Below are 72,089 nucleotides of genomic sequence, written 5' to 3'. Positions count from 1 at the left end.
CTCTCTCTCTCCTCTTAGATTCCCCTGTCTGTGTGGGTGTCTGCACGGCAGCTTCAAAGGCATCTCCCCCTCTCACACACAAACACAGTTCTGTTGTGTGACCTCAGAGGATTTGAGGGGTGGATATTCCAGATCCCCTAACTTACTCAACCGTAGTTTCTGCACAGCATTTTTGGTCAATGAATGCCATCATTATCTATCATATAGGTCTAAGCTTCATTGCTAAGCTGTTTCTGCAACCATTACTTTGAATGTTGTCTCATACATTAATTAATAAACCTTTTTTTGAATATATAAAACAAGAGAGTCTTGGTTCACCAAAGAGCACCTTCTTACTGCATTGCGAGTTGATCTGTTTGAAGAATGCCGAAGCTCTCCTGCACAGCTTCTTTGCAACTTGAGGCATATTAATGTGTTATGGAGCTGTAGAGACAAAATTCAACTGCCACCATCACCTTTTTTGCTGTAGGAGAGCTCTGGCCTTGGGCTTTGTAAAATGCTTTGAGATGAGCTAATTTCCCTTTTTATTTCATCTGCTCTCTCTCTGAGGCTGTATTGCTGTGTACTTCCTCTAATGAAGGCTGATGAAGCACCGGTGCTGTGGGTCTGAGTAAACAAAGCCGGAGCGTTTGTCAAGGCATTTTAGGGGAGAAGCACCTGTTAATCAATGCCAGACTGAACATCTCACTCTCAACAGCCTTGACGTGTCCTTGTTTGTATTTCACTGTGTACTTTTCTGACAAGGTATTAAACGTTCAATCCTTGATTCTGATAAAATGTTAATACTTGAGCTACACAGCCAATCAAATAAACACTGAGTTTATTATTCCCCATAAGCACATTCACAGAACAGACATCTAGAGCAGTGTTTCTCAAACTTTTTCAGACCAAGGACCACTTAACAGTATATTACACAATAGGCCGACTCACTGAACCACCTTGGTTATCGTCTTTGCACCTCGCTTATATTGTCAAAGGATTCATATGATTTAAACTGGCGTTACTTACATAGGCAATGTTGCAGAACTGTTTGGATTCACATACAAGTTGGTTCAATATTACAAACAACTCATTTATATGATTTTTTACCACGTCTAGTCGTGGACCACTTGGGATAGCTTGCGGACCACCAGTGGTCCCTGGACCACACTTTGATAAACACCGTTTTAGAGCCATTACAGATAGGTAAGATACAGTAGTTGTGTGAAATAAGCATTTTTAAAGACCACAAGAATGGGAAATGGATGCCCCATTACAACTCCTGAGGTCATAATAGAACAAGTATACTATTATATAGAGAAAACAAACACAGCACACTGAAATGAATCAATACACACCAATTATATATTTTTTAAAAACTACACCCACACTTTTTATTTACCCACCACAGAATAAAACACTTGTGTGAAAATGTTAGCATTTTTGGCACAATAGCAAAAAACTGCACAACATGTGACTACTTATGACCCAGGACTCACTCTAGCTGCAAAAGTGCAGGAAATGAAAGCTACAACACTATCAAGCTACACATGCCAACCCTTCAATGCTCCCCTGCAACACAAGCACTGCCACAACAGCTTTGCGGTGTTTACAACAAGCAACACAGGAACTGAAGCGATCATATGTCAGACAAAGTTATGAATGTATGAGTATACGGTTGCTCAGAGCCATACAAGTTCAAGAAGAGGAGTTAGCATTTAAAATAATGTCCTTTGAAAGAACAAAGTAATACTATGTGTAATAATATGTGTAAATGGGCACAATGTATAACAGATGAAAGGCATAAATACATCACTAGATAAAAGATGCTAATGCAATAACTGAAAACCTGTATAAACATGTTTAATATAGTTTTTGTTTTGCTCTGCCACAGGAATGCATTCAGCTTCTCACAGTGAGTTCTTCCTCATTCAAGGGGCATATCTATGTAGAAACGTATAAAATCATAACAATGACACTATGTACATGGTGGAGTGTTGCATAATACTACAAGTGCCTGTTCTTACTCTTTCCGTACATACAGTTAAGAGTTCACATTTTAACTCAAAGCAGCTTTAAATCTCTCTATTGCAGCTTCAAAAGGATCGCCCACTCGTTTTGGACTGTTTAATGGGCACAGGTTGTAAATTCTGCCCAGTCCGACCACAACCTCAGTTCCAGGGCTCAGTTCTTCCTCTGGGAAGACTAGGTTTCCCAGAAGCCATTGCTCCCCCTTCTCAGAGTCCTCTGCGGACGCTTGGCTGTGCAGCGGTGGCGGTGAGGGGTTGCGTGGGGTTACGGCAGTAGCGGCCGAGGCAGTCATACAGGCGTTGTCATGGAGACTGATGTGCTCCAGGGAGGAGCAGCGGTCCGGGTGGACGGGTGCGGTTCTGATTGGCAAACTGCCTTCTGATGCTGCTAGAGTCTGTGTAGCCCCGTCACCACAGCTGTGAAGAGTGTGGAAAGAGCCAGGACACACATCTGCTCTCTTATCATACTCTTCCCCATTCTCAGCCAATCGCGGGATCCGCTCGCTTCCTTCCTCGGCCAATCGCAGGCTCAGCTCGCTTCCCTCCTCGGCCAATCGCAGACTTAGCTCACTTCTCTCCTCGGCCAATCGCAGGCTCACATCACTCTCCACGTCGATGATGGAGCCCTGCTCAATGTCCAGCAGGACGCAGTCAGAGCCGTTAAGTGTGCTGTCTGTGTCCTCTGTGGCACTGGCCTCCCTGTCTGATAGCACCCCCTTCCGAGGCCGCCGGGGGGACTCAAACACCACCCCACGAGGTGGCGCTGATCGAGTCCCCCGAAAGGCCTTCCCAGTGGCGGGGCAGTGAGCCGGGGAGATGTCGGGTGTCGGGCACGTCGTCATGTAGCGCAGGACCGACTCGGGCACCACGGTCTTGCGGCGCTTCTTCCGGGGGCTGAAGACGGCGGAGAAGGAGGGCAGGGCCGTGCCCACGATGGGCATGATGGAGAGGGGCTGCAGCGCCGACAGGAAATCCTCTAGCTCCTGGTAGGATGAGTGGTCTGAGTAGGGCACCACGTGCACGTTCGGGTGGCACGACACCTGGGATCGGGTCAGACAAAAGGTGAGGTGAGATCCAATGTCAAAAAAGAAGCCCGAACTGCACAGTGGCACACACTGGTGCTGAAATTCTCCACTGTCAAGCATCCAATGAACAATGGATTTTATTGAGCGGTGCTGATGAATGTAGCACTGATTCGTAATTTGACACGACACAAGGGTTCTGAGGTGGTGTGGTATTGAAAACTGAGAGAAAATGGAATTGAACATTATGTCCAATACTTTAATATGTTGGTTTAATGTGCAGCATTGGGCCCAATATTCAGTATGTGGTTTAATGTTCTGCATTTCTCACTAGTGGGCCACTTTGACACTAAAAGTATGATTCTACGTCTGCATCATGACCCTGTGTGATCTCTGTACTGTTCTTTTAAACATGATAATGTAAGGCGCCAGAGTGGATATCACTTGTTGTTGTCTATTCTGCGTCAACAGTCATTTCCGTCATTGATTAAGGTAGACTGAATGTCTCCTGGCTTTGCCACAGTCACTGTATGATTATCTATTCTTTACTGTTGGGTACTTAAACCCTGGATGATTCTGTGTCAAGTCAGAGACGCATATTCTGGAGTACGCTGTGCTACAGGTGTGCCTCTCTCCTGTATACAGCCTAATAAACCTTGCATCTTCATTTGTACTTCTTCGTGACTGGATCTCATATTTCACTTTGGTATATAATATTTTTACCAACAAAACAATGGAACCTAAATAATGGAACCTAAGTAATGGAACGTTGAAAGCCACACCCATGTTGCCGCTGGTGTGTGTGTGGACCACTTAAAAGCTTGGAGCATCAGTGCAACACTACATCAGTCAAGCACATACTCATGCAACATAATCATCCATGTTTATACCACACCTTTAGGAGCTATTCCTTTCAACTGGCCCAGACTAAACAAAGCAACCTTCCCAATGGGTTTACCTACTAATAAAAATTAACTCAGCAAATCAGTGTAAATCACCTCTACTTGCTATCTAATATGGAGACAGCAGATCAGATAGTGTCTCTCATCACGGGTTTGCTGGAATCCCAAAGCCTTAGAAATGTGCAGCGGAGGGGTCTTGTTCCGCCCTGAAGGGACTTACTTACTTACTGCCGTGTAATAAGCAAAAATAGAAGAAAATGGGAAGGGGGCAAATACCTTTTCACAGCACTGTAATCTAGATTCATTACACATAAAACATTTTCAAGCCTTTCTTTTTTAATTTTAATCTTGATAATTACAGTTTATCTCATGGAAATAAAGAAGAACTTAAAAGGTTTGCACTATTTTCAAGGTCAGTATATCTTGGTAGCTAGTTTTCTATAATATCCCCAAATTAGAGATGCACTGATATGGAATTTTAGGGCCGATAACGATAACCGATATTTATTGGTTTGTTGTGGCCGATACCGATACGATAACCGATAATATTACTCTTGAAAAAAAAATGTGAAAAGTGATTTGGGGAAAGCATTTAATAAGCATAATTTTATTGCAGTAATTTTACCTACCACCAAATGATGGACAGAACTCATAATAGTCCTCAATAGTACGGCAGTCAACAACATAACAGTAGCCTAGCCCTACAGTATGTGTGGCTCCTTTAAGTGAACCTGACGTCAGTGAATTGCGAGTGAGTGGCTGGAGAGTTTGAATCGTTTTCATTTAGGACTAAGCACTCATAAACAGCTCAGCTTGGAATAAGCTACAGTATAGCGACCAAATCAGAGTTTGTGAGGGAAACTTTGGTTTAGTTTCAACTGCGGGTAACTGAATAAAGCTGCATCTCCTCAGACTGTATCTTATGTCTGACTACTCTGCTGCGCACAACCTGCTGCAGCAGAAATGAAAGGCGTTAGCCCCGAAGGTTTTAATAACTTATTATGATGACCTGTCTGGAACTGAAGCACGAATGGTTAGCATATTTCTAGGTAATAATACAAAACCCAAGCTAAAGTAATGCAAATATAATACTAAAACACAACTTAGAACTAGGCCTACTTATGTACTCGTCCCACTAACGAGTTTGTTTATTTGTTTCCCCGACTAGCGCGGTAAAGTGCAAGCACACCAGCACAAGATGGCTCTAGATAGGGCTGAGCTCCGCTCTGGTAAGGTTAAATGGCGGATCATTCACGAGAGGATTTTGAGATGCACAGATTCCCAAATGAACGCATATCCACAGATTTTGTTAGAGTGGTGAAATACATTCACACCACTGACATTATATTGAGAAAAAAGTATAGCCAACCAAGCTCAAGTAGCTCAGTGTAGCCAGACGGACCTTACGTAGGCCTAAATTAGGACTTTAAAAAATATCGGCGCAAATTATCGGCCAGAATTCTGTTATCGGACCGATAATAATATTTTCATTTTTTCACTTATCGGCTAATAATATATCGGCCGCCAATATATCGTGCATCCCTACCCCAAATTGATTGATGCAGTTACCAAGTCATAATGTAAATCAGGTTTCTCGGCCAAGTATACTTGCGTATACAAGGAATTTGGTCTCTGTATTTATCCCATCCGTGAATTAGTGAACACACAGTGAGGTGAAGCACACAGTGAACACACAGTGAGGTGAAGCACACACTAACCAGGAGCAGTGAGCTGCCTTGCTACAGCTCGGGGAGCAGTGAGGGGTTAGATGCCTTGCTCAAGGGCACTTCAGCCGTTCCTACTGGTCGGGGATCGAACCGGCAACCCTCCGGTTACAAGCCCGAAGCCCTTACCAGTAGGCCACGACTGCCCCATAATAAAACATGCCAAAGGATACCGGCATGACATTATACAATGTAATGGTAAAATAAATCAGGCAGGAAGTTATCCCTAGGTGCCAGCACCAGTTTTATCAGAGCCAGCAATATAATGTTGTTGGCATTTGCACAGCAGGTCTATTAGCTGTCAGCCAATGAGCTCGCTAGTTTTACACTCACACACACACACGCCATGGTGCAGCTGGTGAGTAGGAAGGAAGGGTTAGGGTTAGTCACGGTAGGCTCACTCACATACAGACACACACCCTCACACCAAGGGTCGGCTGGCGTTGAAACACACACACACACACACACACAACACAGGAGGTCAGGATGACCATGGTGGGCTCACCCAGACACACACACACACGCACGAACACACACGCACGAACACACACACACACACACACACACAATAAGGGTTGGCTGACGGTGAAACACACACACACACACACACACACACTCACACTCACACTCACACTCACACTCACACTCACACTCACACTCAGGGCCAGCTGGTGGGAAACATACACACACACACACACACATTCACTCACCACGGGCCGGCTGGTGGGCAGGATGGCCACTGTGGGCTCTTCCTGGTTCCACTGGAGCAGGTTGGCGGCGCGGATCTGGTCCTGGTCCACAACGCGGATGCGCCCTGCCCCGGGCTCTGTGGTGAAGACGTCGGGCAGCTCCAGGGCCAGCAGGATCTCCAGGCGCTCAGGGCTCACCTCCACCCAGGTCTTAAACTCCAGTGCCAGCTCCATAAGCAGACTCTCCTTGCCCAGGGAGTACAGGCCTGGGATGGGGAAACACATTATTATAATGACCAAAACAAGCTCATATTCTGCTATGCTAAATATTGAAGATGTATGCAGTAAACCATAACAAGTAAATGACGGTAGGCTAAAAAATAAAACATGCTGAGAGAACTTGATTTAGGGGTGCTGTGGACAAAAAAAAAATCTATATGTGTAGGGGTTAGAGATGTGACGAGATTTTGTGGGCCACGATATCTTGCAAGATCTTGCCATACAAACATATCACAATATTTCACGTCAAAGAAAAAAATTACGAGATCTCGTGCCACGAGATGGCTATATACGGCTCTGGTCCGTGATATTTCTCGTCAAGGTAAAGATCTGTCTCGTGCGTTCTCGTGGAGAAGTAACCAGCTGTAGCCAGCATGACTAACGAGTCTGACTAAATTAGCATAGAAGATGCCCCAGCCACTTTTACTTTTTTGTGTAGCAGTATTTTGCATACTAAGTAACAAATGGTACTAGTATACTTTGTTGAGAAAATGCGTGCCTAGTGGATAGAACGCGTACAGGTTGGCAGGCGTATATGGGGTAGGGTGACAAACGGTGCAAATACAAAATTAATACTGACCAATGACAACCCTGTGCCCTGGGTGGGCCCTGATGACCTCTTTGACCTGCTGCGTGGCACGCTGGCGGGTTGGCAGGGTACGGGTGGGGTCGCAGTTGGTGTTGTCCAGGTACAGAATGTCGATGGTGGTGTGTGTCCGCAGGCAGGGCTCACGCAGCATGGAGGGGGAGTAGCGGAAATCCCCTGAAACACGCACACACACACACACAGTGTTTTTGTAGTGTATTTTACATGCCTACGCTATTAACCGCCAATACTGTGAATAAGCAAACAAACTAATAAATTACTGATAAATTAGAAGGACAAAGAAACTTTACAACATGTAGACTAACCATAATCATATTATATCTGTATTGAAACCATATCTAATGAAGTCTTTCCTACATCACTCACTCATTCAGAAACCAAAATCACTACAAAAGTGCATTTCCCATATGAGAACTATATTCACTAGTACTAGTTTGTATGATATAATGTATGCTAGTATCATTCATGGCCAATGTTGTAAAATATTACTAGTCACTTTATAAGCACTGACCAGTGTACAGTATGTTGCCAAAGTATCCTTCAAAGAGGAACATAACAGCTCCGGGACAGTGGTTTGCATCCATGAGGGTCACAGTCATACGCTCCTTTCCAATGTCGTCCAGGGCCAGCAGGTGTGGATCGCCCAGCTCCAGTGGATGAATCCATTTGTCCTTCACCTGCCACACATTGCAGATGGCCAATAATGACCAATATTATCAACATGGATGGCATTCAAATATGTTCACTATTTTCATTCAACTGGTTCTGTTGTTCAACAATACAACGGGCTGCTTTACAGGTGCACAGACACCAGTGAAATGCATACCTTGTACCCTATCACATTATTATGCCGACTATTATGACAAGACATCTGCATAGCCTACATGTACACGACCACTGCACTATGCGTAGTAGTCATACAGTAAATGAAAATTAGTACTTTGTAAGTAATTTGTACAACAAAGCCTTTAACAAAAAGATCAGCTTACGCGTAGCTTGAGTTTGAGGAGTTTCGCCGTGATGGGAGAGCAGTATATGGGGCGGTTACTCCAGGTGGACGAGAGGCCAGACGTGTGGTCCGAGTGCATGTGGGACAGAAAGAACAAGCGGACGTGGGCACACTTTCGCACCTGCCAAAAGTCCACGGCAACTGGGGTGTGAGGAATGAGTTTGCCATTCATTCTTGAAGACTGGACGGCGAGGTATGGTTATCGTAGGAGTCAACGATCACAAACAACTTCAAGACATTATTAGGCGTTATTGAATAAACAGGAGTTGTTCACATTGTGTTTTCAGTCAAGCACTGCTGCTGGCTACGGTGAGCGTTTTCACTTTGCTAGCTAATGAAAACATTTATATACAGTCAATGATGAAAACGTGAACACGTTATCTCGATCATACGATAACCGGGCGGGTATACATGCTCTCTGACAGGGTAAATATGCTAACTTTGCTATCTAGCCAGCTAATATCAACAGACCCCATGCCAATGCAAAAAAACCAACTACTATACTGCACTGCACTGCATGCTAGTTATAAGAGCCTTTGCTATTGTGCTGCAAGTAGGAACGATTACAACACCGACGCAGAATACCGAAAACGTTAAAAGAACGTGTATGTTTGTGAGTAAGGTCATGATTTACGTCTAAGCCCGCTTGTGTGAGTCTGACGCTACATCTTTGAGCAGATGTTAACGTTAGCTCATGCCTTTTTTTTTTTTATCCCCGCCCGCCAGCGCCAAATGATAACACGTCTCCGCCCCTCTGAACTATACTCAAAGAAAGAGCGCCCTCACCTGTCTCGGAATAGTGTTACAAAGTTCGGAAATCTCTATTTCTCCTCAAGACCTATTTTGAGGTCTGGAAGAGATAAAATATTGTTTAGTTACGGAATTTATTGATCAGACTAATCGGGGATGGGCAAAATACATCAACATATATGTTAAAATAAAATATCAAATACCCTAATTGTAAGTGTATCAAAATAAACTACAAAATAGGCTACAGCCATGCCATGTGTCAAAATAAAATAAAAACATTTTTGAAAATACTAAAAATACTCTTTAAAGGGAGCATGAAATCATTTCAAACCTATCATATCTGTCTATTTAATATATTCCGTCATCAGTACACTGCTTAAGTGGACAATGTTTGAGAGCAACAACTTTCCTCTGCCTACAAGACATGCCATACATCTGCAAACAAAAATGATCAACCAATATATGAAATGTAGGCCTAATGGGATCTGGGAAAACCCATCAAAACCTAAAAGATTCTGGTGATTCTCATATCTGATTCTGATACCATTGTAGGATCCAAATTGTCTTTTGCTCAGGGCCTCCAAGTTGCTAAAATCACCCCTGGCCACCTCTGAACAGGCCTACCAGGCCCAGGGGCCAAAGGCCTCAAGGGGCCCTGAAGCTCAAGCCTCTGTGTGAAGTGACTTCTATGTTATTCAACCCTGATATCTGAATGTGGCCCCTCACTCAAATAACACAATACAAGCAGGGCCGGTCCTACACTATTTAGGCCTGGGGAGCACCGGGCCCCCCTCATCAACCCAATTTTTTTTCCCTTTAACCTTTCTTTGAGAGAGTGTTTGTGTGTGTGGGTTTGTGTTTGTATTGTATTGCTAAAATTGCCTGCAATGTTTAATATGAGCAATAAAGTAAAAAAAAAAAAAAACGCTGTTAGTTAAAAGTTGGGAAATACAAAGGAAGGGATTCAAGACCATTCCTCTTACCAGATTCTCAGATTCAAATACTGTATCCTCTCTTGTGCATTCTCCTCTTAAGCTTACCCGATGCAGGAAATGTATTACATTAGCGATTCAATAGTGTAGTTGTAAGCCTATTGTCCTATGAGTCCAACTTCATTACTAACAGTAGGCAGCAATAGCACCAACTGCTACCATGTGAAATAAAAAACAATAACACCACAGATAGTGTCTTCTGTTTCCACTTCAATATGTTAACCCTAACCTGATATTAATTACTAATTGACATATTAGCACCTTATTTTGATGTTTTCCTTTTTCCATACTAATTCTTATTTTCTACTAACAGAATTAAGAACTCTTTAGTTGAGCCACCAAAGCTTTGTCTACATGCACATTTTTGTACAATAGTCAAGTCAGTTTTATTTTTAAAGCGCATTTAACATGCACAGAGTGCAACCCAAAGCGCTTCACAAATAAGACACATAACAACAAGACAAAAGATGCCGGATGGAGCGGCGTAGTCGCCAGCTTGCCCATGACATCAAGACATGACAAATACATTTAAAAAATAACAAATACAAAAAATGCCGGACGGAGCGGCGTAGTCGCCAGCGTACCCGTGATACCAAGACATACAAGACAGACAACAATAAACAAATAAAAAGTAAAAAATATATATATATATATAAAAAGGGGGAAAAGTGATGTTAAAATTAGTCCAATTTCCAAACCAGCCCATAATAGGGGCTCTCCTTCTTTCTTAAACTGCTACTGTAATGCAAGTTTGTGCTTTACCCCTCCTCTGCTCCACACAGTAGGCTTACACATTATTCCATCAGTTGCCTTGGGAACTTCATTCATACTGTTACATTTACTGTTAGCACTCTTTTCCAAGGACAACATGAAATCAACACATTTTGTTATAAGTACATTAAAGGCCTGGAATAAAATGTAAAAAAAATGATCCATCAAGAAATAGGACTTCCCAGGCATATACCAATTTGGAACAATCCATCAATAAATATACAGAGCATGCAGCTGTACTGGGAAACTTGGATAAAAGCTGGAATCCAGTGTCAGATGTCATAAATCATGACACTGTTGACCATTCAGTGAATTAAAAGCAAACATAACCTAAAATATACAGAATTATTTAGGTACATGCAACTGAAAAACTGGATTAGGCCTATTTGTAATTTTGACTTGGGAAAGAACATCAGCCCTGAAATGTCTAACATCTTAAGCCAAAGCAACAAAAAGAGGAGGCTGATTGGCTCTATGTACAAATTGCTGATAAGCATGGAAAGCAGTGATACATTATTACAAAGTATATGGGCAATTCCATGCAAAGGTCATCCTTACCATGGAAAAAAAAAGTTGTGCATACGCAAATAGAACTGTTGTTAAAATCTTCATTTAGGTCTATATTTTATTGTTTGTAACTGATCTGATTGAATTTGATGGAGAATTACACTCTTTTTACATCATAAATATGGTGTGCAACCATACAGAAACAACATTTTTCACATGGTAATATTATACATATTTAAAAAGTGGATAAATGGACCCAAGGTTCAAACAAATTGTGTCATTTGACAAATTCCAGATTCATAAGGGAATGGTAGAGTGATGTCTATGCTCAGCTTGCCTTTAAGAGCACAACTCCTTACATTTGTAAGGCTTTTGTTTTTAAGTCAGCAAGTTCCATGGCCATGTCACATCCATAACGTTTTATAGGAAAAGTTTATGCTACACATACAGTGTTGATGCGACAATGTCCATAGTGTCTGTGCAAAGCTGATTTATATCAATGTAAAGTGTGATGACCAAATTGTGCTCCTTTCTTACTTTTAAAACCTTTAATGGTGCATTATGGATGTGACGTTATGGATGTTACATAATGTGAATTTACAAGACTGGAGACTTTGTTATACCTCAAAGCCGATAAAACGTCTGTTCTAGTGGCATGTCAGTTTCAACGCATTTCACCTTAGTGTTTAGGCCTACAATTGACATTTCAAAGATTATTAGGTTGATCAAAACCACAAGGAGGCCTTGCCTAACTATTAGCAAAACAAACTTAATATTAAAATACCTCCAGTGATTAGCCTAGCCATAGCCTATTTTCAAGTGGCCTAATAACGAAAATCTGAGCGATTATCTTCCTGTTACTGTCATACTGTTGTTGTACAGTAACTGGATTATCGTGTTAGCTGGTGAAGATGGCTGACTTTGCAGCTGGAGTTAACATAGCAACCTCCTTCTGTTGCAGATCTGTTCAGCCTGCCGCTCACGTCTGCTTAACACAGTTTAATTTTAAATGTGACGCGATATGCCAGCATTTGAAGTGTCAGGTCCTCTGTAGCTAATACCCACAGAGTAACATTAGAAATGGCAGCAATAAACTAGATGTACCGCATAGCAGTACAAAATATGACCGCCTCTCAGTCCTGCATATTCTCTTCGCAAAAATAAATCACGCTTGTCAATTTGTCTCCATCTCCTACTCCTGCAACTCATGTGCATGTAAATGAGTGTGTGCATATGTGAGTTTGCTTTTGTTTATAAGAGTGTGTGTGTGCGTGTGTGTCTGTGTGTGTGCATATGCGTATGCGTGCCTGTGTTTGTGTGTTTATGTGTGTGTGTGTGTGTGTGTGTGTGTGTGTGTTTCCATGCGCACATGCGTATGCGTGCCTGTGTGTGTGTGTTTGTGTCTGCATTCATGTGGGTGGGTGTTTGTGCATGTGTGTGTGTGTGCTTGCCTGTCTGTATGTGTTTATGTGTGTGTGTGCTTGCCTGTCTGTATGTGTGCAACTGTGCGTGCGTGTGTGTGTGTGTGTGTGTGTGTGTGCGTGTGCGTGTGTGTGTGCGTGTGTGTGCACGTGCGCGTGCATGTACTTTATGTGTGCAAATCACAAATGAGTGGGTAGGGGTTAGGTTGATGTAGGCTCTTGAGACTAACATACCATAAATATTTTGTCATCTTGGGTGCAACGGTTCAGGTAGGGCTAGTTATTTAGGGGAGTGGCCACCAAGTTTCATGTTCCCTGGTGTTTCAGTAACCCGGGAATCACTGACCAAAATTGATGACGGTAAAAAAAAAAAAATAATAATAATAATATTTTAAATGACTTGTTGTCCTGAATCTTCCTGTGGATCTTAGTGGTCACTGAGGAAGCAATAATTTTATCGCTAGTTTTTCATGATTACTATTTCAATTGTTTCATATCAAAATTCACTACTTAATTATGTGTTTTATGTAGTTTGTCGAGGACTGGTTCAGACACGTCACATCCATAACGTGAAACCGTCACATCCATAACGCCAGTTTTTCCTACATAATGCATTACGAAAACGACGCATAGTTTCATAAACACACTTTTTGTGTTCATTCAAGTCTCCTTCATGCTACATATATCATAGTTTCGGCAGTTTCCTTCAAAATTCACAGAGTTTGTAGAAAACCTGTAATCTCTCACAAAAGTGTGTCCATTTCATGTCACATCCATAACGCTGATAAAATGCCTTTCAATCTTGATTACGTTTTTTGTAATTATGTTAAATTAAATTAAAATCTCTCGTCCCAGATCTCCACTATTTTAAAGCTAAGGGTTAGAGCTACTCTTTAGCAAACCATAACGAAACAGTGCTCCACCACATCTGTGGATTAAGCCACACAGTCAACTCAATGTAAGTAAGATAAATAAGGATGTTAATTGTTTTCAGCATTGCCAGCATTGTATATAAAATGATTGTCACTTGGAGGAGACTTGTAGATAACTAACGTTAGCATAGTTAGCTAACCGCTGCTAATAACGTACTAGCTTCGTCACGTCAGAGAAGCATGGGGCTGTGCCACTGATCTGTATAGATCAGTGGGCTGTGCACGGTAGTGTAACATTTATTCACCATATAATAATAAAGTTGAAGTGGCTCTGCAATGTAGGCTATGTTTCCGTTTTTTGGCAGCACCATGTTCCCATGGGCGGATTATGAACTTTTGGGCCCCTGGGCCCAGATGTATTAAGGGCCCCCCACTAATTGTCGTATATGTGGAAGGGGGGGTTTGGGGGTCCTCCCCCAGAATTTTTTTAATTTGTTTGATGTGATTTCCTGTATTCTGGTGCCAATACTAAATTCAATCAGATTCATAGCCTACATCCTGATTTGTTGATATTGAGGCAATGATTCCATGCAAAGGCTTGGGCTTCAGGGCCCCCTGACCCCTTGGGCCCCTGGGCCTGGGCACGTTAAGGCATAAAAAAAAAATTTCTTGGGTTCCGGTTTCCGACCGACCCTGTCAATTTATGTGCGACCCAAATTTATTTTATGAGCTTGGGGAAGAAATAACACTAAATAGTCTAGGCTACATTAAATAAATCCACAAATAAAAGGCGAACTATAATTACATTAATTACCCCTTGCGTTATGTATAGGGATGAGCGTATTCTCTCTGTTACAAAGTAGCCTATGCACAGCTGTTCACGAAGACGATTGTTTTCGTCACTTACCAAGGCACTCGCAATTTTGTCCAAACACCGCAACTTTTTCGCAAATTTGACCAATCATCGTAGTTTCACTGTGAAATGTCACCTACCGCAACAGTCCCTCGCGCAGAATATTGAGCCAGATGGCACACTTACTTCTGCACCTTCTGCATATGACGCCAAAGACTGCCCTAAGTGTTCGTTCCTCTGCAGTTTTGATGACAATAAATAGAAGGCTAACATTAACGATCTGCTTACTTGCATCTCTCAACCTGGTGTTGCTAACCTACCTAGGCTATGAAAGTAAGTTAATTAAGGCCTACTTGGTTTACTGACATTTGAGTAGGCTATGCAACCCATTGGCAAACGTTTACCTGGATATGTCCTTTTAGCTTATGTCATGTTTATGTCAAGCTTATGTTTGCTAGCTTGTGGGCTTAGTTTGAGTAGTGCTACCAAAATCATAGAAATTAATAAAATTGCAAGACATTTACCTCTTCTATGATCCAAGAATAATTTCATTCGAGTTGTTTTTTTTAACATTTATTTTAACTAATGACATGGAAGACATTCCCAATTGCATCCACAAATGCACTATGCAAAAGTGATTTACACTTGTAGCCGAACACAGTGAGATGCAAGCCTTCCAATCCACTGAGAAATGTAATTAGGCTACTCGCACGTCCTTAAAGGGGCAGGCAGTCAATTAGACGTACACCACCAATGTAATGACATTAAACAGAAGTGTAGTCAAATAGTTTAAATCAATATGAAATTACTAGATACTTACTTGGATATTAGTAATTATGCAGGCCACAGACTATGAATTATTAAAAAGATATGAACTTAATATGAATTACAAAATATATGAATGTATTGAAACATATGACATGATACCATCTCTTTAGGTGACTGTCTTTTTTGGACAGTTCTACTATACTGCTTTGTGAATTACCTCAGTCAAAGCATTTTCACAAATAAAGTAGGCCTACTTTGATTTTCTGTAATCCTTACTGTTTACCTTTGATTATCCTATTTAATAAGCATCAAGATTATCAGTGTGATTTTGGTCTTACTAACCTTAATTGCCCTAAATTTAAACTATTTTTGCAATTTTCACTTCCTCCCGCAATTTCTCCACAAGAAACAGCTAAAATCACCGCAACTTCCATCCAGGCATTTTAGGTCGCAACAGTCTCAAAAAACCTCGCGAAATCCTGGAGGGATTGATTTTCTACCTATCCCTTACTGCCACTGGAAAAAAAAAAAAAAAAAAAAAAAAAAAATTCCCTACCGACCCATGGCCTCAACTGACAACCAACAGGAACCAAACCTTTTTTTTTTTTATGCCTAGGCCCGTGCAGTAATCCATCCCTGCATGTTCCTTACATGACATGGCCCAGTGTCCTTGTAACATGCATGCAAGTCTACCTAGCACAGCTAGCACTAATATTAATATCAGTGAATCACACTCGCCTCCCGTTTAAGTTTGTCACCCAACAAAGCTAGATATGAGTTTTTATACATGTGTCTCCATGTCATACTGCAGTCTTTCAACGGATTGTAAATGAATTTAGGTCCGTGGCTCTCTAAAAGAGCCTCTTGTGCTGTAAATTTTACAGAGTCTTAACAGCTAGGCTACTGTATCTTTTCTAGACAACTCCTTTCTGAGTTTGAGGGCGTAGCAACAATAACTAGGGGGCGTGGCTGATGTACTTCCTGATGACCCATGGATTTTTTTTATTTTTTAAATCTTACATAAAAAAAAAAAGGGAACTTCATTCACACATGAAATTGTGACTGTGGGCATTTGTGAGGCACAGTGCTGACAGTTCATCTGTACTTATAGAGTGAATTGACATGACAAAAGTGCAAGGAGAAGAACAGCTTGTTCAGCTTTAATGTAACCGCAACCATTTTTGTAGACAAAGTAAAATGTAATTTTTCAACTTTTCCGGGATTTGGTGAGCACCAGTTTTTTGTTGCTCTGCTCCTTCTCTGCCTCCTCGATCAGGTCTTCCGACAACAAATCAGACAGGACCAGCAGTGCCTCAGCGTAAAACTTTTGCAGTCTATCAAACAGCACAGGAAAACAGCGATTCAATACATTTTATCGGCATGGTTGTAGGTACAATATTACTTTCTTACTTTATTATATTACTTTCATCGCAGAACACCAGTAAAATAAAGATTGAGATGATAAAATTTAAGAATTTTGAGGCTAGGCCTATCGGGGTTCTTGAGATATGAGCCAAAATGCAAAAGCGGGGCCAGTTGCACAAAACACCTTACGTATGACCGCTAAGGCTTGATTTCTCCTAGTATAAGTATGTCCTAAGAATGATAGGGTCAGAAACTGTCAGAGTATAGAGTTCAACAGTCACCGCCCGCTCAGGTTCTGTTGAAAACTGGATTATAAGTCACAAAATCATAACCGTCCAAGGTAGACTTACAACGAGCATTATTAAGCGATTGTATATGCTTATAGATGTCATATAGATGCCAAAAGTTCATGTGGCATCTACCTTGTTTTGAGAAAAATGTGTTTTCTTTGTGATTCCACCAAAAAAAAGCACCGAAACCCTAACGTCTAAAAGCAAAGCCTTTCATTGGTCGAGATCACCGTTGCCATGGAAATGTTTATGACTAACTCCTGCCTTAACCAACATTGGTTTGCTTGTTCGATTAAGATGGCTACTAAGGCAATGAGGAGCAATGCATGGCTGTCCAATAAAAACTTTCACCTTGAAAGTTGCATTTGCATTGCATAGGATGTTAGTCATCTTGTTCATACATTCAAAAGGAAGTGTGTCAAACTATCGTTAGGTTGGAAAATGCTGGAAAATCTATCATTCGTAATGGTTGATGGGATGAGTAGTTCCTTCACTTGGAAATTAAAATATGTACACAGTGTTGTACCTTTACCTTTTTTCCCTTTTCCCTTTCCTTTGTACCTACCTACCTGGCAACAGTGGTACAGGTGGGATAATGGACTCCACTGCGTTCGGTTCAAATAAAGTAATGTACTTACGAGGTGTAAATGCTCCTCCACTGCCACTATTTTGAACGTGCATTACTATCTGTGAACCAAATGCCATGGAGTCCATTATCCCTTACATCTTCGCTATTTAGCACATACAAACTACATTTACCAAGTGTATAAGGCTTAGGCATGGACTAGAAAAATGCTGACTGAACACCCTTCCTGCACACAGTCCTTCATTTTGACCTGTTGAGGGTGTTATCCTGTGGGCCCAAGGTGAAGTAAATATCTATCAAGGAGGTTGTGGAGGTGCACAGGGTGTTTGTGTATGTGCGTGTACCTCTCGACGGTGGTGTCCTGTAAGTCCAGCGAGGTTAGGTAAATGTCTATGAAGGAGGTCGAGGTGCACATGTCGTCCATCAGCGTTATGTCTGTGTGCCTCAGCGACCTCTTGAACTTCGCCAAATAGTTACTGTCCATCCCTTTCTGTGTGTGTGTGTATATTTGGGGGTGGGGGAGGGTGGTGGGGGGAGGACAGATACCAGCAGTTAACATGGAGAATACAATTTCAGTCATTCACCCAAGTCATTTGGTATGTGGACAGAAGTTGCTGATTTAATTTCAACACTGGTGGATGTGATTGACATGTGGGTAGTGTATTGGGTTTTGTGTCTTTGTTTTGTTTTGTGTTGAAGAATTGAAATTGGTTGTGGTTGTGAAATTAGGCCCGGTGCTTCGTCTGATAATTTGCTGCGAAGTTGATCAAGATACCGCGGGCCGACAAAAAAAAGAAAACAAACGTTTCTGCTATCGATGTCATTAAACATGGAGCCATACAATAAAGTGGTGGTATGAGCGTTCATTCAATGCAGGCGTCTGCGCGAGAGAAACTGAAACTAATTAATAACGTTGGTATTAAAGCTTCGCTTCAACCTGTTGAATGCTATTTAATTGTTTAACGACACTTGATAGAACGACGTTGATTTTTGGAACTTCCATAGAAACAGAGCAGATACTGTATAATACACTGTATAGCACTGAGTATTGTATACATGGATTTCTATAAAACGTCACGAAAACATGCGTGCGCAACCAAGAGGCAGAAAGCACCATAGAACAGCATAGAGCAATGCAAAAGAGCAAAAGAATAAAATGAGTTTTTGTGCTGAAAACTGCACCAATTCGAAATCACGATGGTTAGAGAATGTTAAATATGTTCAATATCCCTAACGGAATGCATGTCTTCGCCAAAAATGACAAAATACGATGTTATATTAATATTGCAAATGAACAGCAAACTTTGAAATATAGTCTGAAATGAGATGTTATTATCATTGAGACAACAGGGGTATACAATAAAATTTGATTGTAGCTTACAGCAGCCGACTATTTAGGTTAAGTTTATAACGTTGTGGACAGCCACCAAGCGTCTTCTGCCCCACGGCTGCGCGCGCATCTAGTTTTGTTGGTAAACGGGAAACCCGTGTATAGTCAAATTTGAATATAATGTGACCAAAAGCTATTGTAGCCTTCTTTCTATCTGTTAAAGATCAACAGATCAGTGATTTACGCCTATCTGCTCGCCAAAAAAGCTGGTATTGTGTTTCCTGAATCCTTACATTCAGGCATTCAAATTTTTATTTATTTTTTTCTCCATACCAATGTATGATGCTTGCATGAGGGAAACATCCCAAAACAATAGCACCCATATAATTGTTGCTGTTTTGAGAAGTATTTCTTTTCTTATGCAAGCATCAGCAACCATGCAAAAGTAATGAAACTAATTATATCTTACATTACTAAAGCAGTCCTCTGATGTGCATGTCACAAAATATTTAAGTGAAAGTGCATGTATAACAATCTAGGCATAATAATGATTGTGATAATGATAATGACAATTTGATTTGGAGGGAGTGGGGTTGGGTACGTGTAGATGAGCCCTATGACCCCAAAGTCTGCCATGACTGGGCCTCAGGTCAAAGAAGTTTGAGAAAGGCTGGTCTACATAACCTGCATCAGATTGAGGTTTGCAGTGATGCGCCTGAAGGCACTGAGGACCCAGTCAGTTACGTCACAATATGCACAATTGTTTAAATTCATACCTACGTAATCACCATGACCAAAATTGTACTTTTTTTAACTTTGAATCTCAGTGTTTCCCATACATTGACTAATCTGTGGCGGGGCGCCACAAAATAAAAATCGGCCGCCACAGATGAATATTCTATGTTTAATTTAATTTAATTTAATTTAAATTAAATATAAGGTCAAATCCTTGCATTGCCATTGAGCTGTGCTTTTTACGCACCCCCCCCGTTGTCAAAGTCAGCTACCGCCACAAATTGAATCCAATTCTGTGGGAAACACTGAATCTTGAAAAAAAATATTGACCTACCTACCGACCCATTTTTTTTTTTTTTTACTGCAAACAAGAATATTTTTAAGGATGGCCTCATTAACATGTTTTGTGGCCTACACATTAGGTTTTATTTATGTGGTGTGTAATTTCAGTACAGTTATTGTACAGTTGTATGTATGTGCATTGTGATGTCTTAATGATAATGTTCTGAATAGCTTGGGGCGGAACTTATTTGCATACGCTACCCGTGGGACCCTTTTTGGGGAGACACACTGAGATAGAAAGATCTGTGATGCAGTGTGATAAGCGCATTCCACAAGGAAATGTAATAACAGTATCTTTTAAGTTTAGTTACTACATTGGTTTTGTAAGAAATGTGTTGAAGAATATGTTGTGATGAGATGTGTTGAAGATTCAAGATACAAGTCCATTTCCAGATATTGTCTATTTTCACGGGATTGATGGTTGACGATGGAATAAAGATCACCCTGTTTTTTACTGAACATCGTGTCTGCGCGTTACTGGGGAGCTACAGTGTGTCTTTGCCTAAAACACACGTGCATACCATAAATCCGCAAATTTACAGGCCGACCCCCAAATAAGCCGGGGTAATAATTGCCTACATTGTTTCAATTGTCTCAATGAAATAAAAGAGCTTTTCTTAATATTTTATATTGTTGGTTGGTTTAACCCTTAAAGGAGTACCGTCACGCCAGTGTGACGGAAATGTTGAGAAATGAACGTTCTAAAGAATATCTGGGTTCATTGAATTCAACATAGAATTTTAGAACCTTCAATTGTTGCGGAACTTAGAACGTTCAAAAACCTACACCTTTAAGGGTTAATACTGTTGCCAATGAAAAGTCATTGTCCTACACTAGGTTTCCAACATGTCAAGCTACCACTCGCTTGCTGTCCTCTTCTGAGCTTGCCAGAGGCTGAAGCAGTACTAGCCTACATTTACACAATTGTTGCGGCAAGGCATTCCAGCCTTCGAATTTAATAAAAAAGTAAATCATGCCTTCCGGTAATTAAAAAAAAAATTCTCAATTTAGGCTACCGTAAGCCTACGCAATGAGGTTTCCATTACAGCACAGCGCACGCTAAATGAATGAATGAAAGCCGATGCCTTGTCTCGCAATAAACAGCGGGTGGAAATCCCGACACTATTTCAACTACATGAAACTTAACAGTGAACCATCAAATATCGAAATGCATGTCTCACAATAAAGGCAATAAAACACACGTAAGAATAAAGGCCTGCGTCGAATACAAGCCTGCCCCAAATAAAGGCCTGTGCTTTGCGCAGCCTAAGTAAATAAAAGACCCCGGCCATAATTTGAGGATTTACAAGTCTGTCTCCTAAACATTCCTCACCCGTTATCCAGACATGCATGAAAACATTTGAAAACAAAACTCAGCCATAGATTATTTTGAGAATGATGACTTTCTCTTTAACATTGTCCTAACTGTTAAAATGAGGCAGATATGACGAGGCATTGCAACAATGTTTACAGAGATACACTGTAAGGTTGGCTGCAAAGATTATGCAGACTGTTGCAATTGACTGACATTCGTGCACACACACACACATTATCGAAATCATACGCTGGACGCTTTAGGCTATAGTCTTTTTACATGGGTTTATTACCACACTTTAATAGTGGTTGGTGTAAACCGGGACATTTTAGCGTTCCGACAGGCTTTTGTCGGGACTCGGGACACACAACTCAAAAAGTTATTTTAAACATACATCTTTTTTTTCTCTCACGCTCTCTCGGAGGTAGCCTGCCGAGCATTTGCTCTGCTGCCGGTTTGTCCCTCCATATCGCCCAAAATGCTTGATTGCATTGCATTCTCCACATTTTTAGCTAAACTTTCATGTACCACATCAGCATTTCTGTTCAGTGAATCTTTTGTAAATTGCTTTACAATTGGAGTGAATAGACTTGCCGCCATTCAGTCCTTCGTCTTCATTAAGATTCCCGGTAGAATTCTCAATCTTTTTGGCCTCTATGTGTCCAGTTACATACTCTATCTTTTCTTGGTCTTGGATTTTGTGAAATAAACTAAATAAGTGCGACTTATAGTCTGGTGCGACTTATATAGACCCTTTCAACAATAAAAACAAAAACAATGCTTGAACGTTCTATTTGGTTCCCAATCTACTTCCTCTGCATAGAGTGTCCCAATGACGCCACTTCCACTTGCCTCCATGGGACCTATCTTTCAAAAAATTTTGAACGCCAGTCTATGGCGAAAAAGAAATTATTTTCTGGTCCCGGTTGACTTGTGCCTTGAATTACCCATATGATGTTTGTCCATTTTAAAGAAAATTTTTCATGTAAAGACATTTGCAGTTTGTTTCGTAACTATTGAATTACAACATTGTGAAAGATCGTAATTCCAACGACTACAAACCCATCAGTCGCGCTAGTGACGTTAGCTCATTCACAGCCACACTAGATTGTACAAGCATACCAGCAACAGGTCTTAATTGGGCTTTCCTTGCCGATGAAAATACCATGAGTCAGAGGATTAAACACATCAGGTAAGTTGTATTCGTCCATATACTGTACATTAGATACTGTTAAGTGACATAGCAGGCAGCAAGATGCAACGTTAACTAGCATAACAGCTATCAGCTAGCTTCTAATCTTATCGTTTCATTACGTTGGTGACGTACATCGTTCGAGACGAGAGATGTAGTTCACTGAGCGGATTCGTACAAAACCAACATAACTTTTGAAGTCTATCGAACAACAGTACTTTCTTGACGTGAAAAATTATCTTTTAAATTCACACACATCATATGTGAAATTCGTGACACAATTCAAATGGGACCAAAAAATAATTGTTATCTCTCCATTAACTCCCGTTCATATTTTTTTGAAAGACAGGTCCCTTGTAGCGGGAAAAGTAAAACGGAAGTCACTGGGACACTCTATAAAGATAACATATGGAATGTTAAAACGGAAGCCTTGTGGGGCCAACTATGATGCTGATAATGGAACTCTCTTGAAAGGGTCTATATGTTTTTTTCCACTTCATGAGGCATTTTTATATATTTTATTTATAGTCCGCAAAATACAGTGTGTGTGTTTGTGTGGGTGTTTGTGTGTGAGTTTCCGTTTCGTTTTCCGGACATTTTGATGATCAGTCAAATATCCTATTATCGCTTCTTAATTAGTCAAGTTGAGGAAAACTGGAGACAGGCTATGTAGCTTAAAGAATGACATAATCAGGCTGAATAGAATGCAACATGTTCATTAGCCTAACTTACGTAAACATGCCTAACAAGATCTAGCCAGTATGTATGTTTTCATGGACAGCAAGAGTCTGCTTCGTTCATTGTTTTAAAAAGGCTACGGTGTTTGTTGCTGCTACCCACGTTATCTCCAGTGGTTCCACTGTTTAACTTGCACAGATGCGCACACACAAGAATGAGCACTCACACCACTACCCCCTAAGGCTATGCCTCTTTATTTGATAACAATAAATTAAGAAATGTTTCCTATTCTGGGAAATGTTTAGTTTCTTTTTCTTTCGGTCCGCGGTTCAATGATACCGTTTAATTGTGCCGGAAATGATCCGCGGACCAACTTATGCTAGTCTGCCTGGGCCTGGCCATGTTTGAACCACCTCACTCATTTGTTCGTTGTTTAACATGGACGTTTTAAGCGTGCACTTCCTATTTGAAATGCAGCATAGGCTATGCGTGTTGTTTAATAGCTTTCAAACGGTACATTTAAAAATCATAGCCAGAGGACGTATTGCTTTAATATAGGCTTACATTTTAAGGCTTATTCTCAAATTCAGATTGCAGGGACGGTATTAGCCAATTTCTATCAGACAATTTGACCGGAGAGATTTAATTTTGTCGGACATTTCATTTTTTTTCAGGCCAATGTCCGGTAATTACCGGACAATGGAAACCCTGGTGTGTGTGTGAGTGTGCGCATGTGTGTGTTTAGTGTTCACCTGGGCCCGCAGCAGTTGTCTGATCTCATCCTTCTGCCTCTGGATGACTCCCTGTTTCTTCTGTGCCAGAGACGTCTCCCTCTCACTCTGGATCTCATTTTCAAAGCGCTTAGTTGCATGCTGCAAGGAGAGCACAGGAAGTCACTCACATAAGTCTTACACACAAATGTACACACGCACAAACGCGCGCACATACAGTACATACACACATGCACATACATACAAATACATGCCAAGGCTGTGTACAAAGGCCGCCTTTTTTTACAGTGTACTTACAGAATGGACAGCTAGCAGATTGTGAGGAGATATGTGACAAATGTGTTAGAAATAGTCTAAGAAACTGCTTAGAATCACTTCCAGTAGTTTTCTCTGCTCTCTGTGACACTAGGTGGGTTGGTTACACTTTACTTGACAGTATTGACATAAGAGTGACATGACACTGTTGTGAATGTTTATGACATAACGCTTCTGTCATTAACTCATTGAGTGCCAAAAACGTAATATTACGTTTTTCCTTCCCATGCGTTGAGTGCCAAAAACTAGACACTCTAGCACACCTAGGGTGACCAGACGTCCCGAAAAATTCGGGACAGTCCCGATATCAAAGCAGTTGTCCCGAATCCCGAATCCTGCCCTAATTGTCCCGAAAATTATACTCGATCAGAATACTGAGTAGTTATTCTGATAAACATTAAAAACTGTCCGTAGAGTCTGAGTCGACTGCATGCAGCCCCCGACGGCAGCTAAGTGTCTGGATGCAGCCCGGCTACTTTGTTTCTTTTTGACGTTCTATAATTAGGCGGGAATATGCACTGATTTTGCGAAGCCGAGGACATTGTGCAGGCAGCGCAGCAGGCAGAGCCAGCGTGTGTGCAAAAAAATACGTCGGAAGTTCGGCCTAATGTCCATGTCGTTTTAACATAATCTACTTAATCTAACAATTATTTTGTATTCTTACTTAATGACCCATAATTTTGCTAGGCTTGTTATTAGCGTTAGGCTATTATCCTTATTCTGAAAGGTCTGATTTGCACTGTTACGCAGTCATTGTTTTTTTTTTTCCCACAATGACATTTTGAGTTCATGATTTCTCTGTTGTATTTTGAGGCAGACTTGATGTTTGAATAAAAATGTGTTTTGGTACAGGTTTGAAAATTCGCTGTAAGCCTAAAAACAAAAGAACAACCCGGGGCCTCGCCGCTAGGGGGGGCCACCCACTGGTCGGATTTTTTTTTTTTTATATATATATTTTTTAATACAGTTTATTGACCACATATCCATTCGGAATTGTTTACTACTTAATTGTTCAATAAAAATATGTAATATGTAGCCTGGGTTAGGCATAGTTTTTGTCTGTTTAACATTTTGTTTATAAAATGCGTCATTTCCCTCCAGAACGTAACCCTACATGACCGTCTTTGGTTCAAAGCTATGGTTCAGCCGCAAGCAATGTTCAAATATGATTAGGAAGTTTAAATCCGGTGCTTGTAAGCGGAGGGAAAGATTGGAGGTGCAGCAGAGGAGACTGTTTGTCACATCAAGCTGTGCCCCACTGACAAGGTACGTTTGCCAGGCTCAGGCCTTTTTTTAAGAAGGGTGTTGAAAAATGTGAACATTGAAAAGCATGAAAAAGCAGCATGCATCGTGAGGCAGAGAAAGACTTTCTTATGACAAAATATCGCATCAGCCAAGACTGTTCAGTCATTGCAGAACTCTTGAAAGCTGAGAGGCAGCAGGTGGAGAGGAATCGTCAAATTGTGCTCAGACTGATTGATGCTACTCTCTTTCTTGGGAGACAAGGACTCCCATTCCGTGGACACCGAGAGTTCGCAGGAGCGCCAAGACATACCTGAGCTCCGCCCCTACCCCTGGCTTACAGTACAATATCATTTCACGCAGCTGTGTGAATCACAGAAAGCGCATATGAAGTGGCCACTTCTAAATGGGACCCACTGTACAGTAGCTGAAGGTCTGTGGCTAAAGCAGCCATAATGAAATTGTTATCATTGTTTGGATACTTCACACGCACATGCTTTTTAATAGCATTGACTACAACTACCAAGCTGGAATCAAGCACATCGATTACCCTCTCACACCCTAAACACGAACTTTAAACAAACGAACAAGCGTCTCAGTCTCATGCATGTATAGCCATAGGCAAAACTGTATCAGACATACTGTAACGTTGGTAAATCATCCATCGCACAGAATGATTTTTGTAGTATGTGCAACAGGTACAGATACATCTCTCAAAGTGTGCTCTACAACATTTGGTTTAAATGGAGATGTGGATGAGGGTGCGTTAATAAATCTACATTGTGACGAGTTGACACAAATGATTCACTTTGCGGAATTTATGCAGTCAATTACGTCGTCTCAGTCCTGGTTAGCCTACGTTACTTTGAACCATGCTCTTCCTTATTTGAAACACCTTGGAAAATAGAGGTTTTAAGTACTTTAGCTAGTGGGTATTTGGAAATGAACGTTAGCAGATGCTTTTTGAGACTTGTGGTCTTAATGCAACATTTTACAAAGCCCTGACAGGGCCACCAAGGACTGTGAGCGAATCAACAGCAGAAAAACCTATTTAGCAAGCAGAAATGTCCCAGCCTGTTTAGGATGCTTCATAGACAGGTTACCTTTCAGGTAAAGGCTATTTTCCATTAGAAAATCATCGCCTTAGCAAACGCGTTGTGGCTAACTCACTTAGCTCCTGTTACTATGGTCAGAAAAGAATGAGATGACAGTCGAAAGATACAATTACAGCGCTGTTATCAATTTGCTTGGTAACCGCATTTATGGTTTTCTACAAATATTCCAATAACCAAATTGGCCTCCATCACTCAACCAATGCTAATGGTAACATTATTTTACCTAGGTCCCAGGCTATTAGTCTAGTCGTAATTTCTTGAACCCAGAAATGTTGAGTACCCTAAAGTTTTATTGCAGAAATCTATAGCCTAATGGATGGAATTTAACTTGGTTGCCTAAAGTTGCACTTTGAGCAATTTGCAAAATTAGCATTTAGCAATTAATGCGAGACAGTACAGGTGAATAGGGTAAAAATATAAATAAATAGATATCACCATGAAACTTTCTCAGTTGGTTACTTATGTTAAGATGAGGAAAAAATGTATTGCATGTTTTTTTATATTTTAATGTTTACATATGCAAATGAGGCCCTATCTCATTAAAAATGCTCAAATTTGCATACACAAAAAATCAGATTGTGTGATAAAGCCAGGCTCAAAATATTTTTTCCAAGGGGTATACTTGGGGTCTGAGTTGGTAAAAACCTTTAAGGAACCTGTGGGGTGTACTACGAACCTTGATTAGTGGGTTAGCAAGGTATGTTGCGCTCAAAGCCTGGGTTAGCTGTCACACGAAAGTCGCTCTCTTTTAGCTTCGCTATATCACCAAGGTATCTTATGCTGGCAATGAAACCTGGTCAGGAGGAGGTTTTGCGCTAAGTTAAAACTCAAATCGTGCTACTGACCAATCAATTATCTTGGAAAAACAAAGTTATATCACGTGTAAGATTCTGTCATGTATGTTACAGGGGACGCTCCGCCTATCCCAACTTTTTTGATCTCGCAGGTGCATTTAACACACTATTCCATTAATATGAACGTTCATGCCATAAAACATGTCATTACCACCGATTTATTTGGTGTTGAAAGCTAGTCACTAAAAATGAACACCCTAGATTACGCTGTCGTCCCTAAATGCGGAAGTAATCGTTTTTATTATAGGCGGTCTTGTGCGTGTCCACGTTTCACGATTGGCCAACATCATCAGAACACCGAGAACGCGCACAAAATCTGAGCTGAAAGCCTAGTTTGACAAATATACACATAACTGCGTTCGTAGTATCACCTAACTCAGTGGTTCTTAAACTATTTGTCTGGCGACCCCCCAAAAATCATGGGCCAAGTCTCGCGACCCCTTCTCTCTAACCGGCTGAATTTGGTTTCGAAATGTTGTGAGATGGGCATTGGAAGCAGAGGCAGAAAAATGTCTTCTCTCATAGGTATAGGCTATGTCAACATCAAAGGCATTATGTCAATGGCAGCCTTTGACTAAAAACTTTTACAAAAATGTCTTTAATCAAAATGCAAATCATTTTGTGACCCCTCCAATATTTTTGGCGACCCACCTGGGGGTCCCGACCCCCAGTTTGAGAACCACTGACCTAACTTATAGCCCCAGTTAAGGCTTTGTGAATCCTCGATATGTCTAGATAGCCTGGCTATGTTCAACTTGCTTCGTAGTATACCCCACTGGTCAGGAGGCAGTGTTGACCTATGGACGGATTAAGAAATTAAGTGCTCCATGCAAAATAACTATAGGCTATAACATGCACACACACACACAATCCCACAAGAACTATATACAAGAACTATATACAATATGCAAAATAACTATATCCAGCATGTACACAGAAATGCACAATAACTATATACAAGATCTATATACAACATGCAAAATAACTATATACAGTACAGCATGCACATACACACAAACCCACAAGAACTATATACAGCAAAAGACAGAACTTTATACAGCATGCACACAGACACACACAAGAACTTTATTCAAGAATGGCAAACAGCATGCGCACACACACGCTGTAAAATAACTATATATAGTTTGCACACGCACACACATATTTAACAACAACCACACAATCCCACTCAATAGCCTTCACCATCTTCATCATTTCTTTCCTCATTCCCTTCAGTCTCATCATCTTCTTGGTCTTTATTTGTATGTAATGTGAATGGGTTGCAGCAGCGGACCTCACCCCCTTCACACGTGCAGGAGTCAGTGCAACTGAGACTTGCAGCATGGCAGCTGCAGTTTCCTTTGCTACAGGCTTTCAATGTGCTGCAGCTACAGCTGGTGACATCAAGTAGATTTACTGGAGCCACTGCCTGGATGGCAAGAGCGGGCATGACATCCCCTTCATTAGCAACCTCTCACCCAAACTTTGTGATGTCTCTGGCATCTGCAGGAGGCTCTCTCTGACCTGCAGCCTTCCACAATATGACCTGAAGATGAGCACGCAGTATGTGCAGCATCAGGCGTTTTTGCATTGTGACATGTTGGTCTCTTGTTTGTTTCGAATCTCTGATTGGCCACCAGTTTGCTCGAAGTGTTCATGTCACCCTTCCCCTGCTGTTTTTATCATTGGTGTGAACAGAATTATTTCCACAAACGAAGGAAGAGGAAATCGTTTTTTTCCCCTGAATACCCTGATATGTATAAACGTGAAAGGAGACAGTAAGGGCTAGGCGATATGGACCAAAACTCATATGCTGAGTTTTGGGAATGAATGGCGATATACAATATTGGTATTTTAAACAAAAAGGGCAAAGTGTTTAGTTTAGTAACTCAACGCCACAAGTAATCACCAACAACCATATTTATTTAGACTTGTGCTGCATTATCTAAATATTCAACATTTAACCAATGTCCCGAACCTGGCATCAAGGAAGCAAAAAAGGAATACATTCACAAGATAACCACCCACTTCAAAGACAGCAGGAACGCACAAAGCCTATGGCAGGGCATTCAGGCAATCACAGACTACAAGCCCGCACCACAGAGCTGTGAGAGCAACATCCCTCTGCTCAACAATCTGAACCGCTTCTTTGCTCGCTTTGAAGCACAAAACAGCACTTGCCCACAGAAGACCCCTCCCCCTCTACACGAGCAGCCCCTGTGCCTCTCTGCCGACAGCGTGAAGAGGACACTTGCTGCTATCAACACCCGTAAGGCAACAGGCCCAGACAACATCCCAGGTCGTGCGCTGAAGGAATGCGCAGAAGAGCTTAAGGATGTCTTCACAGACTGGACTTCCTCTTTCAGAGACCTCAAGTAGTACGTGTTGGCAACAATATCTCAAGAAGCATCACACTGAGCACGGGGGCCCCCCAAGGCTGCGTGCTCAGTCCGCTGCTCTTCACCCTGCTGACGCATGACTGCACTGCAACCTACAGCAACAATCACATAGTGAAATTTGCTGACGACACAACTCTGGTGGGTCTCATCACCAAGGGCGACGAGACTCAATACAGGTTGGAGGTCGACCTTCTGACCACGTGGTGCAGGGACAACAACCTCCTGCTGAACGTCAGCAAGACCAAGGAGATTGTTGTTGACTTCCGGAGAGGTCACACCCAACACCTGCCACTGACCATCGACGGTGCTGTGGTGGAGAGAGTGAGCAGCACCAAATTCCTGGGGGTGCACATCAGTGAAGACCTCTCCTGGACCACCAACACTGCATCACTAGCGAAGAAAGCTCAGCGCCGCCTCTACTTCCTACGGAAACTCAGGCGAGCAAGTGCTCCACCAGCCATCATGACCACATTCTACCGAGGCACCATTGAGAGCATCCTCTCCAGCTGTATCGCTGTGTGGGGCGGAAGCTGCACTGAATACAACAGGAAAGCCCTGCAGCGCATAGTGAACACAGCTGGAAGGATTATTGGTGCTTTACTTCCCTCCCTGAAGGACATTTACACCACCCACCTCACCCGCAAGGCGACCACAATTGTGAGTGATGCAAGTCACCCTGCTCACAATTTGTTTGATCTACTGCCCTCTGGGAAGAGGTACAGAGGCCTGCGCTCCCGCACCACCAGACTCACCAACAGCTTCGTACACCAGGCTGTTAGGATGCTGAACTCTCTCCCCCTCTCCCCCCTCCACCCTCAGCTACATAACATCCTGGACAAATGGACCCACAATGGCTGCCTTGCACTACTCCACTTGTACACTTGCACACTTTGCAACTTGTTGTTGTTGTCCTGTTGTCCTGAAAACACAACACTTCTGCTGCTCTTACATAACTTGCACCACTATGCCACTTGATTACTTAGGTCAAACAGAACTACCTCAGCCATTTATTGGCCTGACTTTGCACTATTATATTGACTGTCACAATTTCAACCCAATTTTGCTGCTCTTATTTCTTCATTGTATGTGCCTTCTTATTTACTCATTTATTGTTTACTTGAATGTTATGTTTTGTCTGTGGACTTAATTGGTAAAATATGTCTTGTCTTCACCGTGGGATAGTGAGAAACGTAATTTCGATCTCTTTGTATGTCTGGGTATGTGAAGAAATTGACAAAGCAGACTTTGACTTTGATCATAGCTGAACTACAGTGTTGTCCTTGTAGGAAGCGTCTATTGTCTTTCCAACCAACTTTAGATTAACTTTCAACAAAATTACGTCTCGCTGCAACGATGCGCCATCTGGTGGACAAACTACTACATAACACCAATACTGGAAATGCAGCCAAATGATGATGAATATTTGGTTTTCCTTTAATCCTACTGAATTTGTAATTATGTATCGGCCGTTCTAATTGCCGATACCGATAGTATGTGCGTGCCTGTGTGTGTGCGTGAGTATATGTGTGTCGGCGTGTCTGTGTGTTTGTGTGTGTGCGTGTCTGTGTATGTGGATGAGTGTGTGTGCATGTGTTTGTTTCTGTCTGTGTGTGTGTGCGTGCGTACATGTGTGTGTGTTTGTGTGTGTATGTGGATGCGTTTGTCTGTGCCTGTGGATGTGTGTGTCTGTGCCTGTGGATGTGAGTGTGTGTGCATGCGTGTGTGTGTGCATGTGCGTGTGTGTGTTAGGGCTGGGCGATATATCGATATAAAAGATATATCGATATATTTTAAAATGCGATATGGAATTAGACCATATCGCATATATCGATATAGTTCAAATTTGCGCAGTGATCCTTGCTCCACGCAAGCCGCTGACCGGAGCTCTCTGCACGGCTCCCCTCTCTGCACTGCTGTGAAACTGCACGCTACTTTTCTCGTATAAATATATTTTATTTCAGAAAAAGATTGGCCTATTTTATTTTATAGGCTATTTTTATTAGATATTTTTTTATTTAAATGTGCACCTTACGGAGCTTTGATTTCAAACAAGGCACTCCAGTTTTATGTTTACATTTTATTGTTATTTGAGTAGTGAGTTTTCAATAAACCTACTCATATTTGACTGAACATTTCATTTTACAGCTCTAACTATATGCGGAAAACATATCGGGATATATATCGTATATTCAACCTAAATATATAGGGATATGACTTTTGGTCCATATCGCCCAGCCCTAGTGGGTGTTGATGCATGTATGTGTGTTTGCGAGAAAGAGTGCATCCCCCCCATGGATACAATTCTACGAAACTTGGCATACCCCCAGAGAATGTCAGGTTAATCATACACATACAATTGGGTGCAGTTCTGAACATCTTAACTGAAGATTAAAGCAGAATGATATTGTATTTTCATTTTTTACCGGGGGGGGGGGGGGGGTGCAAATCACAAATGAGTGATTATGGGCTAGGTTGATGTTGGCCCTTGAGACCAACTTACCATAAAAAATTCTTCATCCTCAGTGCCATGGTTCAGGAAGTTATTGACTGCATCTTTTGGGTTTCGGGGGGCCCAGCGCGGGGGGGGGGGGGGGAGTGATTGTCATAATCACTCATGTGTCCCAGTGTTTCGGTGTCCCGGGTATCGTTGACCAAAAATTCAGGAAGTAGCGGCGTTAGCAGCGGTCATAATAAAGGCCCATTCACACCAAGAACGATAACGATAACTATAATTATTATACGGCTCCCGCTTGTGTTTGTCTTTGTGTTGAGCTGTTTTCTGTCATGTGTCTTTATGTGCTTTTAATTCATTTGTGTGTTGATTTTTTTTGTTCTGTTTGTTTTTGTGGTGTTGTTTTTGTCTGACCATCCCCCTTCTTAAGTGTTTTGCATGTCATGTTGTCTCTGTATCTTTGCTGAATTTGACATGAAGTCTGCTGTTTTATGGTTTCTGCATATGAAACACTAAACAGTTTTTTTTTCACCCCAAATTTTAGACTCTTCATTATTCATAAACAAAAACACACAGTTCACTTAATAATAAGTAATTGGATACATTCAGATAGCAGTATGCAAATAGTGCACTAGTGATAGTGAAAGGCGTGGGGACAGTGTAAGGTCCATCTTCCTTGGTTTTGTTGCTTTTACAGTAAATGTTCTGCAAAGCTGTCATGATGTGAGTATAAATAGACATTGTTGTGGCTGTCCTGCGTACAGCTGGTTTAGCTCAGGGGTCCGTTGCACAAAAGCAGAATTAAGACATCCGGGATAAGTTACTGAGCTGCGCTCAATGAATCCAAAACAAGAGCGTACAGGCTTAATTGGTTGCACAAAGACCAAGCCAGGATGAGCAGACACGGATTCATCAAGCCAGGTGAAACCTATTCTGGATAAGTGCGCGCTCACGTCTCCCTCAAATAGACCCCGCCACCGATCACAGATTCACTGATTCACCATGGCAACTAGCGGCTTCATTGCTTCTTCTACGGTGTGAAGTAGGTAGCGATAGCCTTTTCACAACAGCAACAAACAGCAACACCTCTGTTTAGGAGAATATTGCAACTAGTTCCGCGACCACCACGTGCGAAATGGTTAGGCACTCCCGTGATGTCACATTGTCGCATGACAGGTCGGGAATGGCGAGTATGTAAAAGTTAATTAATGATCACAAACGTTTAAATAATGACAATGGGTCTAGGTATATGTGATAACAATGTGTAGTGGGCAGTGGAATAATTATTGGTTTCCGTTTGTGGTGACTGCTGACTGAGATAAGGGATGAGATTAAATAGATCCTGGAACTTAGCCTGGTCTGGAGCAGGCTAGCTCCAAAGAATAAATCGCCATGGTAACTTATACCATAACATATCCTGCTGCCCCTTATCCCGCTTTTGTGCAACTGGATCACGGATAAATTGAGCCAGGATAACCAAGATATCCCGGCTTAATCCCTTATCCTAGTTTTGTGCAATAGGCCCCAGGTGATAGAACGATAAGAATAAGATAAGAAGTGTTGCATATACAGGACCACTTGACACGTCTATCTGTGTGCATTGTTTGACTCATCAATAGGAAACCTCAGCCCCTCCACACATACACAATGTTCTACAAACGTGTATAAACATAAACATGTGACAGGATGTGAGCCACAGCAGACAACAACTGGGGGAAAAAAAAAACTAGATGTACCGCATAGCGGCACCACATAATCAATTTATCTCCATCTTCTACTCCATCCCTTTTGTGAAACTTTTGTGTTGTTTGGCATGCCTGTGTGTGTGTGTGCAGGCTGCACAGAAAGTAGCCTACTGGTGCTGCAAAGGTGAATAGATTTTTAGCACTAGCCAAAAAAATTGTAGCATTGTTATAAAACCTTTAAAATCTCTAAACAATCACAAGTAGGGCAGTTCATCACAGTTCATCCATTGCAACTGGACTGATGATGCTACATTGTATAGGGGAAAGCTGAAGGTATCAGTTTTACTTTTATTTATTTATTTATTAATAAACAAAACAATCCCTGTCATTTCCATGCAGTTTTCAACAGCTATCAAGAAGAGAGGTCATGACATGGATTTTTGTGAATGTTTCTTCTTCTACATATGCAATATTTTATCTTTAGTTCAATAGTCTAAAACGAAATGCAGTTTTACATCTAGCCAGTGGTACAAATAACCGACATGTCCAAAAGGGCCTTCATGAAATGTGTTGCTAGACTGTTCACATTTTAAAGGGCCAAGTTGAGAGCTGTGTTATTGTTCGTAGCAACGTAGGCGCTCGATAGAAATATTGTTTAATTTTGCAATTGAGATATCCACGCTCTGGCGTCCCCTCTGCGACATGTTCGCCCCCCAGTTTCAGAGCTATTCTAAATGCAAAAATGCATAGAGGGAGTGACTGTTAACAAACTAGATCCTAGAAAGCTGTTAGCTCTCCTAAGCCCTATAAGCTGGGCCTATTACACAACATAAATTGTCACTAGGCTATGCTGGCGAACCAAATAAAATCTCCTTTGGGAACCAATGGCTTACAGCAGGGGTTTTCAACTGATTGTGAACCAGGGACCACCATTCTGACTAATTACGTAACGCCAGGACCACCACTGAATAAAAATACTGATTCCCACATTGCAACTACTGAATCCATGGTCAGGGACCACCAGCAATGTCCTCACGGACCACAAGTGGGCCGCGGACCACTGGAACTTTTGGATTAAGAACGGAATACACCTCTTTCATTACGATTAAAATTCTAATCGGATTGGCGATCTTCCGATCTAGGTGTTTATTTGTGTCATTTCTATCCCGATCCAGCCATTGTCCGATTCTAATCAGAATAAAACTGTCCATGGGATCTGTTTAAAAACAGAAGACAGCTGCCTACTGCCTTCCTCCTTACATAGAGAGCTGTCTCACTAGACATGACTTTGGATTAAATGCATCTTTTAAAAATGAGCGTAGCACTCTAGAATCTTTGGTTAACACTACGGTATGACGTTAGCAAAGGCCTGACGTTAAACTAAATTAGCTTACGTAAACTAGCAGGCTAACGGTATAAATTCGTTTTACGGCCGGCAGATATATTATGGAGGAAGAGCGCATGTTTGAATCTGCAAGCACGTTCACTAATGAACATTTCTTGACGAAGGCCTATCTTAGCGATATATTTGATATATTTTAGCGATACATTTGAGTTAAATGTCCAGTCACCTAGCAAATAAGATTACTGCATTCACCAAAAAAACTTGAGTATGGCCATTTTTCCCACAGAATTGGATTCAATTTGTGGCGGTAGCTGACTTGGACAACGGGGGGGGGTATTAAGATCTTCTTGGTAGTGTATAGGTCTAATTGAGTGCCTGTCACTTTAAGAGTTTGAGGGAACCCTTGCAATTGTAACACAGTTGAAAGGCTGCTGATGTGTGGATGCAAAACATTTTCTACATAGTTAAAATAAAGGTTCACGTACTTCTCCTTGGGACAAGCACTTTCGAATTTTGGAAAACACTTTTCCATTTACATCGGGATTTTGCAAACATTCAGTGTCAGAGTCAATAAAATGAGCCCTTCAACGAAATTGACAAGCAAGTAGGCTAAGCATGCTAAGTTCGACATCCAAACAGTATTCTAACGTTAGCTTTGAGATACTGCTTGAATTCATAACTTAACTTAGTTTAGTCTCTTCAATGTACCAGTAGCCTACTATGTTGTGATAAGACCTTAGCAGAGTTCACTTCAATGCAGCAGTTTTGAATAAATTTGCGCAGCATGGTCACGATGCTAAGCGGATTTAATAGCAATTTAGCCAGACGTCTTCTATGCAATGCTTTTATGTGGCAACAACAATCCTTCAACAATCGTGAATATTTTGTTAAATGCACATGCAGAGGAGGGGCAGCGGGCTACGAGAGAGAGCGGGGCGGGGCAAGGAAAGGCTGCGTGTGTAAAAAGCGCAGCTCAATGGCAATGCAAGGATTTGACCTTATATTTAATTTAAATTCAATTCAATTCAATTCAATTAAACATAGAATATTAATCTGTGACGGCCGATTTTTATTTTGTGGCGCCCCGCCACAGATTAGTCAATGTATGGGAAACACTGATGGGACAGGCAGTATTATGCCTTTGAGATTTCTGAGCGAAATTGCTGAAATGTCTGATTGGGAGCCACTCTTGTGATCCCATGTATTAAACAGTAGGCCTACATCACATCCCTGCAAAGTTTATTTCAAAAATATTTCCCAACCAGCAGTGCTCAGTATGACTGGATTATGGATCCATTTAATTCAGCATGTTGGTATTTCATTGATATTGTACAATGCTGTAAAATGGCCTATGCTTCCTAATATGTTGCTGGAAAACAGAAATATGTGTGTTATGTATTTATTTATTATAATATCTGCAGCACCAGCTGATTTTAACTCTGTTGAAGAGGATATATTTAGAACTTGTCATTATTTCAATAAATTTGACAATTTTAAGCTTGACCTACCACTTTCTTAGAGCGATGAGGGACAGGTGGGGCTCGAGAATGCCCCCTTGATCAAAGTGGGGAATGAAAGAAAACGTTTGAGAACCACTGCTCTAGGCTCTGAAATTAGGAAACATGGCATTAAATTTCATTCTTATGCAGACGATACACAACTATACCTTTCCGTAAAACCTGACGAATTAACTCCGTTAGCCAAACTTGACACATGTTTAAGAGATATAAAGACATGGATGACAAATAATTTCCTGCTTTTGAACTCCGATAAAACAGAAGTCATGGTTGTAGGTCCTAAAAAGATGAGGGATATCCTATCCTCATCACAGGCTACATTTACTGATCTTCGACTATCCTCATCCACAAGTGTTAAAAATCTAGGAGTTACAATTGACCAAGACCTATCACTAAGTAATCATATAAAACAGATTACCAAAACTTCATTCTATCACTTAAGGAACATTTCAAAAAATTAATCCATGCTTTTGTAACCTCAAGGATTGATTATTGCAATGCTCTGTATGCTGGCTGCAATAACACCTGTCTAAAGAGCTTACAGCTTATACAAAATGCAGCTGCTCGCTAGGGCTGCACGATATTAGGAAAACATGCGATATGCGATAACATTATTGAGTACTGCGATAACGATATAACTTGCGATATTTAAATATTTAATGTTTTTCTCTATTCTACTTGCTGCTAACATAGACTGTAGGGTTGGGGGGTAAATGTATAATTACAGGAATAAATGTATAATTTTCTACATAAACAATATAAATATACTGCTCAAAAAAATTAAAGGGACACTTCAATCATACACTGGATTGGTGCTCTGACACTGTTTGGTTCTGAGCATAAGAAAAACTTTTAAGGCGAGTGTTTTATTTTGCAAGAACTGTCAGACATTCTGTGAATGTAGTTTGAGAATGGAGAGGTTTCAAAAATGGGTTTTAACAATTGGCTTTACTTTTTTTGAGCAGTATATTATGTAGCCTAGGCTTTATACAACCTGATGAAAGTGGACAGCTAAGATACCTACTGACTAGGCTATCGAAGTTGTGTGGAAGATGTGCTCCAAGAAAATCCTCGTAAAAGGCGGATAGACAGCCAATCTGAATACTTGTGCACCAACCAGCGGAATATTCCACATTGCCAGCCTTCGCTGGGCCTAGCAAAAAAGCTAGGCCTACTTAAGCTATATCGCGGCGGTCACTCATCTAAAATCTTAAGTAGCCCAGTCTAACCTCATACGCTGCGCATCCCACGTTATTAGGCTACCGTCATGCCGACTACGAGGGCAGCGGAAAGTGAAAGTAAGTGGCTGCGATCGATCGCACAGTCCAGGCTAACGAAGTAGGCTAAACAACTTTTACAAATAACGAATCCTGATTACCTCTCTGCTGCTGTCTGGGGCTTTTGCTAAATGCAAATGAAATACAAGCCTTACAGTGAAAATAGATAGGCTATCTTCTGATCCTATAACAACAACGAAAGAAATGATTTATTTTAACACGGTGGAGAAGGACGCATTTGGCGCTGTGTTTGTAATACGTCGTCCTTTATAAAACCAAAATATTTCCATATAACAGACGTGCTTTTCCTTTAGTCACCAATTCCAAGTCACCAAAGTGTAGCCTACCTCGCTTGACTCATTATCTTCAGCCATCACGACTTAGCTCTTGCCTCAACACCTAAAACACCACACACCTAAACTGGTAGGGGACGGGCTTCTAGGGCTGCATGACAGCATTGGTTTGGTAAAATATGTTGACATTCAGAATGTGAATACATCATAGACTGTAGGCAATGGAATGCGCACGGCACAGAAAATGTATCAAAATTTATCGAAAATTAAGTAATCTTTGCGGTATGTCCATCGCAAGCGTTGATATCGCGATAACGATAGATTTTAGATATATCGTGCAGCCCTACTGCTCGCACACTCACTAGAACTAAAAAATATGAACATATTTCCCCTATCCTGGCATCTCTACATTGGCTCTCTGTTAAAAGTCGCATTGACTTCAAAATATTACTTCTAACGTACAAAGCCATTAATGGCCAGGCACCAGAATATATTAAAGATCTCCTAGTCCCATATAACCCGCCCAGACCGCTACGATCACAGAATACTGGCCTTCTTGTAATTCCAAGAATCTCAAAAACGACAGTAGGTGGCAGAGCTTTCAGCTATCTAGACTTAAAACATACCTCTTTACTGCCTCCCATAGTTAGGTATGGTGCGGTGTGGAACTTTACCCATCTCGGGGATTTTGGAATGGACCACCCTGCTGAGTCCTCGTGTGACTGGCACCCCAGTCGCGCGTGAGATGGTGGTCACTGACCATATGGTGTCGACTACCCCTCACCATGCCTTAGTTATGCTGCTATAGCATAGTGCTGTCATGGACTTCTCATGTGCCACGCCGTACAACCCCCCCCCCCTCTCCTCTCTCCCCTACTCTCTTTCTCTCAACTCTCCCTCTCTTGCCCATTCTCACTATGATTTACTGTAACAATATATAGCACCACTGATCACTTCTTGACATTAACCACATTGATTTCAAGTAATACTAACCCATTCTACATTTCTCTTTCTTCTACCTTACTGTACCTCACTTGTGAGGTATATCATCACCAGTCATCAACCATCCGTGTGCCTGGCCCTCCTCTTACCCATCCCACCTGAAGTCCCATCCTTGACTGCTGTATTACTGTCCCCTACCTGGATTCCTGGCCCGTACAGCCCCATCACCTGCCTATGACAACTCTGCCCGGATTCTGGTCTGTCTTCTGACCCACCACTTGCCCCCTGACAACTTTCTTTCCTGGACAATTCCGACGCCGGACTATTGCACTTTCTCTCACTAAATCATGATTAATGCTTTATCATACCGGATACGTAATCATCCCACCTCTTGTAACTTTCACCTCAGGTGCTTTAAACACCATGTCCTATTCTCCACACCTGACTGTCATATGCATTTGTCATTGTTTACAGACCTTACTGTCCGTATTGACCCTAGGCAGATGGGTCAGGCCCTTGAGTCGTAGATCTGCTCGAGGTTTCTTCCTATATGTATCTCCAATTCTAGGGAGTTTTTCCTCGCCCCTGTTACCCATGTGCCTTCCTTCTTTCTTTCTTTCTTCCTTTTCTTTTCTCCCTCTTTTCTTTTTCTCTGATTGCCTACATTCTGTAAAGCGCCATGATACATGTGTAATGTTTTGGTGCTATATAAGCACAATAAGCACAATAAGAGATTTAATTTTGTCGGACCTTTCATTTTTTTTCCGGCCAATGTCCGGTAATTACCGGACAACGGAAACCCTGACACACACACACAGAGAGCTTTAGCTACTGAGGCCAGCTGCTCTCCTGTCTAAGGTCTGACATTTATTGTAGGAGCCAAATCATTGAGGAGCCAAATCATCGTCATCGAATCTTGCCAAAGCACAATTCTAATGTCAAGCATCCTTCAAATTCTACAAAGGAGAGAGTCCTGTGTTTCACAGAATTTTCAAGGATGCCTTTGTGTATCCTCGGCATAGTTTAAACACCCACAATCCTGAGTGCCTAGTCCTATCTTGGTGTTAAGGACTGTGACTTGTAGACATTGATGATGGCAATCACCACTCATCATCCAGTTGTGCTGAAACCTTGGTGCAGTATTGACCTAATGATCTAATGCTGATGTCTAACCTGGCCCATGAACAGAGTCAGCAGCCGGAACCAGTGTCATCCACCATCTTTGTTTACTTTTCACAGCTGTTTCAGACGTTGCCGCAAAGGATTATAGGTAGTAGGGAGCAAGAAGGATACATTGATGCTGCCTTCAAAAACAATCGTTATTGGGGTAATTCTAATATTCTTCTATATCTTAGAAGGCAGCAAAAATATTTCCTTGGCTGCGTGGCATTTCCTGTCTTTGCTTACCAGAAGCGTGTCTGACACGGTGCTGTGGATGCCTCTCAGCCTATTAAAACGTCTTTTATCCTCACATCATTTTTTTCCTATGCTGTTTTGAATGGAAACGTTTCCAACACGCTTGCGCGTGGCGTGAAAATAGGCGTCGGTCCTATTCCTAGCATGCACACATTTTCGCCGTGGCTCGAGCCGTGCCTGAGACGAGCGTGTCACGCAGACAGTGTGCAAGCTCTAACCTGTTAACATGGGAGCCGAAATAAAAACGGACACGCCACGCAGCTGACACGCTCACGCCACTGACCCGGTATAAAACAGCCCTTAGATATCTTAAAAGGCAGGAGTTTTACCCGTTTCGAACAGAGCCATAGTGTGTCTTCTCTTTGTCCACTTTGACTCTGACGAAGACACAGTGGTGTTGAAATGTTAGTAGGTTTGCACTAGTAAAGTCTACAAGTTTAATCGGTTACACTTTACTTGACAGTATCGACATAAGAGTGACATGACACTGTCATGAACGTGTCATAAACAAGTTTTAAACGTTGGACATATGTTGCTGGTCTGAGAGTTTTCAGTTTCTGTGGTAGCGCCCCCCCACCTCCACAATGGCTGCATAGGTGCACTGGAACAATCCTTCCTAAAACGCATTAAACTTTTGTTTACAAGTACGTAAAACTCACCGGGTGGTCAGGGGTGTTCACTGATATGCTCACACAAAAACTGCTGCAAAAGATGCTATCCAACAGGTGTTTTACCATTCGTTGCAAAACTGTGGAGCTATTTTTCCAAACGCCTCACACCTGTACTTTCTTCCGTTGAGAGCTTGAATAATAGACACTCCAGCCCAGTTGGTGGCGATAATGCACCTTAGAGTTAGGGTTAGGGTTCATGTGTCATGACAGTGTCATGTCACTCTTATAGGGAGGGAAAGTAATCTCATCGCCATCTAGTGGTTGCGTTCCTAGAGTTTAGCGGAGGGGATGGGATTTTTTTTTAGAAAAAATATATATCGGTGCACATTGGGATCTTAATTTAATGCCTTCCATATGTTAGGCACTGGGGTCACCTCTATTGCTTCAAGTGGTCATACCTTATTTTTAGGATCAGTTGAATTGTTTTGAGTTTTTGTCGTAACATGGTGATAACAAACTACAGTTGCATGTGACGTCACAGGTTTGGGCGCTTAATCTCTAACTGATCAATACGGCAATTTGCTTAACTGGCTTACATATTTTTGTAATAACGGAAGGTGATGTAAACCGCGTGGTGATAACCTTTATGTCTGGATAACTGGTGTTGTGCTTCTACTCACATGAAGAGCTGGCAGTAAGTGTTAAGTGGCAATGCTAACCAGGCTAATAAACAAACCATGCTACGTGAGTAACGTGGAAGGGTAAAGTCACGTGGCTTTTTTGTAGTTCGTTTATGAAACAAAAGGATAAGTGGTGGATAAGATTTGGCTTCACAGTATTTTTTTTAAAAATAGGTCTATGGGACTTAACATTGGAGCTGCTCTTCGATAGGAACGCAACCACTTGGGGCGCTGGTTTTCACTTTCCCTCCCTATGTCGATACTGTCAAGTAAAGTGTTACCGTTTAATCATAAAAATTAAAATATTATTATCGGTCCGATAACAGAATTCTGGCCGATAATTTGCGCCGATATTTTTTAAAGTCCTAATTTAGGCCTACGTAAGGTCCGTCTGGCTACACTGAGCTAGCCTACTTGAGCTTGGTTGGCTATACTTTTTCCTCAATATAATGTCAGCGGTGTGAATGTATTTCACCACTCTAACAAAATCTGTGGATATGCGTTCATTTGGGAATTTGTGCATCTCAAAATCCTCTCGTGAATGATCCGCCATTTAACCTTAACAGAGCGGAGTAGCCCTATCTAGAGCAGTGCTGGTGTGTTTGCACTTTACCGCGCTGGTCGGGGAAACAATTAAACAAACTCGTTAGTGGGATGAGTACATAAGTAGGCCTAGTTCTAAGTTGTGTTTTAGTATTATATTTGCATTACTTTAGCTTGGGTTTTGTATTATTACCTAGAAATATGCTAACCATTCGTGCTTCAGTTCCAGTCAGGTCATAAGTTATTAAAACCTTCGGGGCTAACGCCTTTCATTTCTGCTGCAGCAGGTTGTGCGCAATAGAGTAGACGGACATAAGATACAGTCTGAGGAGTTGCAGCTTTATTCAGTTACCCGCAGTTGAAACTAAACCTAAGTTTCCCTGGTCGCTATACTGTAGCTTATTCCAAGCTAAGCCGTTTATGAGCGTTTAGTCCTAAATGAAAACGATTCAAACTCTCTAGCCACTCACTCGCAATTCACTGACGTCAGGTTCACTTAAAGGAGACACACATACTGTAGGGCTAGGCTACTGTTATGTTGTTGACTGCCGTACTATTAAGGACTATTATGAGTTCTGTCCATCATTTGGTGGTAGGTAAAATTACTGCAATAAAATTATGCTTATTAAATGCTTTCCCCAAATCACTTTTCACAAATTTTTTTCAAGAGTAATATTATCGGTTATCGTATCGGTATCGGCCACAACAAACCAATAAATATCGGTTATCGTTATCGGCCCTAAAATTCCATATCGGTGCATCTCTAATAAACAGAGGAGAAAAGCTGAAGAAAAGGAAAGACAGAGAGTGACAGCACAAAGAGTAGAGTCTGTGGTAAAGGGCCTAAATTGAGCAGAGGGGGAACGTAGTGATAGAGTGCTACAGTAGTGATTCAATGTGTTACGTGAATCTCCATGATGACGACGTGACCCTACGTGAATCTCCATGATGACGACGCCTCCGAACATGTTGAAGAGGATGAAGTATCCAAGCAGGATAAAGACGATGGTGAAGGGCCGACTGCTCACCAACCCCAGATTATCCAGTTTACTCTGTAGGTCTGTCCAGCCGTCCACCTTCATACACACACACACACACACACATACACACACACACACACACACACACACACACAGACATGCATGCAGAGAGAGAGAAACATAGCAAACATGACACAGATACAGTTGGATGTAGGCTATAGTCTACTCATGACATTCTGATATGAAAACTCATGTGTGCTTTTAATCAGCTGTGACTACACACAAGTGGAGCATGCACACACACACAAACACACCGTAACCAAAGAGAAGAGTGTGAAGAAGGCAGAGCCGATGTCGCCCCAGTTCTCAGGGTCTCCAGTGGCAGGGTCTCCGAAGAACTCATGGCCAATGACGGCAAAGATGAACATGAGCAAGAGCATGAGGGTTAGTACATACGTCAGGCTCTTCATGGTCTTCAAGAGTGCAGCTGTCAGGGCCTGTCAGCACACACACACACACACACACACACACACACACACTAACTCAATTAATCTCAGGGCCATTGATGATAACTGCAGAAATGATTATGTGTTTTTGTGTAGCTTTATGAGTGGAAGATTCATGAAGTCAATGATCCAGTAAACAGCTTTAAGTTCTCACCTGCAGACCACGGATAAAAGACACGGTTTTCAGTACGCGGAAAGCGCGAATCGAGCGGAAGGCGCTGATGGAGGACAAGGAGCTCGTTCCCCCTCCCTCCGTCGTGAACCAAGGGATGAATGACAGGAAGAGAATAGCGGCGTCAAAGACGTTATATCCGCTCGTCCAATAACCATACGGCTCCACATACACCTTCACGACAAACTCCATGGCGTAGATCGCCATAAAAAATTCGTCAGACATCTAAGTGATGTTAAAATTAGGTTAAGATCACAAGCAGTCGCCTTGAAAAGCCGAAGATAGCCTACTAGGCAGAGGACCTCTTACCTCAAAGAAATTGAACATTGTGTATTTAATGCTGTAGTCAGTCTCTAGGGCCATGAAGAGCGCGTTCATCGTGATGATGAACATGATGAAGTTATCAAACCGGCGGTGTTCCGTCACTTCCCGTACATAGTGATGAAAGCCTGCATCAGTCCTCCTACAAATTTGCATAACAGTATACAACATATAATGTGTAACAGTTAAAAACAGCCTAAACTGAGGATAGCTAGCCAATGTCAGAAAGAAGATAAATTATTAACTTCAATCAACTTCATCAGGCCTATTTGTAGGCTACAACAAATAATAACAGCCTAAGCAACTAAATGGTAGGCTATCTGTTTGAAAATAAGTATAACAGTGATGATAATAAAACATAGACTTACACTCTTGAGAGCACAGATCCTCTGCCCACAGCATCCCAGTCGGAAAAGCGACGGTGCGCAATCTGACTGGCCCCCTCCTTGATGATAAACATGACATGCTGGCCTTTATCTGCATCTGGCAGAGACAATCGGCTCTGAACCCTTAAGGCCATGTTGCAGAGTTTGTGTACGATGAGCAAACCTTTTGTGAGAAATCTGGTAGGCTACATTTTTTGTTCCAGGAGTTCTCAAAATATCGGGCCCACTCCTTCAACTCAAGGTTGCTAGGTTACAGGGACGCTGGCGAGACACGCCGCTCCGTCTGGCATCATGTTTTTGTTTGTTTTTATGTAATGTTCGTAATTTTATGTAATGTCATGTTTATTTTTTGCATTGATTTGTCTAGTTAAATGTTTTCTCTCTTTATTTACGTTATTTTTGATCGTTTTCGTGTTTTTCTCTAAGTCATTTTTACTGCTTTCAAGTCGGCTGATGTTGTTAACGTCTGCCCATTGTAAGCTTGCTATGGCTAGCTTTTGCCCTGGGCCTCTTACATCCTTCCCATCCATCTGTAAGCCGGTGCTGCACTTCGCTGTCTGGTCGAGGGGATTTCTCGGGACAGCAGCTGGAGCTACTCTGCGAAAGATCTGCCGAGGCCGGCGAGCTGTTTCTGACCTGTGAGCTGCCATGCCAACTGCCTGGAGTCTGGATTGAGCAGACTAACGTTAACGTTAACGTTGAAGAACTCTGCATTAGTGCTACGGACCAACAAACTGTCGCTGTTATAGCAGCTAAGTCCACCGAGTTGCTGATCTATAAGATCGCCCACGACTTTCGGACTGGTATGCTTCCAGTGATCTCCAGACTAACAAGGCCTAACGTTCACGTTATCTCCAGACTGCCAGTGAGTGTAAAGAACTTTGTTGGGGTTGCATCGGTTGTGGAGACACAGCTGTGCGCAGTTTCACGCGAGTCATCATTGCCCTTGGACATTTTCAGCCGGTTGGAAATTGGACTAATTTTATTTTTATTTTTTATTTATTTTATTTATTAATTTGTTTGTTGTCTGTCTTGTATGTCTTGGCATGGGCGGATTATGAACTTTTGGGCCCCTGGGCCCAGATGTATTAAGGGCCCCCCTAATTGTCGTATATGTGGGAGGGGGGGGGGTTGGGGGTCCTCCCCCAGAATTTTTTTAATTTGTTTGATGTGATTTCCTGTATTCTGGTGCCAATACTAAATTCAATCAGATTCATAGCCTACATCCTGATTTGTTGATATTGAGGCAATGATTCCATGCAATGGCTTGGGCTTCAGGGCCCCCTGACCCCTTGGGCCCCTGGGCCCGGTAGGCCCGTGCAGTAATCCATCCCTGTGTCTTGGTGTCACGGGTACGCTGGCGACTACGCCGCTCCGTCCGGCATCTTTTGCGTTTGTTATTTCATAAATGTAGGCTAGTTCTATGTCTTGGTGTCACGGGTACGCTGGCGACTACGCCGCTCTGTCCGCTATTGTCTTTGTTAGTCTATGTGTCAATGACAATGTCTTATATGTGGAGCGCTTTGGGTTGCACTCTGTGCATGTTAAATGTACTATACAAATAAAACTGACTTGACTTGACTTCAACTCGGCCTTCAGTGGTCATGGGACATACGGCTCTGGGACATAGGCTACTGCAGGGTTCGATCATTCGTACAACTGTTACACAGGTGGAACTGGAATGCAGTTGCCTTGACTCCTTCAAACAGATTTATATTTGAATATTGGTCAGCGTCTTTGTTTTTAGAGCGTTCCATTCTAGAATTGTAAGGGGCGTTCACAGCAAATATTCTAGAGCTCTATTACGCGCTGCTCTAAAATCTTTTGTTCACACCTATGGTTCACACCTATAAATACAGGCTAGGTTCACACCGACACACTTTTTTCACTGCTCACCTGAGTATTGCACCGTAGTGGGTGCGTATGCTAGAATAGATGAGCAAGAGAATATTATTGCCAGGAGAAGAGGATTGGGAAAGCAGATGAGGGGAGAGAGAAACAACACATTTAACAGAAAGAAAACACATTGAAGTGAGAGAAGCTCTCCATTTCTGATTTTTGGTTAGGCCTAGCTACCACATAGATAGATAGATAGATAGATAGATAGATAGATATACTTTATACATCCTCAAAGGGAAATTATGGTGTTACAGCAGCTGTTGATTGTTGAGCAATTGATAATATTAACATATCAAAGTCTGCTTTATTGTCAATTATATGTCAATTAAATATATCACGCCTACATACAAATAAAAAATAAATAAATACAACTGGATATATAGGATATAAAGTATCTGCGCAATTAATGGTAAACTGTGCATTGTCTCTCAGAATATGAGCTCCTCTGGCACAAAGGGGAATTATTGTAAATACGGTAGTTATGCCAGTGGGCAGGACTGATTTTCTATAACGGTCTTTGTTACAGCGAAGTTGAAGCGATCTCCAGCTGAAAACACTCTGTTGTCTGACCAGTAGTTCATTCAATGGATGTGAGGTTTTATCCATATTCCATAATGTTAAGGAATTTTTGCAACATCCTGAGTTGAGTTTTTTGGTGTCATTTGCTCTGATACTGGTGCCCCAGCAGATGGCTGCTTTGTTCTTGAAGCATTCCTCTGTGGAATTTCTAGTTAGTGACAATTATGTTTGTTGTGAGGTGTCTGATGTTGCTGACCCCAGGGGGAGGACATCACAAACATGGCTTAGTGCAAGAGGAGAAGGCTAAGGGGCTTTGTGTCATCCTTATAATATTAATAAAAACATCTTTAATATTAACCGGTTGGATAGATTTGTGTGTGTTGAGGGTATAAGAAGGGGACTTCAACTACAGAGAAATTGGGCTTGTTACTTGACACTACGTGAGGGTAACACATCTCCGGTGCCGTGAATAAAGCTGCAGTCTCACAGACTTAGTCTTGGAGCCCTATCGTGCACCGGGCGCAAGTCTTATATCGTATTCATATGTCTAATTTCCCACACGGGATCAAAAGAGTATACTTATCGTACACCCAGTCAGTGATGATTTTTTTGCCATTCGTTCCATTTTTATTAAACCTTGTGCCCAGGTGTGTGGCAATTAACAACATAAGGTGTGGTCTGCGCATGATCCAAAAATGGCTATCTTACACCCTCTAAAAATCATTACACTCCTGAAAAACCTGGTCTATATCGAGATGTGCATGTAAAGCACAACTGAAAACGCACTGTCAGGAGATGTAAGCATCACTTAGCAACCAGTCCCGAACAACTCCTCTGCAGGATAAATATCCTTAGGATTTTTATTCAGTCATTTGAACATTATTAGGGTAAGTGTTGCATTTTTCAGGCTATGTTTTCGATTTTGACCCCTTGTCAGTCGATAGTAAAATTAAATAACTATATAACTTTCTTTTGCCATTGACTATGAGACCACGGTGAAGTTAGTTTCACTTTGTCTATGAGTTCAAATAATAGGCGAATAGCCTATGTAGGCTCTGCTAGTCACTCACAGGTTTTCATAAAGCAAGTAGCCTACTAGTCGAATTGTGCAGATTCCTTCAGATGCTTTGACTGTCAAAATACCGACGGGCTCTTTGATGTTGCTGGCTCTTAAAGGGAATAAGAGATGTCATTCTCATTGGTTTAAAGGATGTTATGCCCAAAACACACCCATGACTGATTAAGAAACATAAGAAAAACCCTTTTGTGCCCAGCGCCCAGCGTTTGATCACAAAATCCCACTGTTAAATTAGCGAATGTGGACTGGACAACTTTGCGCCTCTGACCAGACTGTTCCAGGTGGCCCTTGGAGTTTTTAGACCACAATTTCCACAGGGGGGCGATGAGAAACCACAAAATTGGAAACACTGTTGCTGAGTGGAGAATAGGCTACTGTAAAGCTGTTCCCTAGCAACAATATTAAAAGCCCACTGTGACCCCGCCCTATTCAGAGCACTTAAAGTGAAGGATTTTAACCTGGGGCTATGTGATTACTTTCTGTCAGGCTTTCTCTTCGTCTTCTGTAGACACCTCCCTCCTGCAAAGTCAGAATGGGAAGCATTTGGGGAGAAATTATGAAGTGTCCACTATTAAAATGACCTAAGACATGACACCTGGGAGGGCATTAACTCCTCCAGCTGTTGACCTCAGCTATTTCTCTGAGAGACTTTTGTCACTCCCCATTTAGTTGGCCATGAAGGATTCTAGCCTGCAGAATATTGATACTGTTATTGCGAGTGTTTGTAAGAATAGCAATTCAATCAATTTCTGTGATTTGGTGGTAAAGTGCCGCCCCAAGGACAAGTGGCCACCCATAGAAAGGTTGTTGTTCCACCTTTATGACCGACACGGGCATAAAGGACACGGACATGGACCCTTATCAGATGTCTTGGCCCTGAAATACAACTCTGCTCCCTCATCAACGAGGCACGAGGGATTTTATTTTCAGCTATTGGTCTATAGTTCATGCCTTTACACGTAGCACCCATAGGCTCCATTGTAGCCCACCCAGTTTAAGTCCACTGCACTGGCCTCCTGTCATTAACACCAGCAAAATGGTGTTTCTTTTAATTCTCTTCACTCAGAGTGTGTTTTGTTAAAAGTATGAGACATTACAGTTGTGTTGTTGGAGCTGTCTGTCAACTCTTTGAGGTAACATGACCTGTTTTCAGAGAGAGCACTGTGGAAACAGACTTTATTTTCAAAGTTCCCACTGCTTTGATTTCATGTTGTGCTATTGCATACCTTCAGGCTCACAAATAATAATGCACACCATGTGCTGTGACTCCCCTTATGATATAAAGCAAACAGGGAGATGTGCTTTACCCCCAACTGGCTATAATCAGTTGTATATCATTTTTAAAAGAAAAAGCTATCTAAGCATTGGTTCTGTTAGACCTTAAACCATTCTGATTTTGAATGGTATACTTCATTAATGATGTGGTGGGGACAGCATAACTTCTGAAATTATGTGAGGTATATATAAATATTGGCATATGTATTGTACAGATTGATGCAATGTCTTTTTGTGTGTCTATAACTCATCTGATGGGTGAAGGTGCTAAAAAAGTGTAAGGTCATAGGTTTGATATCCTGGAAGCACTCATACTGTTAATGTATCTACACAGTCCTGTAAGCTGTATCTGCTTTGTGTGTGTGTTGTGTGTGTGTGTGTGTGTGTGTGTGTGTGTGTGTGTGTGTGTGTGTGTGCATGCGTGTGTGCGTGCGTGCATGCATGCATGCTTGCATGTGTGCGTATGGCTGTGTGTGTGTGTGTGTGTGTGTGTGTCTACAGGTATGTGTGTGTAAAGGGTGAGAAATGAAACTTCAAATAGGCTAAGCCATCTGTTCAACCTGTGTAGCACCTATAAGGTGTCTAAGATGAATGACAGATCTGAACACAGTTATAAGGGATATAGTTATAAAGAATGCTTTGTGGCACTTAATGGAAGTGTAGTCAGTAAATTGGTGATTCATGGCAAATATTTGGACATGAAAGCATTCTCCAAGGATTGCCCCCTGTCTCTTCAGCATCAAGCGAGAACATTTAAATTAGATTTACATTCTGACTTCATGATACAATTGTGTTTATATATGCATTTAGTTGATGCTTTTATCCAAAGTGATTTACAGATCAGGGGTACAACGGTGGCAGTCGGGAATCAAACCCATGACTTTCTGGCTTGAGCATGAAAGTCAAGCGCCCTAACCTCTTCACCACCATCACCCATTGTTATCCAAAGCAACAGCACCACCCAGAATGTAAATAGGTTATCTGATTAAACTTGAGAACCCGAGGACTGTTAGCACCTCTGTTGGTTGAGCCTCGCAGAATCACACACAGCACATCAGCGACAGGCCATCTAGGCAGAACCACTTTCTGGGTTTACAGCTGTGATAAGCTCTCAGGATGTCCACACACACACAGCGACATTTACTGTTTCCTGATTTAGCATTTCCTGCCCCCAGTGCCAGCTGTGTACTCAGAAAGATGGGCTCCTGCATGCAGACGGACAGGAAATCGTTGTTTGGCCTTGTCTCCAGCCAAGCCCACTGGCACCTGTCTCTGCCTAGCAGAGGCTCGTCATCATCTCTCTTGCTCTACACTCTCGCTCTCGGGCGGTGGTTCTATTTTGACCCAAAAGGCATCCCCACAGCTGACCCAGATACACCTTAGATCACATCTGGTCCATGGTCAAAGAGAACAGCCAGGCATTGTTTACTTGTGACTTTATGACATCTTATTTATGTTTACATCAGTCTGCTATCTTTTATTATCCTGCACCGAATGAACGCAGAGATTGACAATAATCGTAATAAGCCCATTGTTCCCATTCATTCAGACATGGAAAATAAGCCAGATGATGCAGAATGATTGTATATCCACAGTTGTGTCATGTTGTATCTTTTAGTTTTTTTTTTTTAAAATACCTTATTAAGGTGTACTACATGTGTCTTTATCTCTGACTCAGGTTTGACAGTATCTCAGTGCATTGAACTATGATGACATACAGTAGATTGACATATGATTACAATATTATATGTACATGTCTGCTGCTCCAGGGGGTGCCACTGGAGTTGTATTGGGAGTATTTGAATTCCCACTGGCATCCTCAGAGATGTCATACATACCATCTGAGGGCTACACATCTGATCATTATTCATAATAACACTTCCGAAGGGACAAAAGAAAAGTCAGGACAAAATGTATTACAAGAGCTGCGGCTCTGAGCTTCACAGAGACATTCAGCCTCTGTTTGTATTAATTGCTCGCAGTAAATCGATAAACTATGATGTGAGTCACCATTCTTTTATTCTCCAAAAGAGCAGGAGGTGTGGATCCATAACTGGATGTAGATGAAAAAGGTAATCAATGTGGTAGCTCCAGTTTTACTCAAAAAAGGATCAATGTGATGTTATATTGCACTGGAAATGAAAAAGCTGCACACGTATAGTATTAGATATCATATCATTTTACAGACGTTTTCTATAGACTTGGATGCAGTCCAGATAAAACCTTTGAAGCCTGGGAAAGCCTCTCTTTTAAACACACACCTTTAATTACGTAATAAAAAAGCAGTGGGTTTAAACAAAGACTTTCATTTTCATATGTGTGCCACTAGAGGAGATAGATAGTACTTGTCTCTTTGTTTTCTTTTGTTGTGTGCGTGTTTCTGTAGGGGTTAAAAACCATTCTAGCAAGAATGATACCTCCTCTTTGCAAACACACACACACCTACTCATACACCACACACACACACACACATGGGCATATGATACACAAAAAAAACAGAGTAAACCACTCAGAAGGACACATATACACACATGCACACATACACACACACACACATTCTGGGCCATCTCTTCCATAATGGATCAGTGTAAACTCCCTGGGAAACAGCACAGGGCTGAGAAATTCAATGGAGGGATTAAAAAGTCTTTGTGTCAGCAGTGACACCTCCTTGTCCTTATCGTCCATCCCAGCAATGCCTCTCCATCACAGGGCATTATGGCTGGCTAGCAAGACTACGCCTGCTCTGAGGAAATAAAAAAAACTGCTGCTGTTTTTTTTTCTTTTTCTCTTTTTTTGCATGTTTACATTCACATTTTTTTGAGTGATTTACTATTCTGAAAACATATTTTCTTCATGATTGGATATTCTCTCCAGTGACAAGGAAGAGGTGTTCAGAAAGCTGGCATCACCAGTACTTTGAGATATTGCACATTTGGCATAAAAACATCCAGCCTCTCCCTTCACCATGTGGAGTGCATCAACGAGATATGCCTTCAATGGGCCAGTTATGTCATAAGTTTAGGTTTAATATCCTAGTTATATTATAACACTTTTTCAAGGATATCCAGTGCATTTTCCCATTTAGAGAGGTGTCCTGCTTAGCACACAGGTCCTAACAGGGCACAGAGTGTTCTAAAATCAGCTTCCAATATTCCACATTCCAGTGTTCCGTTCCTAGAACTCCACTCCTGTGACAGACAGCTGTGATGAGACACAGTGATCAAACCCTGATAGGAGAACCGAAGAAGTGCAGTCGGCAGCATTTTGAGGACCTCTGATTTACATTCAAAAAAGTACCAACATCTTACTGTGCATCTTTGTGTGTCTGTGGGTGTGTATGTGTGCGTGCATGTATTAGATATATCTATATGAATCTGTGTCTGTATGTATATATACAACACTTTGTGTGTATGCGCACGTGTGTGTATGTAAGACTGTGTGTGTATGTGTGTTTATATTCATGGCACTGTCTTATTGTTTGTCTGTCTAGAGGCTCATATACTGGATCAGACGTTGTTCTGTTCCAGCGGCTGTCCTGGTTCTGGACCATTCTTAGGTGGTGTCGGGTCAGGCTCCGTCAGGGCGGGCAGCGTCTCGGGCGGAGGCAGTGGTGCGGGCGACGCCACAGACACCTCGTGGTTCTTCAGCCTGTCGCTGGGGTGACTCTCTATAGGCGGCGCCTGCTTGCAACAGAAGTACTGCTTCCAGATCTTGAGGAAGGCGGTGCGGAACTTCTTGATGCGGAAGGCGTAGACGATGGGGTTGACGGCCGAGTTGCCGTGCGTCAGCAGGATGGCGATGTAGATGAGGTACATGGGCTTGTGGCACCCCGGGCAGAAGAGAGTGATGCAGTTCATGATGTGCAGCGGCAGCCAGCTGACGGCAAACAGGAAGAGCACGAGTGCCAGCGACTTGGCCAGCTTCAGCTCCTTGTCGTAGTACTTGTTGGGGTCGGTGTAGCTGGTGGTCACCTTCTTGTTGAGCTGCTTGTGGATCATGTAGAAGATCTCGGTGTAGATGGCCAGCATCAGCACCAGGGGTGGCAGCACCCAGCCGAAGAAGTTGAAGTAGACCATGTAGTCCATGCTGATGACGTTCTCGAACTGGCAGGTGATGACCAGATCGTCGCTCAGGGAGCCGTTGCTGCGCCGACGCAGGTTTTGTAGGTTGTTCCAGCCCAGCATAGGCGTGAGGCCCACCAGGAAGGCCACAGTCCAGCACACCACCACCGCCACGCCAGCACGACGCTGCGTCACCACCCGCTTGTAGCTGAAATGACAGGAAACACACATGCATGCACACAAACCGTTAGCTTTCTTAAGCATGTTTTCAAATAACACACACACAGTTTACATTCTCAAGTATGTTTTCACAGGACACACACACAAACCATTAGCATTTTCATTGTCATTTTGAACTTCCTCTTTGAACTTGCTACAATGTCTATAATATCTATTCCATTCCATTATTGCATTATTCCATTGCATTTGTATGGAGGGCAAAAAGGGAAGGGTGAATGAATGTGTTTCTTGATAATTATTTAATGTTTATTCTATGGTCTTTAAACTTTACACTGTCCATGTTGTTATGCATATGATATGTATGTCTGATCTGATCATCTGTTGCATGTGGCTATTATCCTGGTCCAACATGGTGAATCTGAAGGTCTATAATGAAACTTAATTGTGCTTTACTTACCACAATATTCACCGAATTTACCAGTAGTGGCAGGAATTATTCTATTGAATTCAGCTTCATTTATAGAGAAAATGCTCATTCTTATGTGCTACGATACAGCCTTCAGCACAAGGATACTTGAGTTTAATTTAATGTTTGGGTGTGTGTGTGTGTGTGTGTGGTGGGGGGATCTCTGGGGTGTTGATTCAGCAAGCATCCAATATGAATCTCCCTTTTGTCACGTATTCCCAGCACAGCTGATCCATTGCAACATTTTGCACCATTGCTCACTCTCATTGCGCATCCCAGGGGGGAGTAAATGGGAGTGTTTGGAGTGCATACATACAGCCGAGTGACTGCTGGATCCCTGCACACACAGAACAGAGCAGGGCAGCAGAGCCCCTGCAAGCCACTTCAGCACCCTGGCCAGGGGCCGGGCCAAACCTTGCTTTCTTGCCAGCAGAAATACAGCACTTCTGATTCACAACTCAAGTTCCTAAACTGCATTTCACTATGGACCTATTGTAAAGTAATTTATCTGTATGTGCTAGTGTATGCATGCTTAAAGTGATTTGTTTTGTAAGAACAGGCTACCTTTGACCTTTTTATTATGATAAACTGACCTTTAAATGGGAACAGTGACAACTAAATGTCACTGATCTACAGTAATGAACCCTGGTCCAAAAAAAACCACTCTGGCTTTTCCTCACCACTCAATACAAGTTTTTTATGTCCTGGACTGTTCATTTCTCATCACCACAAATTGATTTAAATACAATTTCTTGGTTCCACAAAATCTGCCTTGGGCTGAGCAATATTGAATCTCAATTTTCTAGAAATTGAGACACTTTAAGGGTGGAGAGTTAACACTGTAGCTACGCTTGTCTAGCTACAGAGTGCTATTCTGGGAGTGCTTTGATTCCTCGCGCCGTTTATCGGCTAGACTTGTAATTCTTGTATAGGGATGACAAGTAAATTGCCTGCCACAGCATACGAACAAAAGCCTTAATATCACCACTGATGCAGCTGCCTAGATAACGTATGTGATCAGATGGGTGTATCCTCCCTTTTTCACAGGCAAACATACTGTACGGCCAGTGCCTCCCTCACAACCACATTCACGATAAGACCTGGCTTATGCTACTTTTTTTTTAACCTTCATGTTTCCACCATTCGGCCATTAAACACTAATGTCAGATGATGTCAGTGGGCAGTTAGTCTCTCTGAGATATGGGAAACCAAATCTTCATAGTGCCCAATTGACTAACACCACCAACAGTTGGAACCTTTTCATTTTAATTAACTACATTATCACATCACAGTGACTAACGGAGAAAAGCCAAACATCCCAGCTACTTTCGTCAATACAATGATGGCTAACCACAATGTGAAGTAGGGCTGCACGATATTAGGAAAACATGCGATATGCGATACCATTATTGAGTACTGCGATAACGATATAATTTGCGATATTTAAATATACTGCTCAATAAAGGTTTTCCACACATATTTTGAAACCTTCCACCCTTTTCTCCATTCTCAAACTACATTCACAGAATGTCTGACAGTTCTTGCAAAATAAAACACTCGCCTCAAAAGTTTTACTTGTGCTCAGAACCAAACAGTGACAGAGTGATTCAGTGTATGATTGAAGTGTTCCCTTAATTTTTTTGAGCAGTATATTTAATGGTTTTTTTTTTCATTCTGCTTGCTGCAAACATACACTGTAGGGTTGGGGGGGGGGGGTAAATGTATAATTACAGAAATAAATGTATAATTTTTAAATAATATAAAATATCATGTAGCCTATATGGCCTGATGAAAGTGGACAGCTAAGAGACCTACTGACTAGGCTATCGAAGTTGTGTGGAAGATCTGCTCCTAATCCTCATAAAAGACGGGTGGACAGCCAATCTGAACACTTGTGCACCAACCAGCGGAATATTCCACATTGCCAGCCTTCGATGGGCCTAGCAAAGAAGCTAGGCCTACTTAAGCTATATCGCGGCAATCATCTCAGTCTGTAACCTCATACAGTACGCTGCGCATCCCACGTTATTAGGCTACCGGCATGCCGACTACGAGGGCAGCGGAAAGTGAAAGTAATTGGGCTGCAATCGCACAGTCCAGAAGTAGGTTAAACAACTTTTACAAATAACGAATCCTGATTACCTCTGTGCTGCTGTCTGGGGCTTTTGCTAAATGCTAATCATGAAATACAAGTCTTACAGACAGTGAAAGACAACTTCTGATATAACGATAACGAAATAAATTGTTTATTTTAACACGGTGGAGAAGGACGCATTTACGCTGTGTTTGTAACACGGCATCCTTCATAAAACCAAAATATTCCCATATAACAGACGTGCTTTTCCTTTTAGTCACTAATTCCTCTTCACCCAAGTGTAGCCTACCTCGCTCGACTCACTATTTTCAGCCATCACGACTTAGCTCCCGCTTTAACACCTAAAACACCACACACCTAAACTGGTAGGGGACGGGCTTCTTGGGCTGCATGACCGCATCAGTTTGGTAAAATATGTTGACATTCAGAATGTGAATACACCATAGACTGTATGGAATGCGCACGGCACAGAAAATTTATCGAATTTATCGAAAATTAAGTAATCTTTGCAGTATGTCCATCGCAAGTGTTGATATCGCGATAACGATAGATTTTAGATATATCGTGCAGCCCTAATGTGAAGACAATGTGTCTTCAAGTCTATGTATCTACTGTAGATTTAATTCTAGCAGCTTTGTATTTGCATTAAAAACAAACACAATAGCTGATTACAGTAAAATGGGCTTTGATCATCTGTGTTAGTGGACAATATTTTTTCTAAAAGGTAGATGCTGTTTTTTCTTCACGTGTCTTTCAGGTCGTAAGTAATGGAGGTATCTGTAGAGGGATGCTTTTCAGTTGTTCTGTTTCCCAGTCAATTAGATGTCATATTCACATCGGTAGCTGCTTGCCAGCGTCAACTGCTCCCTCTCTCTCTCTCTCTCTCTGACACAAAATAATTGATTTTTCACAGAGCCCGACCAACCCATCCACCCACCTACACACACACACACACACACACAGTTTCATTGTCTGCCCATTATTAGCCCCATGTTGAAAAATCTACACCTGTTCCCATGACACAGAGGCTCTTAACCTCTTAACAATGATAGCCCTCTTTGTCTTCCCATACCCTTGCTCAAATGAACCAGCTCTTTATTAACGAAGCTCAGTCAATATGTCTCTATGCTTGTCTTGCACATCACTCGTGAGTGTTCCGCCTGGCTGCATTATTGTGGTGTCACTCAAACATGTCTGTCTTTATCAAGCCTGTGTTTTGCAATTAAGGTTGTGGCAACTTCCATGGCTGAGAGAGCACTCCTCCAATGAAACATTCTGTTGTGGTAATTACAAATTAATGGACTTGCAACTCCTTTCACTCTTCGTGTAGTCCTTAGTCAAACACTGCACCGTCCAGCCCCTATACAGAAAACCGCTTCAGATTGTTTGTAGCACATAGGCTTTTCGTCAATTAAAAATGAATGACTCTTTCATGCCTGAGTGGGCTGGGCCAGGTTGCTGTTTTTTGTACCTTACATTGGGTCATGGGGTTACAGATTGCAGCAGATCCCAAGCCGCCTTGCATCACAGGTGAGCAGTCAGGTGTTATACATGGTTTCACAAAGGGTCTTTTTCAATGCACTGGAGGAAACACAGCTATCAACTCTGGTTGGAGCACTAATGTGAAAGACAGTAGGCATGCATGGCATAAGACTCATGCTCTATATATGGCCAGCATCACTTTCCCATGTGGCATCTACTAATATGCATTTACCTTGTTCATGCACATACACAAAAACGCACGAGCGCACACGCACACACACATTCATAAACAGAAATAGAGGTTGGTTTAACTAGCCATTCATCGGCTCTGTCCTTCAATACATAGGACTTCATTTCCTGTCCCATTGACACTATTGACTTCTTCTGTAATGCATGGTGCCCAGGATGTAGTAGTGATGTATTGAATGCACAACCCTGACAGTAGCCGGGTTTTCTCTACTGCATACAAAAGAGCTCATTCTGATTTTGGTCACTGTGTGTGTGTGTGTGTGTGTGTGTGTGTGTGTGTGTGTTTGTGTGTGTGTGCGTGTGAATATCTGGCTTTGTTGTGGTGTCCTTGAGAATTAATTCACTGTAAGAGCACAGTCTAGTTTATGGGGGGAACATAACTGTTCTTCCCAGTGAGACGCCAGCTCCACTTACACACTCAGACACACTGGCTCACCGCTGTAATAGTCACTCTCACCCCTGGTTACACATGAGTACCAATTTCCTGTGTTAAGCCCTAATTGTGTGCATGCTGGGGCATTTGACCCCATCTACTCACTGCTGGGCACAGGGGGCAAAGGGCATGATTTCTATGCATCTCATGACAGAATAGCAATACCTGCAATTCTCACACGTGTATCTAGCTCAGATGTAAATTGTGGCGGGATTAAATTTCAGTGAGACAAAACGGCAAGCATTCTTGCAGATGTTAAGTATCTCTGAACCAGATCAGGTTCTGACCCGAAGTGGTTCAGCACTGGAGCAGAACCAATTGGACCTGCTTTCTCCACCCTTAATCAACTGGAGGATGAGCAAGGGTGGCACTGGCATTAATTATGCCCAGTGGGCAGCAATAGAGGAAAACAAACTACTAACACAAAAATAATGTACTGAAAATAATATTAGCTGCTGTATAATTACAGTGTGTTTTAGAGTGGAAACTTGATAATTGATACCCTGGAAATCCAGAGTTCTCGAGAGAGAGCACAATGGAATTGTCTCTGCGAGACACTCTGGCAAAGAGCAATGATGCACGTTACTTTTTCCCCTTGCATTCCGGGGAACCAGCTAAACTGATGAAGACAGCGTTGCAACGTTGGAGGACAGTACACCAGGGCCGTAGTCACCATAGACATTGAGGGGGACGTGTCCCCCCCAATATTCAAATATGACCAAAATGTCCCCCCCAATATTCGGACATAGAAAAATAAAGAAAGAATAAAGCGCTATATAGGCCTACAGGAAACTAACACGTACTGTATCTGAAATGTAATCAAACATAAATAACGCACAAATTAGTGACCTATGGTTCCAGAGTAGCCTACACCCCTGAGTGGTTTGTCCTGGTGATTTTCCGTTTTTCGTTAATGGAGTGCGCTATCAAAAGCTTCCATTTACTGCACCCTACTGCGGTGAGGTAGGGCTGTTAACAATATCGCAAAAGCTACTGGTACAATTTTCACAAAACTTCTTGAAAAGGTGTAGCACATGCTAAGGAAATCCCATAGCCTACATGTTTTGAGCCGATCAGACTGAAAGGGAACATTTTCCATATTGTAGCCTATTCTCGCAATGATAGCGAAAGTGAAAAGTTTTATTTTAAATGATGAATTTGTGCAAGCCTGTGTCATTTCTTTCACGTCTTTCAATATAAATAATGCATTCATATGCTAGTAGTAATGCCAGAAATTACCGTTTATAGGCCTCTTACAAATGATTGTTGCATCTTGCATATTATTTAGATGCGCACTCAATCGCGCATCCATGCAGGCAAAACGATCAAATGTGGCGACGTTTACAATAGGCCTACGTGTTAGCCTACAGTTAATGTGAATCGCGGACAATAACCAAAGAAAGGAATTTGCACCTACATTCACCAATTAAAGGCTGTAGTAGGCCTATTGTTTCTACATGTTGGCACAAAACGTAATTTCTGTCAGAAGCCAGTCTATAATGCATACAGGGGTAACATGAGGTGGGTCAGACAGAAGAGGGGCCTGTCTTAGTAGCCTATTCCTGAATCCTGTCCCTTTCAAACTATGTTAAAATTGTGTGATTAGCCGCCAGCATAATAAAATATAAATTAAAAGACAAAATCGTATTAGGCTCCAAACCTATGAGTCTAAGCCTTAGTTTAAAAAAATCTTCAGGTGTAAGTAATAAGTCAAAGAACCACATTCTGTGTAATATAGAGGTTATCACAAGATACTCTAGTTTGTAATTTCTTTTAAAGTATACATTTTGAACACAAATGGAGTCACGGGTCCAGGGATGAACCAGTGAAGTTGCTTCTTCTCCACCTTTCTCTTTTCACAAAACTCACCAGAAGGGGGGGGGGGGGGGCATCTGTGTCCAGGGGTTCATAATCCATCCATGCCATGCCTATGTCCGTCAAAAGTTTGGAATAACCTAATTGACTGACCTAACGACTTCTTTGTGATTTTTAATAATATTTTTGCATGGTAGGAAATGTATTGAAATTCTGTTTGGGGGTCCCTCAGACCCCACCACAGATTTGGTCCCCCCCAATGTTGACATCATGACTACGGCCTTGCAGTACACATTGGCCGTAGTGTTATCTGATTGCGTCAAAGTCCGAAATCATTTAAAGTAAACATGGTCTAGTGTTATCCAATTGCGTGCAGTGAGATTTTTAAATGCATGCTTGTTGCCGCCCCTCCAGTTGGGCCATTACATTGCTCTTTGCCAGACCCTTAATCTTTCTAGATTATCAGGGTCTGGATTTTCCAGGCTAGGTAATTGATGGTAATTAAAGGAAATAGTAATTTCAATCCGACAATCGATGTATCCATTTAAAGCCAAAATAGCCATTTTGAAATACCAGGAAACTTAGGAGGAAATGTGGTTAAATAAACATTGCTTTGGTCATTATCATGTCAGTATGAGGACTCCATTTCATGCCTGAGATAATAATCATCTTCAGTCATCATCAGTCTTTTTAAAAAGATTGTGTGAGAAGTGTGAGTTCTTGATAGCTAACTTAATATCTCTGCAAAATACTTCCTTAGGCTAATTAAAGGATAGTGGGTAACAAATAACAACAACAACCATGTAATCCCCTGGTCCAGATGCAGGTCACTGGCACATCTGTGCTTTGGCATCTGCGCCCTGCGAAACACACTTCACGCCCGACAGAGCAGCTACAATCAGCGCAAACCAATCCAAGTCAATAAACAACACATTGCAAGCTATTACAGCACGAGTTGTGGTCGTTACACGACCAGTTCCATAATGCTTTGCATTGCCGTCACTGCCGTACTGTTTGTAAAATGTGTGCTGTTTTGGCGTTGTACTAAAGCTCGGCATACACCAATGAATACAACCTACGCATAGAAATAGTGCTGCGGGATAAAGTTTTCGTTACCTGGTTGGTATCTTGACTCTTAAATAGCGGTCAATCGCTATTGCCAGGAGGGCGAGGATGGAACTTTGCGTCAGGACCAGTACCGTGCATGCCACCATAAGACAGCTGTAGAAGTGAGTTTGGAGTCCTATGCTGATGGTTATGGCCAGCGGTATGACCAGAGCCCCCACCGCAATGTCAGCCAGGGCCAGCGAGACGATGAAACAGAACGTGGTGTCTCTTAACGACTTGTTAATTTTTACAGCCCACACCACCATCACATTTCCGATGACAGAGGACACAGCAATTATCACCTCCATCCCGATGTACAGGGCTTGGGAGGAGGGGAGAGCTCCCGGCATGTCTGCGGTCGATGTAAATCAAACTCAAAAGAAAAATGTTTTTTAAACGACAAAGCAGTTTTAGCACAATGGGCAATACAAAATAATCCACCGAAGTATCAATAAATTGATAAGCATTATAATACCGCCGAAATTTAATTCAAGTCCGGTTCATTCAGGAAGTTTCACATGCTGGTAAAAAAACAAGACTTGCAACAATATTGTTTGATATCTTCTTAATATTGGCCGTCTTTTCTTTGTTAGCTTCGTGTAAGACAATGTAGCACCTATCTATCCACCTGCGCTCGAAGCTCAGTCATGTCTATTCCTACACATTAGAAAATGGCATCTTCCTTTGTTGTTACTCCCTTGGTAATGTCTTGGCAAAACTCTGATCTCTGAGCCATGGAAAAGCTTGACAAAAGTGTTCATTAATGCGCGAAATGTAGTGTCCGATGTACAATGGTTCCAATACTACGGGCTGCAGTTCCGTTCCTGTTACGCGGCTGTCTTCAGAGTGAAAGCAATGCGGTGACCCAAAATAGCTCTCGGAACAGCGGAGCGCTTTGTTTTCACCCAGTCCTCAGTCTCCAACAAAACCATGTGTGTATAACGCTATGTTCTTGGTTTACTCTCATCCAAGTCCATGGCGGTGTAGTGATTAAAGAAAGATTCCCGTGCAACCACCAAATCCAATGAGAGGGAGTTGGTCCTCGAGTGTAAAACAACGCCTAGAGCGAGGGAAATACCGCTCTGACTGTCCCAAACACGGCAGAAGTGAATGACTTGAGGAGTCCACACTGGCGTTCTGAATTACCATACGCATTTTAAAAGCGTTTAGTCATTGCGACCATTTGCAATACGTACTCCTGTGTTGTCACACCATGTAACTCATTGTGCATTAACTCGTATCACATTAGGAGGAGTTCTTGGACGCATGACGTGAGTGATAAGTTGTAGGACGTCGACCGTAGTTTACACTGTGGGCCAAATATATTCATTCAGGCATATGATATGGTTATGAGGAAAGAAAAACATTATAATGCGGCTATATAACTATGCTACTTAAACTAATGAAGTAATCCACCATGGAACTAAAATATTATTCATAAACAGACCATCTTCATTATAGTAATACATTAGTAAAATCTGTCAGCTTTGATCTTTCATGATTAAAAGAAAATTAAACCACAATCACATTTTTCCTCTCCATGCAAATGATACAGGTGCTCATCAAAGGTGGGGGCAGGAGAGGTAGCCTAAACCAAGTGTCTGTGCAACAAAACCACAAACCATACTACCCCAGGAATTTTATGAATGAACCTTATTATGCAGTGTATTTGGACAAAAGCGTCTGCTAAATTCCATAATATTGTAACCATAACCTCAACCTTAAGCATATAAGAAATATGACTGCCATGTTTGATGCATAATTTGCATATACACTCACATATAGATTTATATTATTACTTGTGACTAACTCTAATCCCAAACCCAACCCAACCCAAATAAGTATAAGTATATACTCTTTTGATCCCGTGAGGGAAATTTGGTCTCTGCATTTTTCCCAATCCGTGAATTAGTGAAACACACTCAGCACACAGTGAACACACAGTAAGGTGAAGCACACACAAATCCAGGCGCAGTGAGCTGTCTGCAACAACAGCGGCGCTCGGGGAGGGGTTAGGTGCCTTCAGCCGTACTGGTCGGTGTTCGAACCGACAACCCTCCGGTTAAAAGTCCAAAGCGCTAACCAGTAGGCCACGGCTGCCCCATAAAATAATTAACAGTTAATCCAAAGTACCCTACATACTGGAACTGCACACATAAGAAAAAGGGCCTCGTACTTTCAGTTATGTATGGAGTACATAGACACTCGGCTTGATTTGATCCCTTCAGTGTGTTGTGACCTCGGGGTTAGACATCCTCACTGATCCTGTGGGCCCCAGACAGAGCACACAGCAGCCTGGTGGATGCAACAGTGCAATGGATGCAGAGAGAGAGAGAGAGGGAGAGGAGGAGAGAGGGTGTGTGTGTGTGTCTGTGTGTGTGTGGGGGGTGGGGGGGGTGGTGAGCCAGAGCTCAGCCAGACCCAGGCACTGTGCCAGAGGTGCAAACAAAGGCAAACCTTTACAAACAGTTTTTCCTTTGCTTTGAGTTCACTGCAAGTGAATGCACCTAAATGGTCTGAGGCAGTTCATGGATTGCGGATTTCAAGGATATTGTTTAAATCAAACTATTTGGATGTACATGTATACAAAAATGGAAATGACACAAAAAATTAAATTTAGATTTTAACACGCCTCAGTAGCTGTTACGTTGGAGGTGGAGTGGGGTGATAAGGTGAGAGGCCCCCACCCCCCAACACTAGGAGTCAGGCGTGTCTTTCAGACAAATCTACCGCATCCACACGCAAAGACATGACAGAAGCAGAAATCACAGTGCTGGGCACTTTCATGTGATGTTTTTACCATTCCCTGTTAATACACAACGTGTGAGTCTGCCAAATCCACATGGCACAACACATATAAAACTGATTTATAACCTGCCCAGATGGACTGCACAGTCAGGTAAATGCTCAAAAGGTCTGTGATAGATCTATATCTCAGGCTATCTCTCACTGTCACCATTACCAACCCAATGCTTATCCCAGGAATCAAACAATACCAATGACCCCACATAACAGCATAGGTCATACAACCCATAACTATACAAACCGTGTTGGTTAAGGATATTTGAAAATTGAATTTTGAATCTACCTCCTTCCTGAATCACTGATAAAGGAACTTAAAGGAATGTTCAGTTTGTTTTTAACCTTTAGACAGCTTTTAAATTCCAATCTCTGATACAATCTTATTTAAGAGATACTTAGCAAGTGTAATGATATCATGATGTTGGGTACGTATTGTAATGTGTCAGAAGCAGCGTGCACATCCAAATCTAATAAGCACTAGTTGCTGGACATAAGCCAGGAAAATGGAAAGATAGTCTGCACACTAGAATTAGCTCTAAATGAATTAATAATTAAAAAAGTTTAACCACCATATGTGATATTTTGGGCAACCAGGCCCTTCCTCAGACACGAGGATACGTATTGTATTCACAGCATGTGCCCTGTCCAGATCAGCCTGAAAACCTGAACCAGACTCCAGTTCTGTTTATTGACACATGCCAGTCTCCTTTCCAAGTGTTGTATTGTATTACAGCTGCACTGGTATGCTTGGCTGCTCACACTATCGTTGGCCTGGCAGCAGCAGATGGCCGTGTTTACCTAGTGCCACCTCACTGCAGCCCGCACAGTTACAGTTTTTTACAACTGTTTACACACGTTTTCAAAACCCTGTGTCTATTTTTCAGAACTCCACACACAAAACCAACAATTGCTCACACAAAATGCAAAATGCCTCAAATCTCCAGCAAAATGACACACAACATTCAAAATGTCATAAACACATCTTTAAATCAAACATTCGCCTCACATTACAAACACTTTTGTCATAATATGACATTTTGGATACATTATGTACACACTGTTGCTCAAAACCTAATGCTCTTCTTGTCTTTCATAGGCTTTATGTATTTCCATACAAGAGTGAAAGTTATGGTATCTACAGAGAGAAGTTGAAATACACAGTAAAAATGCAAGCAATATTGAAACCAAAAATAGTGATTTTTCCCAAATAATTTGCTGTTGTGAATACAGTATTTTACAGCCAACAAGAACAAAGCAAAGCAAAATACAATGACCACCAGATGTACTGTACATGGATGGAGTTCTGAAAAAGCTGATTTTGCCTAAGACGGAAATGACTGACTACTAAGAAAAGTGTGTGTGTGTGTGTGTGTGTGTGTGTGTGTGTGTGTGTGTGTGCGTACATGCGTGCGTGTTGTTGTTGTGTGTGTGCGTGTGTGTCTGAGATGTTTTTTCTTTGAGTGGTGGCTGCCAAACAGCATCAACATTCACATGTGTGAGTGTGTTCCTGAAGCGTGGTGGTTTAGGAGGACACACCTGACTACCTTCTCCTCTAGCCCTGTCACGCTGGGGGGAGGAGTGGGAGGGTAAGGGGCAGCCAACTGTGGTCCGCAAAGCCCAGAGGATGACATAACACTGACAAGCGCTGCAGATGCCTTATGATATGCAGTTCTCTCCCACTCTCTCTCTCTCTCCCTCTCTCCCACTCTCTCTCTCCCTCCCTCTCTCTCTTCATGATTCTCTGCTGCTCTGATTTCTAGTCATTATTTCAAATGACTTCATATAATAGAAGACAGCATTGCACTGAATACGAAGAGAGGAAGGCAGAGAAAAAGAGAAAGTGTGTGTGTGTGTGTGTGAGCGAGAGAGAGAGAGAGAGAGAAAGAGAAATAGAGAATGTGTGTCTATGAGTGTGCATATGTGTGTACGTTTGTGCAGAGCATTTAATGAGAGGAATGCAGTGAGGTAATTGCATGGTGTGTGGTAGGACTGAATGCTTTGTTGTACTCAAGGACAGGAAAACAAATGAAGGCTGTTAAAAACCAAATGCATCCGTGGCAATCATCTCAGTACCTAATGGATGTGATCCAACGCGCCCCCCGCCACCCCACCCCCAACCACACACACACACCTCTAGAGCTCCAGATGAACACAGATGGATAAGACCAGGTCATGAGGTGGATCAGGCTTGACTAAATGGCACACATTTGCCACATGGGAGCCTATTTGGGTGCAGGGCTTGAATGTGCCCTACAATGGGAATGCTGTGTGCTTGAGTCTGCCCTCCTTTTCATTGAACAGCCAATAGGGACACGGGTCTGACGCGGACTGTAGAATCACACTTACCATATGCAATACTGGCATGATCAATTTTGTGGTTAGGAGTATATGCATTTGCATATGCATTGCATATGCATTTCATACAATGCCCTTAACTCTCAACAAATAAGGGGCAAAACTATACCTTTAGGGGTACAAAGACCTGGGTATCATTGTACCCTTGAATTTAAATTTGTTTATAATGTATATCAATGTCCAGAAACAGTGCATATTGTATTAGCATCTCAGGGTTCAATTGTGACCACTGTAGGGTTGCCTACATTGGCAAAAGTTATACCTTGGAAAACATTAATGGACCTTAACCATGCCTTTTTTTCTTAGAGTCTTCAACATGCAAGGTAGGCCATACTGCATATACAACCTATATTTTTTGTATCTCTAAGTGTTAGGGGCCATACGTTTGTGTTTTCACACACTGTGTTATTGCATGGACTTACTGTAATAAAAATGAACATACTGAGTATGAATTTTTTCAGTATAGGCAGATCTAGTAAGGATCCTCTACATGTGCTGTTTTCTGGAGAGAGGCAAACCTGTCTCTGCTCTCACATAAATCACAGCGTAATCTGCTTGGCAGAGGGGTGTGTGTGTGTGTGTGTCGTGCCGTGCGTTTCCCCTGGTGAGTCTCTAAGCTGCCGTATTTCTGCCTCTCGCTGTTGTTAGCGCTCGTTAGTCTTGGCTGTGTCTGTTTTCCTGTCAGTTGGCTGAGGGTTTTAGTGTTCGCCTTGACTGCCTGAGAAAAGTAAAAATCCCAACAGCAAAATAGTCCCTGGCAGCACAGGCCCTCTATGTCTATGTCTAGAGGAGCAGTAGCAGGATGAACCGAACTCACAGTTGTTTATGAGAGTTCTTTGACTCAGTCTCTAACTACACCTGGTACTGTCACTTATCACTCGATATATTCTCTGCTTCTTCATTTCAACTTCTCTTGCTTAAGCAAGAGTAGGCAATTACAGTTTTTTACAACTGTTTACACACATTTTCAAAACTCTGTGTCTATTTTTCAAAACTCCACACACAAAACCCACAATTGCTCACACAAAATGCAAAATGCCTCAAATCCCCAGCAAAATGACACACAACATTCAAAAATGCCATAAACACATCTTTAAAGCATTATAAACACTTTTCTCATAATATGACATTTTGGATACATCATGTACACACTGTTGCTCAAAACCTAAAGCTCTTCTGTCTTTCATAGGCTTTATATATATTTCCGTAGAAGAGTGAAAGTTATAGTATCTACACAGCGAAGTTGAATATACAGTAAAAAACAAAGCAAAATACAATGATCACCAGATGTACATGGAGTTTTGAAAAAGCTGTCTAAGACGGAAATGACTGACTACTATCAAATTACTTTGCTTTTTCCAAAGAAAGTGTGTGTGTGTGTGTGTGCGTACTGTATCTGTGTGTCTGTATCTGTGTGTGTGTGGGGGGGGGAATAAAAATAGAGAAAAAATACAATTTTTACTTACTGTAATGAAGCACACATGCACGCACACACACACACTATTTCTCTTCCTCCTTCTCTTTCCATTCAACGCAATTCTGTCCTCAAATCTGTGAAGTCATTTGACATGAGTGAAAATGTGAAAATAATGACTTCATTAAACGATTTGACACTGATTATCAGTGATAGCCCTCAACACTGACACAGTCTGTGAGAATCAGCCTCTTGGGCTCCCTCCTCCTCTCCTCTCCGCTAATTTACGTTTCTCCTGATCCCGCTGCGTGCGTCACTGATACACTGAGGAAACCCTGCTGAAACACATCGTAGCACAGCAAAATGATTACTCTGAACATGGCACACCACTGCTTAGTTCTGGGTGAGAACCAGGGTCAAATCCGTATCAGAACCAGGCCAGATGAGGGCCAGATCAGGGCCAGAGCAAGCTCCCTTCAGTGGCTCTGGTTCACTGTGAAATGGTCCTCCAGAGGACATTAATGTCCACTCTCTAATCTCTAGATCAGTTTCAAGGCTGCGCTTTCTTCTAAAAATCAAATCAGCACACACCATTTCCATATCTGTATTCTAACTGGTCCCAGATATGGGTCTAATCCGTGCCAAGATCATGCGCTTTTTCTGCGTAATCATTTGATAATAGTGTGTGTGTGTGTGTTTGTGTGTGTGTGTGTTTACGCATCTTTATGTTTGTGTGTGGGTGTGTATGCATGTGTGGGTGTATATGCGTGTGTGTTTGTATGTGTGTGTGTGTGAGAGAGAGAGAGAGAGAGAGAGAGAAAGAGAGAGAGTGTTTGTGTTTGTGATAATGCCTCTGGACAGTCGATGTGTGCTGTGTATACACGCGTTCCTCTGGGCCATAATGTGAACTACTGCTGAACTTTGGTTTTAATCTCATCCTTTAAACAAACCTATTAAATCTCTTGAACAACATGGGTTAAGGAACACTAACAGAAAGCAGAAAAATCAGCATAGGGTATGTGATCTATATAGCCTTGATGTGGCCAGTGCTGCTGAGGAGACATCTCTCTATTTATATTCCTCTGCCTCTCCCTTCATAGTTGCTAAGCAAGGAAGCCATTCATCACTTAATGCAACAATCATACAGCCAGGACCTCAGTGCCCTGTATGGGATCTTCTTAACGGCCTGTCTCCTTTCTTCCCTGCTCTTTCTGCGGAGGATTTATTGTTCTGTCTGCCCACGCTGTCCAGTGTGCTGATGACTGCTGGGGAGCAATGGACAGTGGCCTCCGCTGTCGTCCAGCCTCTCTCTCTCTCTCTTTACAGTAGTATAGGCCTATGAATAGATATGTAGGTATGGACCCTTTCAATCTGGCCCTAGAGGATTTCCGGTTGAAATGTTCAGAACCAATGCAGATATTTTGAAAGGAATGTTCTACAAAAAGTCAACTTTATGTACAGTAAAACTTCCATTAAAACTTACCATTAGCTCAATAACTTTTTCTTTAGACCTATGAATACATACACAACCCCCCCCCCCCACACACACACACACACAGACAAACACACACAGACAAACACACACAAACACACACACACACACACACGCAAAGCCCTGTAGGAGAGAAGTGAGAAGGACAGAGAGGTTAGAGAGAAATAGAGAGACAGAAAAATTGGAGATATCGAGAAGTTCAATAGACTGAGAGAGAGGCTGGAAAGAGAAAGATGGAAAAAGTAATGAGAGAGAGAAAGAGAGGGTGGTGGGTCTGTCCCACTGGGAGGTGTATGTGTATGTCTGTGTACGTGTGTGTGAGTTGGTGGGGGTGGTGATCCATGCTGTGTGTGAGGTAGCGTGACATGGCATGACATGTCATGAAGTGATGGGACGTCCCTTCAGAGTCATACCCCCCAACCCCCAGTACAAGGCATATCTGCACTGGACAGCAACAGACCCAGAGCACTGAAAGCCCTCTTCACCTCCAGGCTTTGCTCACAGTCCGTTGGCCACAGGCTTGAAGAGGCCGCTTAGGCCAGCCTCCCCTGGGGAGACCTCAAGAGTGAGGTTTAATAGTGGGGATGGTCAGTTATACAACGCTGGGGAAGCAGGGGGAGAGCATCTCTGGCTCTATAAAACATGCATGGCTTGTTGACAGGGCCTTTTAACAGGTGCAGTGTGACGCAAACCATCAGCTTTCTCATCTAAATGGGCACACACACATACACACATACACACACACACAAACACACACGTGCGCGTGCTTTAAAAGGCGAACTCCTGAGAGCAGTCGGATCCTGGGTCGGACCATCTCAGATCCGGGACGGATCAAGACCACATTGGTTCCACAGTTTCACTTCAGCAACTTCAGTCCTGTTCTTCTATATTCTCTCTGGCAAACTTCTATGTTACAGTATCCTTGTTATATTGTACAAATACCATTATTTACTGTTTAGCGTATACATTATCCATCATTAACTGCACATTAACATTTTGCAGTTACTCAGTGATTATGTTTGTGCTTATGGTATTTGGCAAACTTATTATCCAAAGCAAATCTGCAGTGATACAATGTGTTTCAATATTTATGAAATGAAGGGAGAATAAAGCAGAAGTGATGAATGTTGTTTTTCCATGTTTTTGTTTTTACTGTAAGCAAAATCAGGATCCCATTTTGTGCACCATTCTATGGTTGTCGAGTGTCAGGCTGTAATTACTGTAATTTTACACTCAGATCTTTGCATTAAGTGATTTAAGTGATTTAGGTGATTGTGTTTGAAATCGCTTGTCTCTCTGTATGGGGCATGGCAAGCATAAAGCATAGTGAGCTGCTTTATTACATAAAGGCGCTACTTGTAGCCTTTGAACATAAAAGCAAGGGGTGTGCTATGCATGACATGGCCTGGGCACAGGAAAGCTCTCTGAAGTGTGTGTGTGTGTGTGTGTATGTACATGTGTGTATGTGTTTGTGTGTATGTGTGTGCATGTATCTCTATGCATGTGCGTGTGTGTGTGTGTGTGTGTGTGTGTGTGTGTGTGTGTGTGGTATCAGAGTAGATAGATAGATAGATAGATACTTTATTGATCCCCAGGGGAAATTCAAGGTCTCAGCAGCATACATACAACACAAACACATTCTTTAACAGCAGAAAGAGTAATTAAAGTATATAATATAAAAACACAACTAGGGCAGTAGAAGATAAAGAATATGCTAAATATACTAAAATACAAATTATACTAACACTTAATACAATATATAAAAATATACTAAAATACAAATTACAAAAATACAAATTATACTAACACTTAATCTAAATCAATTCTAAAAACAGTATCCACATAGTGGTGATTAATAAGTAAGAGTGTAGGCAGTGTGACGCTTAGCCAGGCTGAAGTTGCAAGCAGATGGTCGCACTGCAAGTTCATTGGCATTGTGTGTGTGTGTGTGTGTGTGCGTACGCATGTGTGTGCATGAGAGAGAGAGAGTGTGTGTAGGAGGTGGGGGGGGGGGGGAGGGCTGAGCCTCATGAATTTATAGATTTGTGCTGGAATGAGAAACTGCGATTCTGTCATCTTAAAAATCCGAGGCCTGGCTAAAGTGTTCATCTACTAGCAGAAGACAACATTTTTACCTCTTTTTGACTACTTTACTTTTTTATCCATTTGGTCCCTTCTGTTTTTACCCAGCTCGAGTTTTGTCTGTGTGATTTCTCTGATGCGCCAGTACCTCTCTCTGAGTTATTTAACAACGGGCCAATGCTTTAAAGCCACCTTTTAATTTAGGTTTAAGAGCTTGCCACTAATCAATACATTTTTACCTCTTCATATCACTACCCCTCTTCTCCCCTCCCCCGCCATCATCTCCACAACCGCCCCCCCCCCCTCTCTCTATCTTAACGGAGGCTGTGATTATGCAATCCCAGGACTACTTGAAATGGCAGGGATTAATGTCTATTATTCATGCCTTGGCTCTCTGGCAGGAGGGAGCAGAAGAGGTCTGTGCTGGAAGCTGGAGGATAGCCAGCACAAAAGCATGTGTGTGTGTGTTTGTGTGTTTGTGTGTGTGTGTGTGTG

General features: G+C 42.0%; 3 protein-coding genes across 3 annotated transcripts; all 3 read right to left on the bottom strand.

Moving 5' to 3' along the window:
- Positions 1–1,367: 1,367 nt before the first annotated feature.
- On the bottom strand, positions 1,368–8,926 carry dclre1b (DNA cross-link repair 1B). Its single transcript, XM_076275655.1, has 5 exons — positions 8,222–8,926; positions 7,744–7,909; positions 7,206–7,388; positions 6,368–6,612; positions 1,368–3,049 (listed from the first exon to the last, which is right to left on the bottom strand). Exons 1-5 carry the CDS (start codon positions 8,411–8,413, stop codon positions 2,039–2,041), a joined length of 1,797 nt encoding a protein of 598 aa, XP_076131770.1. The 5' UTR covers positions 8,414–8,926; the 3' UTR covers positions 1,368–2,038.
- Positions 8,927–16,382: 7,456 nt separating this feature from the next.
- On the bottom strand, positions 16,383–44,924 carry LOC143114904 (cation channel sperm-associated protein 3-like). Its single transcript, XM_076276742.1, has 8 exons — positions 44,773–44,924; positions 44,393–44,546; positions 44,066–44,308; positions 43,720–43,902; positions 43,361–43,501; positions 23,761–23,880; positions 17,761–17,906; positions 16,383–16,509 (listed from the first exon to the last, which is right to left on the bottom strand). Exons 1-8 carry the CDS (start codon positions 44,922–44,924, stop codon positions 16,383–16,385), a joined length of 1,266 nt encoding a protein of 421 aa, XP_076132857.1.
- Positions 44,925–53,067: 8,143 nt separating this feature from the next.
- adora1b (adenosine A1 receptor b) lies at positions 53,068–61,799 on the bottom strand. Its single transcript, XM_076276740.1, has 2 exons — positions 61,459–61,799; positions 53,068–53,830 (listed from the first exon to the last, which is right to left on the bottom strand). The coding sequence occupies exons 1-2, from the start codon at positions 61,797–61,799 to the stop codon at positions 53,068–53,070; spliced, it is 1,104 nt and encodes a 367-aa protein (XP_076132855.1).
- Positions 61,800–72,089: the final 10,290 nt, after the last annotated feature.

The sequence above is a fragment of the Alosa pseudoharengus genome, unplaced genomic scaffold (genome assembly GCF_046254945.1).
Source record: "Alosa pseudoharengus isolate Yale_2024_CS ecotype anadromous, Long Island Sound unplaced genomic scaffold, YU_APseudo_1.1 YU_APseudo_1.1_scf_9, whole genome shotgun sequence".
Classification (NCBI taxonomy): domain Eukaryota; kingdom Metazoa; phylum Chordata; class Actinopteri; order Clupeiformes; family Clupeidae; genus Alosa; species Alosa pseudoharengus.
Note: the sequence above shows the minus strand (reverse complement) of the source record. Positions and strands in the feature narration are given on the sequence as shown.

Bases quoted from the DNA above. Each gene is read 5' to 3' on its own strand.
- dclre1b (XM_076275655.1), bottom strand. From the start codon at position 8,413: ATGAATGGCAAACTCATTCCTCACACCCCAGTTGCCGTGGACTTTTGG. The intron at 7,910-8,221 runs GTAAGCTGATCT...AATGTGTGGCAG, and splicing joins TCCTCAAACTCAAGCTACGC to GTGAAGGACAAATGGATTCA. The intron at 7,389-7,743 runs GTCAGTGCTTAT...TGCGTGTTTCAG, and splicing joins TGGCAACATACTGTACACTG to GGGATTTCCGCTACTCCCCC.
- LOC143114904 (XM_076276742.1), bottom strand. From the start codon at position 44,924: ATGGCCTTAAGGGTTCAGAGCCGATTGTCTCTGCCAGATGCAGATAAA. The intron at 44,547-44,772 runs GTAAGTCTATGT...GCAAATTTGTAG, and splicing joins GGATCTGTGCTCTCAAGAGT to GAGGACTGATGCAGGCTTTC. The intron at 17,907-23,760 runs GTGAACACTAAA...ACACACACACAG, and splicing joins GACAACTGCTGCGGGCCCAG to AAAGGGATGGACAGTAACTA.
- adora1b (XM_076276740.1), bottom strand. From the start codon at position 61,799: ATGCCGGGAGCTCTCCCCTCCTCCCAAGCCCTGTACATCGGGATGGAG. The intron at 53,831-61,458 runs GTAACGAAAACT...CTGTCATTTCAG, and splicing joins AGAGTCAAGATACCAACCAG to CTACAAGCGGGTGGTGACGC.